This window comes from Salvia splendens, chromosome 7 (genome assembly GCF_004379255.2).
Source record: "Salvia splendens isolate huo1 chromosome 7, SspV2, whole genome shotgun sequence".
Taxonomy (NCBI): domain Eukaryota; kingdom Viridiplantae; phylum Streptophyta; class Magnoliopsida; order Lamiales; family Lamiaceae; genus Salvia; species Salvia splendens.
Window position 1 is genome coordinate 14581410 of NC_056038.1, and position 60918 is coordinate 14642327.

The window sequence follows — 60918 nt, forward strand, 5'->3', positions numbered from 1 at the left end:
GGTTATGGACCTGTACCCATCCGGGGGGTGGCTAGTTTCCTTGTTGGCTTGGCAGTTTACGGGCCTGTGCCCATCCGATGGTGGCTAGTTTCCTTGCTGGCTTGGCAGCTTAAGGGCCTGTACTCATCTGGGGGGTTAGTTTACTTGCCATTTCTCGAACTCATCATGGGGGTAGATGGGGAACCATTGACGATCCTCATTAAAAAAAATAAAAAATAATAATGTAATAATAATACTGATTCTATTCGTGCGAAACTGCTCAAAAATACTGAATCGGGTTAAAAGTGGATTGTAGAGTTTTTGTATACAAGCAAGATTCTATTCGTGCTCGAAACATGCTTTTCAGTATACCAAACCTAACAATCTACCACTTATACTCAAAACATGCTTTCAAGTATACCCACTGCCAAAAACTCTCCCACCTATACTCAAAGCAGGTCTTGGTGCTAGATATATCGACCTACCATTCAATTCACATCATGTTTGAAACATGTTGCCACAAAGGCATTTTCTGTGAAAAATTTGCCTGGTTGTTCTCTGATCATAGCTTTGTCACCATAATGTCTTGTTGCGTACTTGATCTTTAATTAATTTCATCTCTCTATGTGATTGCTTAGCTTTATTAGCTCGTATGTCTCTTGAGTTAGCCTTCGCTAGAATAATCATAACAAAATATAATACTCATAGGCATACTCAAACTTACAATTAAAGCTATTAGGAAGATACTCCTAAGGTAAACACATATTCAGAGGATGACTTACTCGATCACTGATCAGTTATAAAACTTAGTTAGTGTAACCTAAAGGACATTACATGAATGACTGGTAAACTAGAATATAGCGATTAGTCTTTCTCAAGTATTATGATGTATTTTTTACCTCAATCAAAGTCCTTTGACATGGTCAACATGATATATACTTGCTATGTCAAAACAAAGCTAATATCAAACTTAGTACACATCATAGCATATATGAGACATCTATCTCCAAAACTAGTCTCATTATTCTTGTTCTCACTAAGTGTCAAAAGACAATTGACTAGAGACTAGACAATTCCATCTTGAAAGGTAAAAACCTTTGAATGGAATTTCTACTGCTAAAATGTTCCAAGTAATATAGATATAGGATTCCTAAAAGAATCTCAACATTCTTTCTAGCGATCTTAGAAGACTTAGATGCTCAGAATGTAATTAGTTTCTCTCAAATCCTTTATCTTAAACTAGGTAGACAACCAGTTTCCTACGCTAGATAACAATCTTAGTTGTTTGCAACTTTTGTAGATTTCATCATCGTATACTACCAATAATACCATAAGTAATGCACTTTCAACTTCTTTGTGCTTACATCACTGCTAAGGGCACAAGTCAAATTCATAATATTTGACAATTTTGATAAATACATATAGTCTGATTTAGATGCTTTCCTAAGACCACGGAGGTCTTCATAAGCTTCCAATCATGTGTTTCTGGCCCGTTATTACATACTCATTAGGATGTTTTTTTTTAATTTAACTCCTATATGAAGGAGGAAATTACAAATAAACTCCTATACTATAGAAAGGAGGAAATTACAACTGATGTCAAGATGGCTCGAACTCGGCACCTCATACATTAATGTCTAAGCTCCTTGCCGCTAGGACAAAGGCTCTGGACATACTCATTAGGATGTTCTATGTAGAAGATTTCCTCAAGACTTCTATTCAAAAGAACTATGTAGAAGATTTCCTCAAGACTTCTATTCAAAAGAACTATCTTGATAATCATGATACATGCGCCCTAATTTATGTAAGTTCTAGACAATATGACCGAATAAATCATGGCACAACGACAGATGAGAAGATTGTTCTCTTTGGGTGTAACTCATTGTCATTGTCTAGCATTTTGAGATCCATATTTACACTTGCAAATTTACTAGCTCCCACTGACTAACACTGGCTTTGTTTTCTTCTTATACATTTAAATGTTTGTAAAACATCTTATAAATTTATAAACAAACACAATGTAATAATAATACTGATTCTATTCGTGAGAAACTGCTCGAATAATACTGAATCAGGTTAAAAGTGGATTGTAGAGTTTTTGTATACAAGCAAGATTCTATCCGTGCTCGAAACATGCTTTTCAGTATACCAAACCTAACAGTAATCAATGTCTAGAGGGGCTAGTAATATTATTACAATGAATCGTACGCTGGATGAGTTTAGTTTGAAAATATCCCTAAGAGGTATTTGAAATAAAGACTTATTATTCAGGAAACCCCGCCGATTTCCATGAATGATAAATACTACTCCCTCCGTTCCATAGTAGTAGAGACATTTCTTTCCGGCACGGAGATTAAGAAAAAATATGTTAAGTAAAGGAAGAAAAAAGTATGAAATTAAAAAGGAGGAGAGATGAAGAGAGAATAAAGTAAGAGAGGGTAAAATAAGTAAGAAGAAATGTGTTAACTTTTACTAAAAAAATGAAATGACTCCACTACTATAGAACGTACCAAAATGACAAAATGACTCCACTACTCTGGAACGAAGGGAGTAGTAAATTTTTGGGAACTAGACTACAATTGGGAAAAGATGTTGATTAATCAAAGTCAGTTTAATTAATGGATGTTTATATCTTAAGTGTAGGAAATAATTTTGTGGCCTACTTTGTGGCCGGAATTTCCAGTTCTTCACATAACTGGAATTTCTGTCTTCGTTCTAGTCAAGTCCTTTCGGTGTTGATAAGATTTGTCCACCCAAAAGTCATAACCTGAGTTCGGGAACAGATTAGAAGGTTCGTGATCGAGTTTTAAAGATCTCAAGTGGAGAAGGCGCAAGTAATCGTCGATTCTTTGGAGAATCAATTCGGTGACCCTAAACCGTAAAGTTCATGATTTATGATTTATATTCTTTAAGCATGAATTATTTGCGGTCTAGCGTACAATTATGTGTTAACATGGGAATTAATAGATCCCATGATCGGTCAAATAGATCATTTGTCTGATTTATATATTTACGCAAGTCTTCCGTTATGCAAGGGGCATAAAACCCCAGCACCAATGACTACTTTCACCAAGCAATCTACCTAAATTGACTTCACATATCTAGCAAGTAGTGAAGAAACCTAGCTAGTGACTTCACAACTACCTAAATTGACTTCACTGCTACCCAAATAAATTTATGAGTGAAATTTTTTGTTGATTAAATTCATGGAAATATCATATAATAGAACAAATAAGTCCTTCTACATCGTAGAATGATTGGTAGACGCATGGCTACAGAAGATATTTCAGTCGAGAGATTGTAGAAGTGAGGTGTCAATATTCTCAACCTAGATAGATGTGGATAATGTTAGGTTTGGTATACTGAAAAGCATGTTTCGAGCACGAATAGAATCTTGCTTGTATACGAAAAAATCTACAAACCACTTTTAACCCGATTCAGTATTATTCGAGCAGTTTGCACGAATAGAATCAATATTTTATTACATTGTGTTTGCTTGTGCATTTATAAGATGTTGTTTAAACATTTAAATGTATAAGAAGCAAACAAAGTCTAAGTCTTTTGCTTAGTAGACTGGTTGTGGGTGACGTCCACTTTAATGTAACACAGTCGGTTCTATGCAATGCTTTGCAAAAAAAGAAGAAGAATTTCACAACCCAAATAGGCTTAGACTACCTATCGTGAAAAGTTGCAATGTCAGTTCGATTATTTCTAAGTCTTACTGAAATAAGATGACGTTGGTGTGGTATAACACTGAATGGATCTAACAGCAAGACGCGTCTTTATGCTATCAACTGAAAGACTAGGTCTTGATAAATAACTATTTCTTAATCTACATACGTTAGCATTGAGCATACGGTATTGATTATGCACTACTTTGACTTATCAAATGGTACGGGTTTTTCGCAACCCAATAGTCCTGATATATTGGGTAGTGGTGATTAATATCTAGCGGTGCTAGGATTGCTATTATGTTGAATCGTGCGCGAGGTGAGTCTCGTTTGATAATGTCCTCAAGAGGAGCTCGAACAAGGTTTTATTATTCGGAAACTGGCCAGTGCGGGAGGTGCAATATTACTTCTGTAGTGGCTGCTCGTAATATTCCAATATAAGTTTATATTAAATTGTATGTTCAATTTAATTAGTAAAAAACTAATTGGGTGGAGCCATATCCAAAACCTTCCGTAGAACCCAGACTAGGTCCAATATGAACTTAATATAAATAGGATAATAAATGAGACAGATAACACACTTTTTTCCTACATGAAATTTTCGTCCCTCTCTCTTTATTGAAGGAGACGAATTTTTGTTCAGCTCTCCTCCGTGAGGAATTTCTTTCTTCTTTATTCGAGTCATAGTATTTTGATAAGATCAACTCACACTGATTTCATAATATAGTTTGGGAACTAGTTAGAAGATATGCGGTCTAGTGTTGAATATAATCACGTGGAGAATGCCCGAAGAAATCGACGATTATTTGGGGAATCAAATCAGTAACTCTAAACCGTAGAATTCATGTTTTATGATTTACTTTCTTTGAGCATGAATTATTTGCGTTCTAGCATGCAATTATCTGTTTAACATGTGAATTGATTAATTGCATAATCGGTTAAATAGATCTGTATCTGATTTATTTGTTTTGTACAAGTCTTCCGCTGTGCAAGGGGCACCAAACCCCAACAGATAATTTATCGCGAACGGTTGCTAATGTCAATCCGAAGTCACTTCCTCTCCTGGATGACCGATGACAGTGGAGTGTTGTATAGTATTGAAAGGATCACGATTAGGGATATCAGTTCAACCTGAATTCGATGGACTGACTTGATTGCTAAAATTATAAAGGGTTAGGGCTAAAAAATTACAACTCAATTAGAAATTGGGCTAATCTGGCTGGCCCACTAGGTTGCACAAAATAAGAATTAATTATTTAATTTTCATTCATCATGTGTCACATCCTTTCATTGGAATCATTCTTCCACGTTTTTCTCCCTTTTTCTCTCTCTTAAAAGTTTATATCCTAATGTAAAAGATGGACTAAAGTTTATAACTATTCCAAAAAAAAGGAAAAAAAAAACAAATACAAATTTTCTATATAAATAAATACTTAAAAATTAATTATATTTCTGTTTTCTTAAGAATTATATAACCCGGCTACAAATTAATTAAAATTGTCATGTTTATTTGTTAATACTCCCTTCATCTACATTATTTTCTATTATTTTACTTCTCTCCACTTTAACTATTTATTATATCATGTACTCAAAATAACGGTAAAAAAAATCAATCACTTGAACTGGGACGGAGGGAGTAGTAAAGATTTTATATTTTCTTATAAATAATACTCCCTCCGTCCCACAATAAGAGTCACACTTTGCCATTTTTGTCCATCCACCCAACACTTCATTTTCTTTACCATAAATGGTAAATAGGTTTCACGTTCTACTAACTCACTTCACTCACATTTTATTACTATAAAACTAATATAAAAAAGTGGGTCTCATATTCCACTAACTTTTCTAACCCACTAATTTTTTATATATCTTAAAACTCGTACCCATAATAAGAGTGACTTCTATTGTGGGATGGATGAAGTAACAAAATCAATGTTGAGAAGTTTCTTATATAGATGTTTTTTGCTTGTCATTGTTTCAATCACCGTAAAGACTATAGTAAAAGACTTGGCATTTTTACATGACAAGATGAGAATGAGGTTTACCTAAACACGTAAAATAACATTGAGAAATTTCTCATACGTATTGCATAAACAAACACTTGCAACCGTACATATCTATTTTACTCTCAATTATTGCAGAGGTAGGAATGAGAAGTTGCTTATGCTGATTCACTATTTTGTTTCTTTAATAACCGATGAAAATGATATTTATAATTATAAGCACTACAGTTAGAGCCAAAATGTGACGAAATATTGAATTATCGAATACGCTCAAACTAAACGACTGAAAATTTTCAGTTGGGTCAGTGTCTTTTTAATTTAGTTAAGGTCAACTAGTGATGTTTAAAACAATTACTTCATTTGGTTTGAATTATGTACTTAATCGTTACCAAACATAAAATATAATCTTATCCCTAAATCTTATGCAACACGTATTCAACTCGTCTAATAGATTCATATTCATATCATATAAAACAATGTCTTTTGTAAAACGTCAGCTGAAGTACAAAATACTATACTTATTCAATCAAAGTTCAATCAACACAAATAAATAAGTTTCAAATAAAGAAAAATCATAAAGTAATTTTAAACCGATAGAAAGAAAGTCAAGTTGAATTAGGCTCATTCTATCACACACAGAGACACACTCTATTTTTGTGAGGATTGTTCTGCTAGGCGCCCCTACGTGGGCGCTTGGTGAGCGACAAATGATGTCGCAATCGTCATCAGCAATTTTCTCTCTTTTTCTCTAATTTCATCTCTCCTCTCCCCCTTCTCTAAATCTATTTTTCGAATTTCATGTATACTCAATTATAACAATCTCTATTTTATTATTCAACCAACTTCTAAATCATCTCATTTCTATCTATAATTTTTAAAGAGTAAAATTTTTGAACCATGGCTTCATTCTCTCTCGTCTATAATTTTTCTTTCTCGCCAAATTCTCCTAACTTTATCAAGGAGCTTTTCACCATAGAATCAATACTTCTAACTATTTAATGTATACAAATCGTTCCTACAATTCCTATGGACTTATTTTTGCATCTGTCAAAGAATTTATGCACTTAATGTTTTCATCAAAATGGGTTTCTTCTAATTTTTCCTCAGATTTTGTGAAATCAAGTATACAAGCTTTTACATATGTTCTCATTTAATAGATCTCTGTAAGGAAAAAAATTCTTGCTCTGCATTTAAACTCGTATTGATATATTTTCTTTCATTAAAACACGAAGATTAGATTTTGCAATTACAACCACTACAATAGTAATCCCTTGTCAGTTAAGCTAAAGACTGAGAAATTGTTTTCAAGATCCAAAAAAAGGTTGCAGATAGAAAAAGTAAGTTACAAGAAGGAATAGGGGAATAGGGAAGATGACGGCGAGATTTTGCCAGGACGATAAAGCATATCAAATGAAGGAATTTTCATGTGACTCTAAAATTGTACAACAAAATCGATGGCAGATCACATATCAGAAAATGAAGATGGACATAGGAGGATAAAAGGGGCTAGGAGGAGAGAGGAGGAGATACATGAGAGAGGAGAGAGGGAATTAAAAATGAAGAGAGAAAATTGATAATGACGTTGCCACGTCACTGGTCGCTCACGAAGCGTGTATATTTGTCGCCCAGCAGATCAATCCTCTATTTTAGTAACTCAAGTTTTGTTAGTTATTCCAAGAGCAAAAATGCATCGTAATTCAAGTTTTGTTACTCCCTCCGTCCTATATAGTTTGTCCAATTTTTCCATTTCGGTCCGTCCCACATAGTTTATCACATTTCACTTTTTACCATTTTTTATAGTGGACCTCATATTCCACTAACTCATTCCTACTCATATTTTATTATAAAACTGGAGTATATAAAAGTAGGACTCACATTCCACTAATTTTTTCAATTCCCTTTTCGTTACATTTTTTAAAATCCATACCCAGTCAAAGTGAGACAAACTATTGAGACGGAAGGAGTAATTACTAAATTTGATATTTATTTCACCAACAACTAAAAGTTAAACGACAAAATCAAGATTCGTAAAAGAAGATGAACCAATCATTAATTTACGTTTGTCGCATCTGAGATTTAAAATTTAAGTAAGAATAGATTAAATAAAACAGATAATAAATAAAACAGATAAAAGAGAGTAAAATAGATAAAAAAATATTTTTAAAAAAAAATTAAATGCTAATTGAGATAAATTAAATGGAATCAGTAGCCAAAACACTAAATTAAATAGAGACAAGCGGCATGGCATGTATATATACAATTTTTGTATAGTCATGGCCTATATGTTTCTATTTATTTATTATTAAATAATTTAATATTTCCTCCATTCTATTGTAATTGAATCATTTTGCTATTTTGGTACTTTCCATAACGGTGGAGTCTTATTTTATCTAGCAAAAGTCAACATATTCTTTCTCTCTTACTTTAGTCTTTTACTTTATTCTCTCTTCTTTCTCTACCTATTTATCTCTCTACCTATTTATTTCTTATTTTATTCTTCTTTTTACTTAACTCACATAATACAATTTTTCTTAAATTTCCTATCGAAAAGAAACGTCTTCGTTACCATAAAACTGAGTGCTTAGGACATAATACAAATTTTAATAATTGATGTATTTTAATAGCGCAATAATCCATTTGAGTATATTATAGTAATGACTAATAAAATATTAAGTGGCAATGTTTATAAATGTAAAATTGAAATACTTTAAAAAATGGATAACTCTTTAGTGAGTATTTTTTATGTTGCATTATTGTGTGTGAGCCATCCTTATTGGACTGTGTGTGTGCTATGTGTGATTGCATAACAAAATTTGGGTGTGTTTAGGGTATCCACTATGGGATAGCCGCGACAATAGCCCCGGGCTGGGTGATCTCGGAGCGGTCTCAGGGCGTATTATAGTGGCGGCGACTTCCACCCCGAGGCGGACGAAAAATGTGGGGCGGATGAGGCATCGGCGATTTCCGGGCGAGGACGCGTCGGTCGCCCTATCGCCGCGCCTATAGGCGCGCCGGCGCCCCCACGAATTTTTATTTTTATTAAATTTTTTTTAATTTAACCCTATAAATACCACTCCTCCACCATCCATTTTTCACCATTTTCACACACTCTCCCTTCATTCACTATCTACACTTTCACTTTCTAAAAATGCACGGTGGAGACGACGAATCACCCGGCTCGCAAGAATTATGGCGGCTATCCTTCTCAGCCGTCGGGATATGGCGGCTCTCCGTCCCAGCCGTGGGTTTGGAGTCAATCTCCCCCACCGTGGGTTTGGAGTCCAACTCCTCCCCCATCTCAGTCGTGGAGGTCTTCTCCCACGCCCCAACCTTTTCAGCGGAATCTGAGTCGCTCGGCGTTTGGAGATTACAGACCCAACCTCGACGCGCTTAAACATCCGCGTCCGGAGACCCCTTTCCTATCCAGCCAATCTCCTTTTCACCGAAGCAGATCAAGATGCACTGGATACCATGATGGGTCTGCTCAGTTCCGGCGTCCCGGATACGCCTGTAATACGGGTCGAAACACCCGTTCAGACGAGACCCGGCGCGAAGAGTGACTGAAGCGAAGCTGACGTGAAGACACTGTCGATGGGCCAATACAACACGGAGGGCTGGCCGAAGTTCACAATGTGGGAGAAGTATCTAGTTCTCGAGCATTGTCCGAAATTCAAGGCCATCTGCGCGCAAGAGCGCACTGAAGCTCCTGGGCCGAAGCGTACAAGGCACAATATATCCGGGGACTACAGCAGCGGCTCGCAATCGTTCGAGCAGCACGACGAGCAAGCCGAAGAGCCCGCCGCTACACACACTAGACGAGGACGGCCCCCGAGACAACAAGCCTCTATCCGCAGTGCCAGAGCGGGTGGAAGTTCCTTCCGCCTATCGTCGGCCGCGTCTGGATCGCGCATCCCGCCCCTATCCCGCAGCCCATGGTTACTGGTCCCCACGAGGTCTTGAGGGAGAACCTGGATGTGCAGTTGTTGCAGGACGTCTGCAGCAAATACCTAGCCATCGACGACCCGTTCATCAAGAATATATACTTGCAACTCATTACTCGGCTTCAGCGTTGTCTAGGGTTGGCTGATGTGGCTCCTGGGGCAACGGCGGCCGACAGCAGCGAGGAAGGCGGAGAAGAAGAGGAGGAATCCGACTCCGACACAGAGTAGACGGTGACAGACTTTTTATTTGTATTTTATTTTAAATATTCGTTGTATAATTTTACCGTTTCCAATACAATGAATATTCGGTCTCAATTAGCTCGTTTTCTAACTATTTACATTGCGATGATTTTAATTATACTTGATTGAAACTAAAAACATTTTAAAATGAAAAATGATTATAAAATTTGGGGCTATTGGAAGTGTCCACTATAGTGACGGAAACTAAAAATTGGGGTTGTGGACAAAAAAGGGGCGGGCTATTGGAGTGTCCTCTCCTCTCTTTTTTCTGTAGATCTCACTACCGCAAGTGAAATTAAAAAAGTTCGCGTTTTTCGCATCTGGGCCCTCTCTTTCTCGTGAGTTTTCAATTTCTTGTTATTGCTATCATACTCTATTTGTTTGATTACACGGATTGCACGCGTGTGTTTACGACTATACGTGTTTGTATATGCTTTACTGATCCACTGGGTGAAGTTTATCCGCACGGAATCAGGTTCGAATCAATTTTTCTAGGGGGAAATTGTTTTTCAGGCTCGTCAATGTGCATCCATTTCCGTTTTGGGTTAATATTTGGGGATTTTATCGTTGTTAAGTTGATATTGGGGATTTCGAATATTTTGATTTATACAAGGTACTGAGTTGAACTGAATGTTAATAGCAGCCTTAGGTATAGCTTCTAATTGAGCTTTTTCTGTGGACATTAAGCGTTATTTTGGTTATATGATGCATATTTTATTCCTTTGAGGATTTAGATACCTAAGCTTTGCTCTTGGTGCTCTAATGATCCTGATAGGCGAGTAAATGAGCCGAATAGATATTGAACCTGAGGAAGACAGCAATGATTTGCCACCACAAATGGCAGCGGGTGAGGCTCAGGAACCGAGCCATCTTCGTGGACAAGACAGGGGAGATCAAACTTCCTGGATGGGTAGGAACACGAGAGAGTTACCATGGAAGGTACATATTACTATTTACATCATAATTACATGTCAATTTAGGTGTTAAAAGGGAACTCGGTTAGTGATGATTGCATCTATACTTCTTAATATCGTTGTTTCAAAAGGAAGAAAAAATAAACCAAATTTTATTGTTTTTTACACTTTTCGTGAAAGTCACTGCCATCAGCTCGTAAACTCTCATCTACTAGTACTCTATTATAAACAAAAGCAGTGATTTTGTACAAGTAAAAGCTAACTTACTTGTCCTCTTGCTATTCATTGTACTTGTAATTTCTTTGACAAGTTATTGATTAAGATTATTATCCAACGACAATTCCTTTTTTTCATATAACATAACTGATCTCAGCTGAGTCGAGCATTAATGATTCAGTAGTTTCCACTTGATCAGTTTTTAAAGATTCATAGTCTTACATTTAATAGTGCTTCTAATATACTCCTAGAGCGGATCAGAGCAAGTAATTTTTTTCTGCTTTTAAGGTACAAGTAATAATTAAAATAAAAAGCATAAATCCTCATGAATGTGTTGACCAACCATATTTTCAATGCCTCTGTTTTCTTTTTTGCAGTGTATTCCGGTCCCTATAGCACTAGCATATCAGAGCTTTGGGGTGGTATATGGAGATCTGAGCACTTCACCACTATATGTATACAGAAGTATATTTTCTGGGATGTCACATCATCATCAGGATACTGATACAATATTTGGGGCATTTTCTTTAATCTTTTGGACCTTAACTCTGATCCCATTGCTCAAATATATCATTATTATTCTCAGCGCTGACGATAACGGTGAAGGTCTGCTAAATTGGCAATATTAGGAATTTTGTCGAATTTTTTGTTATCAGTCTTGAGAACCTGTTCAATCACCTCAGGTGGGACATTTGCTCTGTACTCCCTGCTTTGTCGACACGGAAAGTTCAGTCTTCTTCCTAATCAACAAGCAGCTGATGAGGAGCTTTCAGCATACAAATATGGTTCATCGGGACAGTGTACTCCATCTTTAGCACTGAAGAGATCTATAGAGAAGCGCAAAAATTTGCGAACCGTTTTGTTGCTTGTAGTCTTATTGGGTGCTGGCATGTTAATAGGTGATGGTGTAGTTACTCCTGCAATGTCAGGTATTGTGAGTCAAATATATATTGTTGACATTAATTCTATCAGTATTTAGCAATGACTACACAAATGGTGGTGAAACCGTGTCTGTTGAACTGCCTTTTCCTTTTTCGTTTGGAATCATATATTTAGTTACTTTGATTGTGAATAATGAATAAGGGGGGCAACTTTCACTTGAGCAATAACTCTGTCCATTTTGTGAGAGCAATATGAAAATTTTATCTTGGATGGGTACTACTAGTTACTAAAGTATCTATGCAGTTGTAAATGGTCGTTCTCCATTGTAGATGAACATCAAACTCACCAAGGTTCACAGTCAGTGGTTATTCTGATATAATGTTTGGCCATGTATGTCCATCATGCATAACACTACTACCTTTTATTTTAAGGTTGAATGCAATGTTGTCAAAGCAGTATAGCGGTTCATGGCGGTTCGCCCGAAAAATGCCACAGGGATATAGCGTATCGGTATGGCGGGATATAGCGGTCATTAATTAAATATATAAAATAATATTTATATATTCATATATAATTCAAAAAATTAGAAAATAATAAAAATATAACATTAAAAACTCTAAAAACATGTAATAAAGCATAAAATAGAAAACAATTATATAAAAGTCTAGCAATTAAAGTCTTTAGTTCAACTGTTCAACAAAACATAAAACCATGATAAGCTCAATAGACATCAATCATCAAGCTCAACATAGTCTTCTAGCTCATCATCATCACTATCATCGGCATCCATTTCATCTTCATCCTCCATTGCTTCATCCTCTTGATCTCCACTTACACTATCCTCAAATTCTTCCTCTTCCGATTCTTCATCTACAAGCGCAAGCCTTTTCCCTTTCCCTTTTCTAGGGTGCAGATTGTGAATAGGAGGGGCTGTAGGGTGCAGATTGTGAATAGGAGGGGCTGTATGGCTGGGCGGTGGTTGAGTCACTGAGTGGGGCTGGAGGGGGCTGGCTAGGCGGCAACAGGCGGCGGCGCGACAGTGGTGGCGGCTCGACGGTGGGTGGCAGATTGTGGAAGGACTGCAGGAGTAGAGATGAAAAGCGGCAGATTGGGGTTGTGGAATTAGGGTTTAGAATTATTGGGGTGGGCTGATTGGGCCTACGCAAAATTAAATTAAAAAATAAAAAGCCCAATAAAAGTCAAAATTAGCACCAAAAAGTCAAAATTGGGCTAAAATACCGCTATTGCGGGATATGGTAGCGCTATGGCGCCACGACCGCCACGGGTATGGCGGCCGCCACAGAAAAATGCTACGTATCGGTGTGGCGATAGCGTTTTCATTAAAAACTGATATGCTATAGCGCAATATCCCCGCTATAGCCGCTATTTGACAACATTGGTTGAATGACATTCCAACTGCAGGTTCTCTAGATATGTCATATTATGCTTTGTATTTGTATTAATAATTATCATTATCTTGTTTCTGTTTGTAGTAATGTCAGCAGTATCAGGGCTTCAAGCTGCTCACACAAAGCTGCCCTCAGGTATGTCTAGATATGTAAATTTGTTGGCCTGGAATCTTTCTGATATATATGTACTCCCTCCGTCCCATTCAAGATGTCCACCTTTCCTTTTTAGTTTGTCCCATTCAAAATGTCCACTTTCTATATTTGGAATTAAATCCCTCTCTCATTAAAATATTCTATCACCTTTTCCACTCTACTTTATCACAAACAACTATTCCACCTAAAACTCCGTGCCACTCAAGAATGTGTCCATCTTGATTGGGACTGAGGGAGTATATATTATATAATTCTATTTCGTTGGTTATATTCTGGTCGTGATCATGGTAAAATCTGTCATCCGTAGGTGGTGTGCGGTTAATCTGTTGCGTCATATTGGTTGGACTATTTGCTTTGCAGCACAGTGGCACGCATAAGGTTGGCATCTTGTTTGCCCCGGTAGTTGTCATCTGGTTAATATCAATTTTCGCCATTGGTCTGTATAATATCATATGGTGGAACCCAAAAATCGTGATTGCTCTTTCTCCACATTATATCTTCAAATACTTTGCTCAAACCGGTACAGATGGATGGTTTTCACTTGGAGGGGTTCTCTTGTCTATAACAGGTAATAGATTCTAACTGTTGTTCCTTCTTGAATTTTGGTGTCGTTCCTATATGAAGTGGTCTCTTTTTGATGGCTTGTGTTTTTAGTAAGGATGGTAAATTCATTTGTAATTGGTGTCGTTTGTGTAACAGGTACTGAAGCTATGTTTGCAGATCTTGGTCATTTCTCTGCAACCTCAATAAGGGTAAATCACTAAATCCACTTTTTCTTAGTTGAAAATGGACTGATTTCTTATCCATTTCTAAGAATTCGAAAGACACTTTGAAATGGATATTGTCAAATGACGAGGCCGATATGCCAGTGTAGGCTAGTACAAATACTACACCTATAGTTTGACAATGTCTTATGGCATGGTATTTCTAATCCTCAAATACTTACTCGTCAGAAAAGATGTAAAGGAATTCATAATTCGTTTGATAATGAAAGAAACTTGGTAGGCATACCCTTCCAGCAATCAATAATGTCAAATGTTTTTGAGTTGAGGGCGTCTTATGCTGTTCTGTTTAGTTTTATCAGTCACATATCTTTGTAACCTTATTATGCTAACTGTTGGTGTATTTCCTTTAATTTGGATATATATGTATCTGCAGATGGCATTTATTTTACTAGTGTACCCTTGCTTGGTAGTCCAATATATGGGCCAAGCTGCTTTTCTATCAAAGAACATGGATTCCATTCAAAATAGCTTCTACGATTCAGTTCCTGGTATGCTTGTGCAAAACAATATTATAATTTATTTGATTTTTTGGCTGCTATTGTTTTTGAAGTGTTGTTTTTTTCTGCAGATGGTTTTTTCTGGCCCGTACTTATTATCGCCACCCTTGCTGCTATTGTTGCTAGTCAGGCTATTATTTCAGCAACATTCTCTATTATTAAGCAATGCAATGCACTCAGTTGCTTCCCGCGTGTGAAGGTTGTTCACACCTCAAAACAAATTGAGGGGCAGATTTATATACCAGAAATCAACTGGATCCTCATGATTCTTACTCTTGCTGTGGCCATTGGCTTCAAAGACACAGACACTATCGGGAATGCGTATGGTATGATAATCAATGTTAAACTTATGTTTTTTGTCATGTTGTCATAGAACGAATATTGTAACATATGTTTGTCTGCAGCTCTATATAATAAACTCTTTCATGAACACTGACACAAAATGAATACAAGATATTGCTGAAAGCTTTTCTGGAAATAGATGAAATGTTGCTAATTTCAGCACCAAGTGTTTGCTGTAACTCACTAGATAAGATTATTCTTATCAATGCTGTTGCTTATATACTTCAATTTCTGTGTGCCAGGCCTAGCTGTGATGTCAGTGATGTTTATTACGACTTTTCTGATGGCACTTGTCATGATCTTCGTGTGGCAAAGGAGTATAATGGTTGCTGCTTTGTTTCTCATTTCCTTTTGGATCATTGAAGGTGCATACCTGGGTGCAGCATTGACAAAAGTTCCTCAGGGCGGGTGGGTTTCCCTTATTCTCGCTCTCTTCTTTATGTTCATCATGTTCGTCTGGCACTACGGAACTCGCAAAAAGTACAACTTTGATTTACACAACAAGGTTCCCTTGAAATGGATTCTCGGTCTCGGCCCCAGCCTTGGTATTGTGCGTGTGCCCGGAATAGGCCTTGTGTACTCAGAGCTGGCGACAGGAGTGCCTGCAATCTTCTCACACTTTGTAACAAATCTCCCTGCTTTTCACAATGTTCTGGTATTTGTCTGTGTCAAATCTGTTCCAGTGCCGTACGTGGCACCCGAGGAGCGCTTTCTTATTGGACGCATCTGCCCCAGACCATACCGGATGTACCGTTGCATCGTCAGGTATGGATACAAGGACTTGCAGGGAGATGATGGCAACTTTGAAAACCTCCTGATTCAGAGCATAGCAGAGTTTATCCAAATGGAAGCTGTAGAGCCTCAGTTCGCGACACCTGACTCCGTGTCGTACGACGGGAGGATGGCCGTCATAAGTTCCCAAGCATGTTCTTCCTCCAATCTCCTTGTGTCCAATGAAGATGACTTTGATACTATAAGTACCATGCAGAGCAGCAAATCTTTAACCCTGCAGAGCTTAAGGTCAGGTTATGACGAGGAGAATCCGCAGATCAGGAGGCGGCGCGTGCGATTTCAGGTGCCTGAGAGCCCGGCTATGGATCCGGCAGTCAGGGAGGAGCTTAAAGACTTGATCGAGGCAAAAGAGGCTGGTGTTGCATACATAATGGGGCACTCATACGTGAAGGCGAGGCGGTCGTCTTCGTTTTTGAAGAAACTAGTCGTGGATTTTGGGTATTCGTTTCTGCGTAAGAACTGCAGGGGTCCTTCAGTGGCGCTGCACATTCCTCACATCAGCTTGATCGAAGTAGGCATGATATATCATGTCTGATGAATCTGCTGTTCTATTGCTTGTTTTGGTTAAGGCTTGTATCTTTGTGAAGTTTGTGTATATCTTAGGAATTCTGCAATTAATATGCCTTGCTACTGCTCTAGCTGGAATTTCAGTGCTATTGCTTTAGGTTGATAATATATATATAGGCAAATGGACTTTAAAATCACGAGAAATTCTAGTATTTCCACCAACTTAAAAGTTGGTTTTGTATTGAAGTTCGAGCTTAGTTTTGTTAACGAATTGTTTAGCAATTTAATCTACCTTGATTAGGTAAGGATGTGACTAAGTTTGAACTCAAATTTAACAGAATTACTTATCAAATGCTTGAATTTTTATTTAAACACCATCAAGCTCGTTCTCGACTTCCCTTCCGAAATGGATACCCAAATTTCCAGCAATACATCTAGCAATTTCAAAGCTACATTTACCAATATATCAAATCCAGTTACATTTTGAAGCAGGAACGTTGAGAGTTTCTCAGTGTTTCTTTCCTCAATACCCCGAGATATATAAATTCTCTCAACCAACTTTAGCATGTAGAGGTTTATTGTAGTACTGCAGCAAGAGCGACGAACAAACAACGCTCACGGAAGAAGCCGCCATGCATGCACTAGCAAGCCATGGAGGGAGACGTATGCCAATTAGAGGGTACATAACCCCTGCTGCAACCGGCACACCAAGAATGTTGTATCCCAGCGCCCACATGTAGTTTAGACGGATTCTCGACATCGTCTTCCTTGACAGATCTATAGCAGTTACCACGTCCTCCAAATTGCTCTTCATCAGAACGATGTCAGCCGCTTCTATGGCCACATCAGTCCCCGCCCCAATTGCCATACCAACATCAGCTGCTACCAATGCTGGTGAGTCGTTGATCCCGTCTCCCACCATTGCCACACTTGCGCCTTGCAGCTATTATACCAGTTTTAGTACGTTCAACAACCATTTAATAAGATAAAAGTTTAAAGCTAGTAACTACCTGCAACTCCTTTATCTTGTCTGCTTTTCCAAGAGGATCTGTCTCTGCAAACACCTTGTCGATGCCTACCTGACTGCCTATTGCAGTAGCTGTAGCCCAGTTATCACCTGTAACCATTACACTCGATATATGCATGGACCGCAGATAAGATATCACGAGAGAAGCTTCAGGCTTAACGGGGTCAGTTACAGCAAAACCTCCAGCAATTGTTTCTTCAACAGCAACGAGAACGCAAGTCCGAGCAAGATGCTCATTTTCTGAAACATAAGTATCCACTTCGACACCAATTGGTACGTTAAACATTTGCATAAGCCTCCTGTTTCCTACTAGGATTGCTTTTTCTCCAATTTTCCCACTCACGCCAGCTCCTGGGTGCACCTTGAAATCCTTCACCTCAGTTAATTGATCATTCTCGAATCCATGCTTCTGACGTAACAACCTAGTATGTTCCACCACAGCTTTTGCTATTGGATGCTCACTGTTTATCTGAAATCGGAATCACATATGTTAATATCAACTGAGTCATTAAAGTGATGTTTTGATGAGATGTTTTAAAGTTATTGGTCAATAATCATTCACCATAAATCATTCTCTCTGGAGCTCAACTCTTTTCAAAGCATCTTTGGGTTAATTTTAGAATTAGGTCTGCTTCTAATATAACAAATAAAAATCGAGGTAAAGAAAAGTACTAGTACAAGTAAGAACTGACCTCTGCAGCAATAGTCATGCCACAAAATTCTTCCTCAGAAATTACAGAGAAGAGCTGGAAACTAACTACGGCTGGTTTTCCAACTGTCAGCGTCCCAGTTTTGTCGAAGACAATAGTCTTGATCTGCAATATAAGAGTATGCTTGAGAATTGAGAAACAATATAGCAGTGTTGCTAAAAGGGGGAACATTATCCTCGATGATGAAAGTGGCACAAGTACCATCTATTTATTACTGATAGCAAACTGAAGCCTAAATAGTGTTGTACAGAGGAAATGGGCTGTGGACCAGTGGCCTATGATTGAGACTCTCATCCTTTGTGTGGTAAAAGGAAATAATTGATATGAAACTGAATTTGAAGAATTTGTTCACACACGCAACACACAATTTTTAACTCGGATTTCAGTTTTTTGGATTCGGTTTTCATATTCACAAAATTTTGGTTTTTCGGTCAGTTCAGTTTGGCCAAGAAACTGAATACTCACCCCTAATTCACACAGTGTGCAGTGTGTGTGCATAGTGTGTATGTAATGTGTGCAGTGTGTGTAGGGTGTGTAGGGTGTGAAGGTGTCCAATTATCAACGTTTGATATGGAGTTCAAATAGTGGAATTGGGAGGAATTGGAGTTATAATCAATTTCAAATCCAAATATTTTGCGGCACCAAACATTGGATTTAGAATTGAAGGCACCGCAGGCTTAATTCCATGATATAGCCTCAATGGAATTATAGTATGAGAATGCATATATGTCTCTATTCAATTCAAGTCTCAAGGTATACAAGCTTCAGCACATAAAAAATATAGAAGAGAACCTGCCTTGTGTGCATTTTGAAGGGCATTGCCCCCTTTAATTAGGACACCAAGAGAAGCACCTTTGCCAGTGGCAACCATCACTGCAGTAGGAGTTGCTAATCCCAGGGCACAAGGGCAGGCTATCACCAACACTGAAATAGCAAACTCCAATGCAAACTCAAAGGCATCCATAGAAGTGGGTATCCAGCTTCTAGGGTATAACCCAGTTTCTCCAGGAATAAACCATCCCAGCCATGTTAAAAAAGCAGCTAAGACAACCTAATCAAAAGAGACAATGTCATTTCATAATTAACTCACAATATACAAAAGGAATATTTGTGTACGTAGTTTTTTTAATCACATAAAGCCTCCCATTCTCATTTGGTTAAAATTAAATCATGATATGTTTTAAGAAATGTCTAGAGCTAGCCATCTAGGAAATGTTTAAGATTATTCATGAAATTTCCTAAGACAGATATTGAGCATGCATAAAGACTAAACACGTTCTGTCCTTAATGATGAACTCTATATTTTAGAACATTTGAAAGAAAAAAAAAATTGTAGGAATAAAGTGTAGCACTTACAATGGGAACAAAAACCTTAGCTATCTGATCAGCCAATTTCTGAACAGGTGCCTTTGCCAGTTGAGCAGCTTCAACCAGCTCTACGATTTGTGAAAGTGTTGTTTCTGAACCAACATGAGTGGCCTTAACACGTATATACCCATTTTCATTAACTGTTCCTCCAATTACCTGTAGATGGAATGGTTCATGTTGTAAGACAGTGTCAAGATATTTTGAGAACATGATTTATATTACCTTATCACCAGGTCCTTTAGAAACTGGGAGAGCCTCGCCTGTGATCATGCTTTCATTCACATGACATTGACCATCAATGACAAGTCCATCTACGGGAATTTTTGCACCAGGAACAATCTTTAGTATGTCATTCTTTTCTATAAGTTTTGTATCAATTTCAGTTTCCGAAATGAGATTTCCTGCAGAATCAAGGGTTAAAAGGCAAGCCGTTTCAGGGGCTAGCTCTGTCAACTTTGCTAAAGCATCTGACGTCTTCCCCTTTGCCAAAACCTCAAGGTATTTCCCCAAGAGAATGAAAGATATCAACATGGAACTAGTCTCAAAGAAATCCTGGCCCTCAAATGAGTCTGAAGACAATGCTTTTATCATTACATATATAGAGTAAAAGTATGCAGCGTTGGTACCCAATGCAACAAGAACATCCATATTTGCAGATTTTCGTTTGAGAGCATTATATGATCCAGCATAAAACCTGATAAGGTGATAAAAACACACAGTCTATTACTCAGATAATGTGTGCCAACCAGATAAGTCGAGAATTTGAGAAAATTGTTTAAGCGACAAGAAGGCGGACACGAATACCTTTTGCCAATGACAAACTGCACAGGTGTACAAAGGATCCATCTTAACAGCATGCCTATGTTAAGCATATTAAAAACCTTGTACTCAAGCCAATCTCCAGAAGGAGGAAGCATAGGGAGTACCATAGAGGACACAAATATAGGGACTGAAAATAGGCAACTCCATAAGAATTGATTCCGGTACATCAATATTTCTTGCTGCCTTTCCATTTCTCCCTCTCTTGGTGGAGTGTACAAAGTTGCTTGATATGTATTGGATCCATCACCTGCTTCCTGAATGCACTGTATCAGAGATCTTGGACCAACAACATTTGGCTCATAACTAATGATCACAATCTGCTGTCCCGGGTCCACTTCAATATGATTTACACCTTCCAGGGACTCAAGCGACCTCTGAATGGTGGTAAAATCGTCTGAAGAGGTACTTCCTCCCAATTTTAAGTATAATTTACTCAAATCATTGCCGGAGCTAATGAGCTCAGCCCCAAAGCCAGCATCTTCTTCGATTGCTTGAATGATATGATTAGTGTCTGTAATATTTGGGTCAAAATGGATTTTAGCTTCACCAAGAGCTAAGCCAACAACTGCTTTTTTAATTCCATCAACCATCCGTAGAGCGCGCTCTACAGACTCCGAGCAGCTCGTGCATGCCATTCCCTTAATCTTAACCCTGCACATTGCATTATCTTGCTCAGGAAAATCAGCAACTTCAAAACCTGTGTCTTCCACTGCTTCTTTTATCCTTTTTGCCTGAAATGGAGGGTTTGGAAACTAATGAAATTAGTACCAAAATTGAGAAACTTTGTGCGAATCTCACAAAGAAGTCAAACTATACAAAAATTCCAACTAACTAATATGACAAAGTGGACATATAGAAGATGCTGCTTCAAGATGAAAAACAAAGTTCAGTTGTAACTTGTAACTTCGTTTCCTGGTATTTATAAGGCAACTACAATAGCCGACATGACAATCTTGTTACAGAGCATGCTTGTAGCAATAATGTTTCACCTCTCTTCTTAGCTCCTTCAAAACAAAGCAGCTTGTCCTCATTATTTTTACTGAGCAAAATACAATCACTGCCAACAAGTTTTCATTTTCACCAAAAGATGTCTATAACCTATCACTTTCTCCTCCAAATTTGCATGAAAAATCTATAACTTACATAAACAACTACAGCAACAGGCGTGAATTTTGCAGCTTAAGAGTCCTAGCTCATTCCTACCTACACGTAAAAAAAAGAAACCTACATAGCTCCCAAAAAAGGATTAGATTTGACTTACAGAGATAATTTCCGGCACATACTTCACGACAGCCCGGCCTTGAAGCACGGACACCATCACGCTCTGCACGCCTTCAATTCCTCCAAGTGCGGACTCAATCGAAGCCACACAAGACGCACATGTTATGCCTACAACTTTGAAGACTAGCGTCCTTGTCTTCTCGCTGATAGCAACGACGACATCGTCTCGATGCTGTAAAAGCGGCGAATTCAGATCATCTTTCCTGTTTGTTTCCATATTTTATCTTCACCGAAGGCAACGACCTTTCGCAATTATCTGCAAAACCCAATTCAAACAACGCAGAGAATATTGCCAGTTAAAATCAACCGAGTAAAAGGCTGGGAATATATTCGCACTAAATTATAAGGATTAAAATCGAGCAAAATTTGAAAATTTGGAGGGGCGGCGAGCCGAGAGAGGCAGCGATGCCGTCAATTACCAGAAGTGGAGCGCCGCGCCAGTTGCAAAACTGGTGGCAAATACTAAATTTTAAAAAGTTGTAGGCTGCGTTTGGATTTATTTGTAGAAATACTCCACATAAATTACGGAATGTCAAAAGACTCTTTTTCATTCACAATTCAGTCCCTCAAAAGGTGAATATTTTAAATATTTGAGAAATGATTAATTTTGTCTTCCGCACCCAATAGTTTGAGCATTCTAACATTCTCTTCGTGTGGAGTCTTGGCTGATAATTTTTAACACGATACGAAAATTTAGCACAAACACATACAAAGTCAATAAGTTTGAGTTGAACATTTTTGGCTATGTGTCCTATTGGGTTGATATGTTAGAAATTCAATAATTTCGTGCTGGGTTTGGGTTAGGCCGGGTTAAGTTCGGATAACCTATTAAAAATTAATATTAATATTTAAATTATTATTATAACCGTCTCAAGTTACGTGCAATGTATTCTATTTTGAGTTGTCCCAAATTACTTGTTCTATTTTCTCTTTTGGCAAAGTTAAATATTACTAGTATAATTTTTTTTTATAATTTGTGTATGTGATATTTATAATCATATGACACTATTTATAATTAAAAGACAACCAACTCTAGAAAACTAAAGAGGAATCAAAAGAGACCATAGGCAAATTTCCACTTTTGGACAATGAGTGACTAGAGTCATAGAGAAACATTTAATCTTAGAAGTAAAATGAAGAAACAATGTGGTTCAATTTCTTCTTCAACACTACCACAATGGTGTGGTGACATATAGAGTTCAAAAGGAGGTTGCAGAGACTTATAGCATCAATAGGGGGGCCACTTCTAGATTGTGGAAGACAGCAAGGAAGAAAATGTTGAGGGATGGACCTCTAACGATGAAAGTAAAGATTGAAGCATATAAGCAAAAAGATAAAATGGAGCTTGATTTTGAAAATGTAAAAACTCAATCTGTTATTGAAGGTCTTGTATAAGGAAAATGACATTGAAGCTTGATGTTAGTATAATTTACCAGGGGAATGGATCAAGGAAAAACATATCAACATTGAACCCACACTTACTAAGTTGAATAAACTTGTTAGGCTTAGATGATGTTTAAGTCAACTTCACTCAGGCAAAGCTTGATGTTAGATGATTCTACATTATAAAGTATTCAGATATTACCTGCAGCCACATGAGCAAGAGCCATACATGATTTGCAAGTTTAAAAGATTCATCACAAAAATGATGTTCATGTAAGTTGTGTGCAAACCTCGATTTGAGAATGATAGAAAGATCATATTTGATGACAACGTGGGCCTCTTTCCATTAACAATAATTGAACCAATGAAGAAAATTTCAAATAACAAATCAAAAAGTATACTTTGAGATCAAATCAATTCAACCAATCACAAAAATGTGTGATTAAAGAAAGATTGCATAATCCAACATGTATGTATGTCATTATATATTAAAATAAAAGTATGAGATTAAAAGCATATCATCATGACTACATATTTGCGATGCACATGAGCAAATTATACCAATAATTAAACGCAAATGACCTCAATTTGTATACTGTCGACACGAAATAATTATGCATGTGAGATATACGTGCCACATTGTCATTTTGGTGTTCAAATAATATTTGTTGCCTTGTTGAACACAAATGCCTAGTTTCGATACTTTGCATTTGGTAGCAAATGTTGGGATAATAACTCAGTAACTATTTTCGTAGAGTGAAATGCATAAATTTTCAAAGTTTAGGGACTGAAAGGAAATATCTACATACTGTTGTCTCCCACTATTAATCTTCGCGATTTAATTTTCTATAACTAATTGAAGATCATCAGTTAGTTTTGCATTGCGATCCTTGTAAAATAGTAGTACTCCTACTACAATACAATTGCTTTCCGTTCAAATACCATCAGTTTCGCCGTTAAACTCTAATAATTCGCCGTCTTTGGCCGCTGGCGGTGGCGGAAGCCCTCAACCCGCTTTACTAGAGACCGAGTCTCCGCCGTACAACGTCTTCGACGATGTAAGTCGATCAATTTACTGTTTTTTGTTTTGTTAATTTGTATCGCTCATACAATCAGAGTAATCGAAGCTAAGCACGAGACGATATAGTTTTCCTTTACGAATTTGAAGTGCTTGTTCCCAGAATTTGAGCTTTGGCGTGCCGTGTAGAGTAGTATTATTGACTAATTCGTAATAGGCAAATAATTAAAATGTCAAAATTGACGATGAAAATGCTATTGATAGAAAATGTACTCATCGCTAATTAAGTACTTAACCACAAGCATTGTCGAATTTTTATACAACTTAACTAGGCTTAAGTTACCTGCAGTGCAATCCATGGAGAATCGTGATGATTTCCTGTCACTTTTGCCGTTTTTGCCTTTAATCCTTCGATCATCCGCTGCCTTCTGGCCGCCAACGGTGGTGGAAGCTCTCAAATCCCTATCCAAGGGACCGAGTCATAGTAATGTCAACTCCGGCCATCTCTTTTCCATTGCTGTTTCTGACCTCCGCAGTTCACTCGGGCAGTATACTCTCTCCCCGTCCGCCTCTCTCGGCTTTTCTGTCTTCTTCGACGATGTAAGTCAGAGAATTTTACTGCCTCATATTTTTTTTCTTTTAAGTTTATATTGTTTTTAATTGTATTTTGGTTCAGATGAACTAAGTGATGTGAGTTTGGAAGGATGGATGTGTGTTGTAGGCGCATTTTGTTTTCATTCTGTGACCTTGCAAATTTTATACTACTATGATTATGTTATTAGTTGTTAATTTGGAGAAAATGGTGATTGAATGTTTATGTGACATACTCAGAGGTAATACATCTACATTTTTTGTTGATGTATAGCTTCATTCAGGTTTCTTTATTTTTAGGTATCCGGGATTCAATAGAAATTTGTACTTCTATGTACTTGTTATATGATGTGGATATTGTGTAATTAAGCTGATACTCTCTTTAACTGAGAGTGGCAAAGCATTTTTGTCCATTCATGCATCTGTTACTATATATTGGCTTAAAAACATCTCCAGAATTGTTACTTTTTTTCTAAACAAAAATCTTTTTTGTTTCCATAGTTGATGAGTGAGGATGAGGCTGGGAAGTGGTTTAAGGAAGTGGTTCCACGACTTGCTGATTTGCTATTGAGGTTGCCAGAGTTGTTGGAGACCCACTATCACAATGCAGCTGGCTTCTGTGGAGTGGAAACAGGTCTTAGATTGTTGGGATCACAACAACCAGGCATTGTACTGCTTAGTCAGGTGACTGGCTCTGTGTGTGTGTGTGTGTGTGTGAGAGAGAGAGAGAGAGAGAGAGAGAGAGAGAGAGAGAGAGAGAGTACAAATGCTGGAAAACATCTAATTACCTTTTCAGTTTCACATTAAGAAAATTTTCATTTCTTTTGTAATCCAAATATTTTGCCAATTTCCTGACTAAGTATATATCATTAACTGGTTGACACAAAAATTGTTCCTACTAGTTTGAACTTGAACTGTTCCTGTTGTAGACCTAATTATCGATGCTGCACTGAACTGAATGATTTTTGCTGACCCATACTTATATATGCTGTTACGAGTATAGATATAGTTGTTATATGAATGGCTGTTATAGTCAAGTAATTGACTATAATCTATTGAATCAGATAGACAACATATCCCCCACAAAGGGAAGGAGTGTTAAAGTCACAGTGTATATAACCATGTTTTCTTTCTTGCACTAGGAATCTATCTTCTAAAGTGGTGAAATGAGCTTAACCTCTTTTTACTTTGGCAGTATGGCTGTATTAATCTGTGATCTCTGAGTTTATGTTTACTTTCAGGAATTGATTGCTGCTCTTCTGGTCTGTGCTCTTTTTTGCTTGTTTCCAACCACTAATAGAGGCGCCGAACGTCTTCCACCCATCAACTTTGATTCTTTATTTGTGTATGGTTTCGCCTGTCCTTTATATATATAGTCTTGTATGGTATTTTTATGGTTTGTATTTACATGATTGCACATGTGGCAAAGAAAGAAGAAAACCTATGGCCTGCCTCACCTCAGCTCTATAGAGCCTTTAGTGGAAAAGCACAGCTAAAAGAAGACCAGTAAACATAAAGATCTTGAGTTGTACAGCATGAATATCGACAGATCTATAGATATCCAAATAAAAAATAACTTTGAGTGGTGGATATGCATGTACTGTATAATATATGGTCTTAATTGCTGAAGCCTTTGAAATTCATCATTTATCTAGATGCCCTTTCCTCATTGATGGATCTTGTGCTTGGTCGTGTCCTAGTTTCCCCCAGTGTTTGAATATATTTATTGGCGTACCTATTTTTACATCAGTGAGTTTTCTGTTCTGAGGCTAGTATATAATTTTACTTATTGTTATGATAGTTAGAACGCAACTCTTAGCATGTTGTGTTTCTCCATTCTGAAGTTTCCATTATTTTCCTTTCAGTAATGCCTTTATATTAGGTTTTTCTCGAGGCAGGAATGTTGATCAGTATCTTTTTTCGTTTCTTTAGGTGTCTATATGAGTGCTATGATTTGAACCAGGATAATAAAATAAAGTGTCTTGTTCACTATTTTGAGAAGATATGCTTGGATATGCCTTCTGGTAATGTATCTTTTGAGCGAAAAGTTCTCCCTCTGAGGAAAAGCCAATCTCACATTGCTTACCCAGAGCCTGATTTCTGGAGCAAGTCAACTGTTTCTCTCTGTCAATTCAAGGTAATGATCAGCAACTACCTGGTATAAAACCAAGGTTAAGACAGACAAACTTTTATCCTTATCAGTCATACTAGTTTATTGATATCAGATAATTTGCACTCAGTATAGTATATCATGAAACAGAAATGCAGTGTCTCTCTTTCTTATGACATAAATAGCCAATTTTATATAAAGGTTCACCAGATTTTCTTCACATAAAACTAAATCCAGTCCTCCCAGAACATTACAATTTGCTTGCAATGCTCTTTATATGGGAATAGCTGATACCTCAATTTCTGCTATTTCCAGTGATATTTTTTATTCATATCAACTGTAGGTACTCAGTTCTGGTTTAATTGAAGATCAATCAGTTGAAGCTCTTGAGGTAGATTTTGCAAATAAATATATTGGAGGTGGTGCTCTAAGTCGCGGCTGTGTACAAGAAGAGATCCGCTTCATGATCAATCCAGAATTGATCGTCAGCATGCTTTTCTTACCTTCAATGGCAGATAATGAAGCTATTGAGATCGTTGGTGCACAAAGATTCTCAAATTACAGCGGCTATGCTAAATCGTTCCGTTTTTGTGGTCACCACGAAGATAATAGCAGCGTTGATACCATGGGAAGGCGCAAGACGAGGATAATTGCAATTGATGCTCTCTGCAGTCCTGGAAAAAGGCAGTACAAACTTGACTGTCTCCTACGTGAAACAAATAAAGCATTTTGTGGCTTTCTCGATCAACAGAAACACCAGCTGCATCAAAACCTATTTGATGAATCAAAAAATGGCATTTCCACTAGAGAAGATCTATCAGCTTCTTCTCAAGAAGATGATCAAAGCAGGCAGCATCATCTGGAAACACAGAACATCAATAGACAGTCAGATCAATGCCCAAATCAAGAAGAAAAAATTGGCGTCGCAACAGGCAATTGGGGTTGTGGTGCTTTTGGAGGAGACCCCGAAATAAAAGCTGTCATCCAATGGCTGGCAGTGTCTCAAGCTCTTAGACCGTTCATCTTGTACTACACATTCAGTTTAGAGCCGTTGCAGAAGCTTGAGCACGTAGTCCAATGGATTCTTGCCCATGAATGGAGCGTAGGCGAGCTATGGAGCATTTTGGTCGAGTACTCGGCTCAGAGAGTGAGTGGAAAAGCCAGAGTTGGCTTCTTCAAATGGCTTCTTCCATCATTGCACGCTGACGATCCAATGGTTGGTACCATGTGAAAATAATTATGTACCTTTGTATCTATTAAACTTTTAAATAACTGCAGAATGTAGTGTGAGATGAGAACTTGTAGTGTTTTTGTAGCACTAAGATTACATCAATTTGATTGGGTGTGTAGCAGGTTTTATAATCTTTGAACATATGAATTCAGAGTCTTTGCAATAGTAGGTAGTATTTGATTCTGTATCAATGGATATGTGTGGTATGGTTAACATTTTTTTTCGTGGATGAGGATTATTAACTCTATTTATTCACTCAAATCTCCAATCTAATAGTTAGACTTGAGGAAGAAGTCAAGAAATTGTACTAATTGAACTCCACTTCGTTGTCTCGAATCTCCGGTAGTTAAAATTGAGGAAGAAATTATTCTACTAACTGAACTCCACTTCATAATTCCTTTAGTGAGTTTTTCAACCTCTATGAAATGTTGGATTTTGAAAAATCCTTAGCTACTACATCAAATAATATACTCCCTCCTTCCTAAAAAAAATATATATGCAATTTTTATTTTCGTTCGTCCCATAAAAATATATGCATTCTATTTTTGGAAAGTTATCCCAATTTATTACTCATATACATCAACTTATTTACAACTTATACCACCATAAACACGACTAATAATGTGGGTCTCACTGTCCACTAACACCACTTTAACTAATTTTATCTTAATTGCCATATCAATTGTCCATATTTTTGTGGGACAGAGGGAGTATAACTCAGTAAAGATACTCTCTCCGTCCAAAAAAAATAGTCGCATCTTTTTGTTATATCTCGTGCCGTTCACTCATGAGACTATTTTTGGTTGTGAATGACACATGTTTTAATGAATACTACCTCCGTCCCATAATAAGAGTTTACTTTTACTTTTACTATAAATGGTAAGTATGTCTCACATTCCACTAACTCATTCCACTCACATTCATTATGAAACTAATAAATAAAAGTGGGACTCTTACTCCACTAACTTTTTCAACTAACTTTTCTTTACATTTCTTCAAACTCGTGCCGAGTCAAATGTAGACTCCTATTGTGAGACGGAGGTAGTAATTTTTTGATAATGTAAGAAAGAAAAGTGCAAAAATGGTGAATGCAGTATTAGTGGATTATGAGATCCACATTATTATTAGTAGTATTTAATTATTTTAAACTTTTCATATTTAGAAATTAGTCTAATTTTAGTAGACAACTCAAAATGGTAAAACAAGTCTATTTTTTATAACATATACAGTATCTTTTTTAAGAAAGACGTAAAATCTCTTTCAAATAAATAAAATGACATTAAAAAGGACGAGGTGATTCAATAGGAGGGTTAGAGCATCTCCAATGGTAATAGGCCAGCCATAGGCTAGCGACAAACTCTTTCTGTCACATCATCAGCACTAAAAACTCCTCCCGCCACATCATCAGGACAAACAACTGGAAAAGCAATAGGCTAGCCACAATAAACAAAATTATAAAAAATAAATAATTAACAATCACACAAAATACGGAATTAAATTTACGACACAGATACGGGAAAATTCAATAATAATATTTAAATTTTAAAAAAGTACATTGATTAAAAAAATTTACATTAATTAAAAAAAATCTAACGACGTGCAGTCCTCCGCGCCCACAACTCTTCAATTAAATCCTTTTGGAGTCGAATATGAGGATCCACTTGGCGCATGTCGGCATGTGCCTTGAGGTGGCCGACTTCATCGTGAGGAATCCCCCTTCGTACGTTGGGGGCGGCCACGCCGTGGCTTGGGCCGGCTTCATTAGCATCGTCATTGGCCCAACTAGTCAGTTGTACACCTTCATCTTCGACAATCATGTTGTGCAGGATAATACAGACGTACATTATATCAGCAATGCAGTCGACATGCCACAAACGCGTTGGACCCCTAATTGCCGCCCATCGAGACTGGAGCACACCAAATGCACGTTCCACGTCCTTGCGCGCCGACTCCTGCCGTTCCGCAAAGTAGGTCTTCCTCTCATCTGATGCGCATCTGATCGTCTTCACAAAGACGGGCCACCTAGGGTATATCCCATCCGCCAAGTAGTAGCCCATATCATGCTGGTTTCCGTTGGCTATAAAATTGATGGCCGGACCAACACCCTGGCACTGCTCGTTGAAAAGGGGCGACGGGTTGAAGACGTTGAGGTCGTTGTTCGACCCGGCTATCCCAAAATATGCATGCCAAATCCACAACCGGTAATCAGCTACGACCTCGAGGATCATCGTGGGATTCTTTCCCTTGTAGCCGGTCGTGTAGAACCCTTTCCAGGCAGCGGGGCAGTTCTTCCACTCCTAATGCATACAATCTATGCTGCCCAACATCCCGGGGAACCCATGCTTCTCCCCGTGCATCTGCATCAGATCCTGACACTCTTCAGGGGTAGGGCTTCGAAGATACTGATCACGGAATATTTCAATGAAGCCCTGACAGAAATACTTTGACAATCCAGGGCAGTCGTCTCACCGATGTGGAGGTACTCGTCCCACATGTCTGCCGCGCGTCCATAGGCCAACTGCCTGATTACCGCAGTGCACTTTTGTATAGGTGTGTGGCCGGGTCTGCCAGCCGCATCGTACCTGAACCGGAAACACAAATATCGACGCTCCAAAGCATCAACGATACGCATAAACACTGCCCTACGCATCCTAAAACGCCGCCTGAAAAGAGGCGCCCCAAACCGCGGCTCCTCTGCAAAGTAGTCTTCATATAGCCGCTGATGTGCAGCTACGTGATCCCGATCAATCACTGCTTGTCGGTGGACAACGGGTGGAGGTCGAGGTACCTCCGGCTGCAAGGCCCTTTGTATCAACCGGTTTATCTCGCGGGACGTATAGACCTCCAACTCTTCGTTCATTTGCCGTTCGTACTCCTCAGTATCACCACCACTACCACCACTACTACCACCCGCGTTACTCATTTCACGTTGTTGCTATTGTACAGAAATTAAGATGGAGAGAAAACTCGTTAAAACAAGTGGTGCGAATGAAAATGACGTGCAAATCGCGTATATATAGTGTTTCGAAAAATAATAAAAAAAAAATTTGAGCTGGCAGATCGCTCGCCGATCGGGAGCCTGCAATGGCGGCCAGCAGACCGGCGAGCGGATCGTCCAGCGCTCGAAAATCGGCTAGACTATCCGCTCGCCGCCATTGGAGATGCTCTTACAATATTAATTTTTTAACTGGGCTAACTAAAGATGCCCTGAAAGTTATCGGTAGCCGCGAATTACTTGCTCAGTTGCTTGGGCCAAGCCCAAAACTAGGGCCTGCAGAAAAGAAAACAAAGAAACCAAAATTGGAAATTGCAATTTTCGAGAGCTGTTATTACTTGATGTACGGGAAAATGCAATTTAGAGTAAATAACGGTTATAAATTGAATTTCTCAGAAGATGCTGAAATAAAGAAAAATACTGTAAAAAGAAACCTCACATTATCCATTTCCTGTGTAAGGGGGTTTTGGGGGTTTTACTGAAATTCATCACCACATTTCTGAAGCTCAACTGGGAAGAAGGTATCTGAGCAACGCCCAACTTATAACTCATACTTCACTGAATTATTCTCAACTAGTACGTACTCGCAATTGTTTTCTGTATTTTGTTGCTAATTCTTGCCATTTCAATTGGGATTAAGTTACTATACTTCGATGCCAGTCCTATAGTTATTATAATCTCCTTTGGCATAATTCTGTAATTTATCTCCATCTTGTTTTCTTTTGTTGTTTATATCTTGCATTTCACCCATTTTTCAGGTAAATATTGATTTTTCACATTGTAAAGGACTATTGAAGCTAGGTATTTGACTACATATATGTTGAAGGACCACTTATTTGCTTATGTATTCTTTTGCAGAGGGTTGTCTGGTGTAATTACCGTATTGTATTGTCTGGTGAGTGGTGAAATTATATTATAGCTAGAAATGAACCAAACGTTTAAAGGATTACTTGTTTAATGATATATTAATATTTTTTTATCATCTTTCTCGATTCAGTTGCAGATTTGTTGTCTTGTCTTGTGTTAGTCAGATTCTTCAATGGCTCTGCATGCAATGGGGCCAATTCACCACCGCATATGGCGGCTGCAAGTTCCGTGTTTGCCTGCTCATGAGAGATGTTTGATAAGGTTTCCTTCTTATTCTGGGACTTCTCTCACACGGCAAAGCAGTCGTTGCTGCATTATGGGTTCCTCTAATACGAGGCATGTAAAGAAATTCACTAGGCCACTGCCGATGGTACTTTTTTTTGCCTGATGATAATATTTAAAGTTCAATTATTTTCTTAATCCTGTCTGTGCATTTATGTGGCTTATATGGTTCTGAAATACGAAGCAGGATATTAGCAACCGAGGCAGTCGAGTAAATGTTTCCAAAGTGGAGGAACTGCTACGGATGGGTGAGGGGGATGGAGACGACGACGAAGAAGAATCGGGTGGGAATGGTGAAGATAAGGATTCATTTGTAATGGATGAAAATGAGAGAAAGGAGTGGAGGCAGAAGATAAGAGAAGTCATGAGTAGGATTCCTGATGATGCCGATGAGGAGACTGATATGCTAGAGAAAAGGAAAAGGATGCAGAAGCTTCTAGCAGAATACCCTCTTGTCGTTGAGGAGGAGGATCCAGATTGGCCCGAGGATGCTGATGGCTGGGGTTTTAGCTTGGGTCAGTTCTTCAACAAGATCAGCATAAAAAATGTCAAAAAGGAAGACGATGAGAATTATGAGAGTGAAAATGAAATAGTGTGGAAGGATGATGATTATATTCGTCCGATCAAAGATATAACAACTGCAGAGTGGGAAGAAGCTATCTATAAGGACATCAGCCCTTTAGTTGTTCTTGTTCACAACCGTTACAAAAGGTACTTTTTGAGTTCCAATTGTTTGTATGAACCAAACTCTTCACCAACAGTTATATATAGTAGCATTTGTGGTGCATTTGATATGAGAATACTTTTTCATTTTTTAAGTGCTTCAAATTAGTCATTCATAGATAGGACGATTTTGAGGTTAGATTAACTAAATTTGATTGTTGTAACTGTCTACTCTTTATCTTTAAAGCACATTTTTCCGTTTAAATAATTTTGTGCTTATAGCCTTATAGAAAGTGTTTAAATATACATTCAGACCAAAGGAGAATGAAAAGATCCGGGAGGAAATAGATAAAGCTGTGCAGATCATATGGAACTGCAGGCTGCCATCACCAAGAGTAAGCAGGCTTAATTATTTTGGGCGTGTGTGTGTTTGTGCATGTATATTTTCGTATTGAAGTTGATGCCTTGCTCATCTGTGGTTGACAGTGTGTTGCAATAGATGCTAACACCGAGTTTGATTTGGTCTCTGCTCTGAAAGTATCTGTTTTCCCAGAGATTATTTTCACTAAAGCCGGAAAAATTTTATACCGTGAGAAAGGTGCAGTTACATACTGTACTGTACTTGAGATACTCTACCCTGCTAAAAGCTAAACTTTTTCATTATTCATTTCCAGCAATCCGAACAGCTGATGAGTTGTCAAAGATAATGGCTTTCTTTTACTTCGGAGCAGCCAAGCCCCCATGTTTAAGCGAGATTAAGAGCACGGAAGAAACGATTCCTACAGTTGAAATCAGAAGTCAACATCTGTAGAACGTGTCATATGGAATATTCTTGCACTTTTGGATGTAGCCGGCTCCACCTGGCCAGTCAGTAGAAATCATACTGCCTTGAAATCTGCAAACTGGGGTTTGTGAAGATTATCTTAATGACAATTGGGAGCCCGAATGAGCTGGGATGCAGATTTGTTTATGCCAGCTAGTCCTCGTATGTATAATGTCATTAGTAGAAGACACACCTGCATATGTCATAGCTTGTATAATCGTAGATTATCTCGGGCATGAGTTTAATGCAGTGCATGCCTAAATTCAGGCTTGGCATTACTAAAGGTGCAACATCCCATTGTATCTAGGTCTATAGGTAGCTAACTTGCATATATTTCTTAGTTATTTCTTTGTTAGTATTCACAAGCTTTGTTTCCCACCTAGAATTAGCGAATTGAAATGTACTACTGTTTTACAAAACCTGAAAAGGTGATGCTGTTAGAGTTGATCTTCACTCCTCTCTCAAATTTATTTTGTTGAACAAACAACAAAGTAGTAAAATTTCATCATTACATATTTAGCAACCAGATCATTACAGATATCCACTGATTGCTCTAATTTTGGGCTTGAATGGCGATTGCCACTGCATGAATCTATCACTCATTGTACTTTCCGCAGCAGCAGAAAGCCTTATGGTAATGGAAGCGGAAGGCAAACAGCTGAAACGGGTTAGAGCCATCAAATTCACAATCAGCAACCCCTAAAGTACGTTTCTCTGTCTTCTCCTCAAAAACCGTAAGGCATTTTCCTGTACTATGAGAAACCCAGAATCTGAATGCACGGTGGTTCAGTTTCTTGGGTGGATTGACTGATTTCCCGTCTGCCTCTGATATATTACTCAGCTTCTTTAATGCTCGTAGTTTCACTCTACTGTGCCTGTCTACTGAAAGATAGCTCTCATCAGAGCATTTATCCATGTAGTTCCTGAATCTGATCTTCCACAAATTTAAAGTAAATTAGCTTAGGCTGTATAATCAATAGGATGCTATGTACATGAATGCTGTTTATGTACCTTTTATATGAAAACTCGAACAAACTTAGCATTCGTTTATGTAGTGCATATGCAAACCCATGGTTTATGAAACTAGGCATTACCTATAATAGCCAGAAGCTGAACCAGAGGTAGATTCCCAGCCAAAATAGGAGTTGTTGTTAGTCGACACCCCACCTATAACATTAGGCACCAGTAAACACCTCTATCTTTGTACTTGACATAGTCAGACTGCAATGCGCCAGCGATTAAGGAGTCATCAAAAGCAGTCATATGAGGATATGCATCACTAGGAGGACACTTATCCGTGTCACATGCTTTACATTGGCTGCAAAGAAGACCACTCTTCATATGCACAGCATCAGCAACAATGGATGCTTGAACGATAGCTAGGACTATAGCTAGAGAAACACAGTAGCTTCCCATAACCTCGTTTCTCTGAACCAGAGTTCCTTTTTGTTTCGTGTTCTGAGGTTATATATATACTTCGTATCTGATTCTTGTTTGCATCAACCTATGGCCTGCCTTTGTCGAATGAGACAAACATTGCTGTTTGTAAATCGGCATGATAAGTATCCCATGTGTCGAGATCAACTGCTCAGATTTGTAGTTGGCAGCTTGTTTTTATTCATTACATTGGGGGTAACTACATTTAAGATTAATCAAACATTGTTTTGTTGCATTCAAATAATTGTTTTATGCTTTGACCTTTTCTTCTTAAATTCTCCAGCCTTCTTGTATTGAGATCAAGCAATAAGTAAACAACATAAATTCTTGAAACTTGCTTTTGCAAGAGCCCTTTTCACTCATTTCCAAGTACAAGCTTCCTAGTATTTACATGCACACAACAGCACACCCAAAAAAAAAAAAAAACTTCAAAAGAAAGATGAAAAAAAAGAATTAACTTTAAAAATAAAGTTCATGCACCAGTTATGCATGACAGCATCCTGTGGCTCCTAAACCTCACAATTTGCTTCTTAGGGGGAGGATGAGCTCTGCCATCTGATGCAAAACCACGACCGCCTTCGATCACCACTGAGCTGCAGCGCCGGTGGTGGGCCCCACTGTGGCCCGACTGCGTATCATGGGGTCCGGGTGTGGCGGACCCTCTTCTGCCGATGTATTCTCGATCAAGATTGTCGTCTGTCATGTAGAAGTCGGCGATGTTGTATGGCTGCGCTGCTGCGCCGGAAGAGAGGCATTCGTATTTCCGGCGAGTCTGGCTCTTCTTCAGTGACTTGTATACCAATGGAATCAATCCTTCCATTTTCTGCTGCGACTTTTTTTTTTGGCAGGTTTTCTAGTGTTTTCTTCCTGTTTGGTAGCTAGTTAGATTACTTGAAGAATTTTGTTGATTTAAACTATATGGGTTTGGTGGAGTTTGATTATGATAGTCTTTTTTCAATTTTCTCCAAACTTTTTATATTATAAGAGTTGGAAGCACACCACACGTAATCGTTTGCTTGACTTGAATAAAAATACAACATATGTAGAAAAAACTTTAAGACTGGTTTTTTAATACAATTTGATAATTTGAAGAAATATACTTAATACTTCTTTCGTCCCAAGTTACTTGAGTCATTTTTCTTTTTGGCTAAAAACAAAACATCTAATCTCACATACTTTATTCTTTCTTTTACTTCACTCTCTCTTCTTTCTCTTACTTTATTCTCTCATCTACTTTATTTAACTCACTAAACACAATTTTTTAAATCCCGTGCCGAAAAAAATGCCTCAAGTAACGTGGGACGGAGCAAGTATTTTTTTATTCAACACTTCCGTTCTTAACCTTTTGTTATTCGGATCTGTCTATCAAAATTAATATACTTTCTATTTTTTAAAACATTTTCATCGCATTATACTATGTGAGTTTAATTATCCATTATTTATTAAAATTAATTTTACTACTGTTTCTCAACCTCTTTTATATTTTATCATTTTTAAATTAAAGTTTGTATTATTTCAAAAGTCTTTATTTTTAGATTACGGATCTATAGTATTTGTATGCATTGGTAGAGGTGACAGTTACTCCACATGTAGATGATGGTAAAATGATATATACATATTTTTCGAAAATTTAGGTGATGGAAGATTAATGTAAAAAACTATTTTTGTCGTGAAATTATGAACTCTAAAAACACTGGTTGTTGGTTTGTCATAAAAAACGTTATTGAAATTATGATTATTGTTATAATGATTCCAATGAATATGAATCCTAATAAATAATGTGTTTGAAAACATTAAGTATTAGAATTTGAACTTATATTATTCAATTCAATCAACTGATAATTAAATCAACTAATGGATAAGCCCTTACTCCCTCAATCCCCAAAGAATATGCACTTTGAGTTAGACACGAGTTTTAACGCAAAATTGGTAATGCAAGAGAGATGTAGAGAGAAAAAAGTAATTAAAGTACTGTTAGTGAGTTATGAGTCTCACCTCATTAAATAGAAAGTATTTTCAAAATTTGGAAGTGCATATTCTCGTGGGACGGAGGGAGTATATTATTTGATAAACTTTGCCCAAATAAAATTTAAATAAATAGTTCTTGAAACAGATCAGAAGATCACGCGAAGACATATTGAGCAATCTTTCAATTCTTTAGAGAATTAAATGATATGCATCATTAATCTCTAGAAATCATGTACTCCTATTAGGTTTCCATCTCATTTTGTGATTTATATACAATTAAATGTTTAAAACCATACAATCCATCAAACATGAATTTATTGATTTGCTAGTCTTCTACTACAAAACCCCAACATAATCCACCCTCATTTTCTTAATAACATCATTTTTCTAAGTGGATACTAAACATAACCTTGGGATAAAGTATTTGAGGCTCTTTTTACCCTCTTGTTCTTAGTTAGACACAGCACTGCATATTGTTATTATTAGCTCCTGATTTGAAACATTTTTTATTTATAAAGAAGGAATAAATTTCGTATTATTCTTCTATTTGCATTAAAATAACTATAATTATTTTAACCCTCTGGATTTAGTCAAATTAGTTTCCAATGTTTATCATGATTCATGCAAAAGGATTAGTTTGCCCAATATATTTATTTATATTCCAGTTGTACGTAAGTCTTCCCCGTCTTTGTCAACAAATAAGTTTCTTCGTTCTCACCTTTTGATTAGCTTAATAGCTATATGCTTAACTCTATAGATGCATTGCTAATAATAAAAAATTAATTATATATACTTTCTATGTATAATAATGTATTATGTAGTATGTATGGTATTTAAAACATATATATGTAATAACAAAAACGGGACAATGATCAAATCATAGCTATGCTATTCCTATTATATATACTTCCTCCGTCCCATAGAGTAGTTTTGCCATTGACCCTGTCATCCCCTAAAACTAGACAAAGTCTAAATATAAAAAGTTTTTCAATAAATTATAATCTTACACATCATTTATAATGTGGACTCTACAATCCACTAATACTCATTCATTCCACTACTGTTTTCTTCTCTCTTACTTTTTCCGTCTCTCTCATTTTATTAGTTATTCATTAAAACACGTGTCATTTATAAATTTGACAATTTTTTGGGAACGGAGAGAGTATTATACAGGTCACATTTAATTCATGAAACTCCTCCCTTCATTCATTTTCTGGTATATATAAGTATATAGAGATACCTTACTATTGAAGAGGACCGCAATTATAAATTTATAATCTAGCAATAATTGAAGTGTAGATTTCTCGATTCCATTAATTATCCTATTATTCAACGAGCACGACTCTTGCTACGGCGATGAATCCATCCGACCTCAATAATTTATTGCTCAAGTAGAAAATTATCAATTACTAACTATTGTTTAAACAGAATGGTTCTCGAATTCAATAAACAAAGTATAATGTTCTGATAAATCCTAAGCAAGTTGGAGGGGCAACCGTCTCTTTGACCTAGCTAGAATCATCATACTTCCCCGTTTCTTGTTAATTACTAAGTCATTTATTTTTGACACGTAAATAGATGGTGAATAAAGTAAGAGAATATAAAAAGAAGGTTACTTTCCTTAAAAAAATAAAAATGACATAATTAATATGAAACAAAAGAGAGGGAGTAATTTACGCCCAACAAAACTGGCTGTATTAAAATTCTTACAAATAAAGTGACAATTTTCAAATAAAAAGTGGCCATTGTTCAGAAAAAGCGCAGTTAATTCGAATTAAAGTGACGAATTACTATTATGATATATATAAATGTTCTTAAAAATAACAATTCTCACTACTATTAAGTACTCCCTCCGTCCGTCATTAGGAGTCTAATTTTTTGGCGTCACGAGTTTTAAGAAATGTTAAGAAAGTGAGTGGAAAAAAAGTTAGTGGAAAATGAGTCTCACTTGTATATATTAGTTTTAAATGAAATGTGAATGGAATGTGAGACTCTATTACCATTTATGGTAAAAGTGAACCATGACTCCTATTCGCGGACGGGGGAGTACTGTGACAATTGTTTGGCTCAATTTTGTTTTAAAAGTGATTATTATTAGTATAACATAAAATGTTCCAAGAGGCATGAAGAATTGATTGACACATGATTGACCATTTCGGATCGAACATTTTCTTTAAAAAAAAAAAGCAATTTGATCATCTCCATTAGTGGGATTTGTTCTGTGTGCCGAGTCACGTTGGAAGAATAATCTTTTGTGATCGTCATTCAAAATTATTACTAATTCAGACCATGGCTACCTGAGATGGAAACCCATAAGATTAGACAATATTATAGTACTAATACTTTGATAGCTATGTTTGAGCTGTTGCTTTTGACATTATCTAAACACGTGAAATGATTTTGAATTTGCTATTATTTGAGAGATAAAAAAACACTTGTACATTTATTTTAACTTAAAGGGGGAAAAATCCGAAAGTTATTATACTTTTCTTTTTTGTTTTACTAAATTGCACTACACATACTTGATTTTTCTACACATTATCCCTTTGCTTCATTTACTTTTTCCCCCAATGAAGTAATAAAGGGTTAAATTCAACAAGAACAACAGTAATGTAGAATATTGTAGATTCAAGTATAACAACAAATACATTTGCATCTCAATGAAGAAATGAATAGCTCCAACATAGCCTCTCTTCCTCAACGAGAGCACATGGTTCAAATAAGTTAAACGGCGGTAAGAAAGAAGGCGATGAGACGGTAAAGATGAAGTGACGTAGAGTTAAGAGGGATCTAACTCAGTATGCTGATTAACGAGGACTGTCTTTCATTCATCGCCATTGCTTCCAACTGCACTTCACTTGCTTGCTTTTTTGCTCAGACAAATCGCTTTTGGCCCATGTCCTGCTACTTTTGATTCAATGCCATAAGTTAACAATATGCTGACAAATGTTGCAATTCACACACATAAATTTTCATTTCAATTAATATGTTAGATTTTCATTATCTTCACATAAGCGCTTATATATCTATTTCAAATGGTGCAACTCACATCATATGAGTATCTCCTCACATTTCATCATAAACTTTGCAAAAACAGTTTCAGGCAGAGTCAGAGAGGACTAGTGGTGGGTAGGTACAGTATACCTTACCGAAACCACAATACCATATACCTCACTTAAATTCGGTATGCGAAAAAATCATACCTTTACTTTACCAAAATAGTATGCCGAAAATTCGGTATACCGTACTTTTGCGGTATACCTGCCTTTCAACATCAATGAAAATCGATAATTTGAGTTTTTAGAATATTATTTATATTATATAATTTTAAAAATATATTAAATATATTTTATTCAAAATTATATTTATATTTCAAAATATATTTTATACATAATTATATTTATATTTTACGGTATATTCCTTAATTTACGATATAAGTATACCGAATTTCGGTACGCAGCGGTGTACCGTGGTATATGAAAATTCATACTGTTATCTTATCGAAATCTTTCGATAAGGTATCATACCGTACCGAAAATCACGGTATATCGAAAATTCGATATTTTCGATTGTTATTTCTGTATTTTTCCCCAATCCTAGAGAGGACATTGAGCCGTAGTAAAAGTGAAATCAAGCTCTCTAACAATGCTAAATCTGAGAAAAAAGTACGAATCAACTTACTTGCAGTTGTGACTACTTGACCCGAGTGTCCTGGATATTTTCCCAATCCGAATCGCAAGAGACGGCCAAGTCACCCCCATTGGTGCATATCGACTCAGCACACGAGTCTATTCTATCCTTTGTTGCTTTATCCTTGCGTGCTGCACAAATGCAAGGTTCGTACTCAAGACGAATGGGTGATACATCATTATCCATCCACAAATCTTTTTCTTTAGATGAATGACACATTTTGTATGGTTTGAGCTGCTGATAAGAACCCCCAATCTCTTCATCTGACACGCACGGGAAGCAATCAAACTCATCGCGCTCGTCTATGCTGCACTCTATCCCATCTCTCCAGGATATCTTGATCTGGTTCAGTCTTAAGTTCTCTAATGTGGAACTCGACTCCGAAGAACAAACATTTTTCTCAAGCTGAACGGGGACAGCAGAACGAGAAGATGAATCAAACCCTGCATATGGGAACGTCTCACATCTAGATGAGAAGCTGACTGCATCTAGAGATTCTGTTATTGAATCAAGCTCAAACTGGACAACACTCGTCTGATTTGCCTCCACATTTGACCCTCGAATACACTCGTATGAGCTGCACATAGAGTTTGGTGTCTGAATGAGATTTCCACTACTCAAACAACCTAAAGAGACTACTGAACTATTCCCCTCCCCTAAGCTGACATTGTTACCGTTAGAAATCGAATTGGGGGTAGCAGCAAACAAAGCATCACATATTTTATTGTCACGATCAGAATTTTGTTGACGAGAAAGCTTAAAAATTCCAGCTTTCGTTCGATTTGCTACATCATCTATACTACCACTACCTCTAAACTCACCGTCGTCACATCCTAACTCACATACATTTCCACACAGTGTCGAAGGCGAGAGAGAGTAATTACCACAACTGATTTCACACTCTTCAAGCTTATTCTTCGAGTCACTTCCCTGATCCTCGCCCCCCTCGTTGCACGGAGACAACAGCCAGCGCACGGAAGCCTCACTAGGCAAAGGAATCATCAGAGGATCCTGCAAATCACCAACCACATTCTCATCATTCACCTCATTAAAGAGATTAACCTTGTCACAACCTCCTCGCAAACTCCCTCTTCGCTGGCACTTCCTTTTATCAGTGACACCAGATAGAAGGTGGCCTGTACCGTAGCAAACCGGAGTTGCAGCTGATTTCAAAACCATCATATTGGATTGGATCTCAGGAGACACTGAGATCTCTACTGGAGGCGTTTTCACTGAAGTAGCGCTGCCATTCCCACCATTTGCTGTACTCGAACCCGACTCCTCTGCGGCATTTCTTCGAACACCTGAGCTCCCCACTGGATTTAAACTCATCAATGGCTGTTCACTCAATCCAATTTCTCGATAGCTCCTCAACTTCTTTCCCTCCAATTCTTCAGCACCCTTCTTCACTGAATTCCCCCGACCACAAGAAATCTTCGACATTTGAGCAGTTTTAGAAATGGGATTTGTCTTAGATTTGCCATTTCCCCTCCCGACAAAGAACTGCTGCTTCCGCTTGGGTTTATCGGAAATGGGTTTCCTGGGAAACTCATTCTCTTTCGATCTGAACGATTTCAGATGGAAATTGCTTCCTACTTTGGGCAAAGATCTGGGCTTTCTGTCCAAAGAAGAGGAAGGCAATGAAGCATCAGAAGATGAGTTTGAGGAAAGTAAAATTCTCAAACAACCATTTCGAGGAGCAGCAGCAGCAGAAGATTGGTTTGAGGTAATTTTAGTGTTGGATTTGGGAAAATGAAGGGCATTGAGATTTTGAAGAGGGCTTCTCTTCTTGAAACGTTGTTTGTCGCTCTTCTTCTGCTTCAAGCTCAACCCTGTTTTCTGAGCCTCCATTATCAGACATAGTAGAGTTTTTGGTGGCTGCAAATTTTGATTCAAATTTCAAACAAGTTACACTATCTTTTATGGTCTTTTGCTTAGTGACCGTTGAGCTCACAACAGTACAAGAAAAAAGGTTCTTAATAATATTGGAGATGTATGATTCCTTTTGTGTGTCTTCAAGGTAGATATCCCCAATATTTACGGTTCGGGCAGTTAACCACAAAATCGTAATCGGCGGTTACGATTTTGAATCAGAACTGTGAGATTTAAATGGAACTGAAACCATGGTTCGGTTCAGGTTCCGAAATTTCGGAACCGAAACCGTGCCCAGTGGCGGACGCAGAAATATTTTTTGGCAGGGGCTTCATTAGTATATGAAAAAATAATATTCTCCATGATCCATTTAAGATAACTCGTTTTCTTTTTTGACATTCTCTCTATTTTTCCTTTCTTAACTTAACTCTAAATAAAAACCATATAAAATTATAGAAATTTCGCTTTAAGCAAAATATTAAAACTATTTATGTTGTATTTATATTTGTTATTGTTTGATATATATGTATTTACATAGATTGAATTATATATTTTTTGAAAACTGTATTATGATTTGAATCTACTTCAAAATATCTATAACCTGGCATAAAAAATTTTAACCCTAACATTTTTAAGTCAAGCAAAATAATCATAAATTAATTATTTTTTAATAAATTATACTCCCTCCGTTCCATGTTAATAGAATCATTTTTCTATTTTGAGAAGTTCCAAGTAAATTGAGTCATTTTTATTTTTGGCAAAAAGTAATTATAACTCTTCTTTTATTCTCTCTTCATCTCTCTTACTTTTCTCACCATCCATTTAACTCACTACTCTCAAACCTCGTGCCGAAAAGAAATGCATCTGTTAATAAGGAACGAAGGGAGTACAACTTTATATAAATTATATTATTATACATCCGATGCTTATTTTTTTATATTTTATTCTCATATTTCCATAATAAAGTAAATATAAAGAATTAAAAAAAATAATGCTTACATAATTGAATAAAAATAAAAATCAAGAAAAACTGAACTTAAAAATCAAAATTGGCTAATGACAAATTTTAACTGATTTTGTGGGAATAAGTTGAGCCACTAAATTTCCCACAAACTATTGATCGACATCGATTTTTTTGTTTTTTTAGTAAATTAATGTGATTTATTATAGAAATATAATAGATATAGTATTTCTTTTAAGTAAAGTCAATAAATGTCAAAGGCACATCAATCAATAAAGCATCACTTAAATTTTCCCAAACCTTTTATAATATAATAATTCTATATTGATTGTCAGATGTCATCTTCTTCCTTCGTATGTTTACATTTGGGCGGCCATTTTCTTTCTTTATTTTTCTCTTTACGTTTTCAATTTGCAGGTTAAATTCAGCCCTTCCTACCATTAAATTTTTGTTGATTTAGTCTTCAATGGCCCTATCTTGACATGGGCTGGAGCTTGCTTTTGAAATTTTCAAAAAGCTTTGAAGTAGAAAAAAGAGAAGAAAATAACTTGTTGGCAGGGGCTTAAGCCCTCCATTCTGTACTACTGTGTCCGCCACTGACCGTGCCAGAACCACCGGTTACAAGGAGTTCCAGACCGGAACCCCAAAAAACCGTCGGAAAACCATAAAACTGAGCCGAAACAGCAAAAAATCACCAAAAACCGGTTGTTCGGAACCGTAAAAAACTGGCGATTTTTCGGCGGTTCCAAACCAAAACCGAAATCGTAACCGCGAAACACCCTCGCGGTTCGGTTGCGGTTCAATTCCGGTTCGACAATTTCGAAAACCCGAAACCAACTGTTTCTAACCGTAACCGCCGGTTCCGGAACCGTGAGAATCTCTACCTCAAGGACATTTACAATGGAGGCCTTTCCCTTGCCCGCTATGTCATCATTCTCTTCCATTTCCGTTTCATGCCACAACTTCCATGATTAAAATCTCTTGCCATGCTAGAGTATTAGCTTGTATAAGTGGCGGACGCAGGATTTTGATACTGGGGTCCAAATCACTACTTCCTCTGTCCATAAAAAATAGTATCATCTTTTCATTTTCGTCCGTCCACTAAAATGAGTCTCACACTAAAAATGGGAAGACACTCCTAATTTATTATTCACCTTTTATCTTTCTATCTTCTATTATATTCATATTTTCTCTTTATCTTTCATACTTTATCCACTTTATCATTAAAGAATAACAATATTTACAAAAAATGAAAAAACAAACAAAATTTACAGAGAAAATAAAAAATATATATAAATAACTCAATTACTAATTAATTAACTGTGATAATCATAAAAATGAATTAATAAATAGATAAATGAATAAGTAGAGAAAATTTAAAAGAAAACGCCAATAAAAAAAATAAAATTAATTACTACTCATCCGTCCCATAAAAGATGTCACCCACTCACATTTTGTGGGATGACACCGGATTTTAGGAGGTTTTGTTTTGTGTGTTAAATGGAGAGAGAAAATATAATTTTTATATTAATGTGAGAGAAAACTTATTTCAAAAATGAAACTAGAATATCTTTTATGGCACAAATTAAAAAAGAAATTGTGACATTTATTATGGGACGGAGGAAGTATTAGGTAATGAGAATTATATAAATGAATTAATTAATAAACAAATACAGAAAGGTTAGACTAGAGGGTTTCGTTCCAATGTAAATTTGGTCGCCAGAACCTTCCCTAACCTACTAATCTAGCAATTGCATATTTATAATCCATATATATATAGTAAATGGTCAAATGGTTGGGGGTTCCATGGATCTCCCATGCCTCAAGGCAGGTCCGCCTCTAGTTTGTACTTCCTCCGTCGCACAAAAATATGCATTTTTTTAGTCCGTTCCACAAGAATATGCGCTTTTCAATTTTGGAAACTTTTTTCTCTCTAATGAAGTGGAACACATTTTCTACTAACAATACTTTAATTAGTTTTTCTCTCTACCTCTCTTACTTTACCAATTTTGCATTCAAACTCTTTGGGTACGGAGGGAGTATTATACATTACTTCGCTCGGATTTTACATTATTTTAAGGCTATTGTTTGGTCCGTTTTGAATGTCAAAGTTGCATTATATGTCCATTATTTGCATATTTCATCTATTTTTGTATTTTGACGTGTTTTGTGAGAAATGTGCAAAATAGAGCCTAAAAAGATAACAAAAGGTCGACGATGGAAATCTGGAGTATTCGAGCCAGCTAGCGGTTCGTTGCACCTTAGCTAGCAACCGCTGTTCCTGTAGCGGTCTGCTTCGGAAAATTAGAGGTGAAAAGATGAACACGCCTAGCGACCACTGATTTAGATCCAATAGGTACGAAGTGATTGCCAGCGATCGCTGAAACAAGTGCAGCGACTGCTGATCGAGTGACAGAAGCTAAGGGATGATTTGCAGCGACCGCTAAACAAAATGCAGCGGCCCACTGGGAAAAGGCGGCGCACAGAAATTGCCCTATTTTCTCTCTAAGACTTACCATACTGTGATGAAGATTTACCATATGGAGGAATTCGACCCTGAGGCTATAAATACCCCCTCAAGCTTCATCAAAGGAACCTTTTGTTGCATAATTTCCAGAGCATAATATTTTAGAGTTCCTTCCAATGTTTATCGAGATCCAAGGTGTTTGAAGAGTGGATTCAAGAGAAGGTCAAGACTACAAGATTCAACCTTTGGGTTTTACTGCTTTAGTTTTCACATTTTCTATGTTTTCCCCATAAACTATGTTTTTTAACTTATTCAATCATGTGTAACTAAACTCATAGAATTCTAGGGATGTGTTAGTAACGACTTTGGTTTATACAATTCCTATTTATTTAATATCTGTTTTGTTCGTTACTTTGATTCTACTCTAAGTGTTCGATAATTGCTTCATGTTTGAGTGACACATTCTATGATGATCAATTGACTTGCAACATAATCGTGAGAGGAGGTTTGCGAGTTAGAAGAGTTTAGTTGACGTTACAATTAGCTTCCCTTAAAACGACGCTGTTAATAGAGAGCGAGAACTTTAGGAGTCTTAGGAGCTTTTAGGAGTTGCAAATCTAGGATTGACGCCCCTAGTGTCTGTAATCCACTTTGTGCTTCATGGACAATATTTATGTGACTCGTTCTAGTAAAGTATGAATTGTGCTAGGGTGTTGTAGTTGGAACTTGTATAAACCATAATTGTGAAAGCACATCCCTGTAATTCTCTCATCTCATCTGGTTTTTCTTTGTAATTTTATCTGCATTTGTTTACTTGTTTTCTTTATTTTCACAAATTTACTTTCAAAAACCCAAAAATCTTTGTTTCTCAAAATAGTAGAAGAAACCTAGTAGAAGATAGACACTCTTTGATCGTTTTCCTTGTGTTCGATATCCGGTAATGGCCTTTAACTATACTATATATACTATGTATACTTGCAGGTTTATTTATTGCTAATAAAAATTGCATCATTTATCAAGAGCCTGGCAAGTGCGTTCCAAAGTAGGGTCGCGTAGACGGCTCTGTGCAGTGCTAGAAGTGACCGTGTCCCCCAATTCTTGAGTAACCCAAGACGTGTGCCCAACTGCTAGAGTCACCCGAGCCGTGCACTCAACTTTTTGAGCAATTCCGGATAGGACCTCTACTACCATGTCAATGTCAAATTCAAAAAAAACAACTCTATTCTAAGACAATATTGGAGGATGTGCTTCAAGAAAAACTATCCTAAAGATTGAAGAACTTGAAGCTCTCGAAGTTGTTGTCGAGAAATTACAAAACAAAACCAGTATCATGAACATTCTGATGGTGTTGTTGGGTATGGTGGTTTTCCAATTTCTGATATGTGAAGAATGAAGGTTGTAATGACTCTAATCTTAGGTTGTACTCTCTTTGTGCTGTATTAATTGAGTCATTTTTCTATTTTCAGAAGTTCCAAGATAATTTAGTCATGTTTGCTTTATTCTAACTTGTTCGATAATGCTTCATGTTTGAGTGACACATTTTATGATGATTTCTTGGCTTGCAAAGTAATCGATAGAGGATTTGCATGTTAGACGGACTTAGTTAAAACTACAATTAATTCCCCCTGAAAAAGGTACTATTAATTGAGAGGGAGGACATCTTTAGGGTCTAATTGAACTGTTTGGAGTTACTAATTTAAGATTGACGATCTTAATGTGTAATCTACTTTGTACCATATGGACAATACTTATGTGACTCGTTATAGTTAAACATGAACTATGCTAGGATATCATAACTGTGTTTTATATAAACCTTACTTGTGAAACTGCGATCGTGTTTACTGCTTTCGTTTAATTACTTTCTTTACTTGCTTTTATTTACTCCCCCCGTCCCATAAAAGATGTCATACTTGTGGGACGGCACGCGATTTTATGAGGTTTTGTTTTGTGTGTTAAATGGAGAGAGAAAATATAATTTTTATATTCATGTGAGAGAGAACTTTTTCAAAAAAATGAAAATATGACATCTTTTGTGGGACAAACTAAAAATAAAAGTGTGACATCTATTTGTAGGGGTTTTATAGCCCCTTGCACAGCGGAAGACTTGTACAAAACAAATAAACCAGACGTAGGATCTATTTGACAGATTATGGGATTAATCAATTCACATGTTAACACAGAATTACATGCGAGAACGCAAATAATTCATGCTCATAGAATATAAATCCTAAACATGAATTCTACAGTTTAGAGTTACCGATTTGATCCTCCAAAGAATCGTCGATTGCTCGCGCCTTCTCCACGATGATCTTCATTACTAGACCACGGATCTGCTGACTGGTGTCCCGAACTGTATTCCGAAATCAGTGTGGGCTAATCTTATCGAAACACTAGGACTCGAATAAAGAAGACAGAACTTTCTCATGGATGAGGAGCTGAAGATCTCACGAAGGAGAAATTCAATGAAAAAAATCGTCCCCCTCTTAATAATTAGAGTGAGCGAAAATTTTCATGAAAAAATTGTGTTTTATGTCTCCTTTATTCTCCTATTTATAATAGTTACATATTGGGCCGAGTCAGGGATCTATGGAAGGTTTTGGATATGGGCTCCCCCAATTAGCCTTTTACTAATTAAATTGAACCCACAATTTAATACAAGCTTATATTGGAATATTACGAGCAGCCACTTCAGACGTAATATTGAACTCCCCATCCAAATCCGAAATTATAAGTAATCCGGGTTTCTATTTTATTTATTATTTATTTCCCGCGCTTAAGATACAAATGTCCATTAATTAATTAAAGTCTGCTATGGACTTAATTAATTAACATCTTATTAATTCCAAGAGTAGACTTAGCAAGAAACACTTATTTATTATTCATGGAATAATTAAATTCCAACTGGCCAGTTTCCGAATAATAAAACCTTGTTCAAGCTCCTCTTGAGGACATTATCAAACGAGACTCACCTCGCGCACGATTCAACATAATAGCAATCCTAGCACCGCTAGATAATGATCACCACTACCCAATATACCTGGATCGTTGGGTGACGAAAAACCCGCACCTTTGGTAAGTCAAAGTAGTAGATACTCAATATCGTATGCTCAATGCTAACGTACATTGATTAAGAAATAGATATTTATCAAGACCTCGTCTTTCAGTAGATAGCATAAAGACACGTCTTGCTGTTAGATCCATTCAGTGCTATACCACACCAACGTCATCTTATTTCAATAAGGCTTAGAAATAATCGGACTGACATTGCAACCTTTCACAATAGGTAGCCAAAGCCTATCTAGGTTGTGAAATTCTTCGTTTTCTTTTGCAAAGCATTGCTTAGAACCGACTGTAGTACCTTAAAGTGAGCGCAGCCCACGACCAGTCTACTAAGCAAAAGACTTAGGCTTTGTTTACTTCTTATGCATTTAAATGTTTATAAAACATAGTATAAACGCACAAGTAAACACAATGTAATAATATACTGATTCTATTCGTGCAAACTGCTCGAATAATACTGAATCGGGTTAAAAGTGGATTATAGAGTTTTTCCGTATACAAGCAAGATTCCTATTCGTGCGAATTTGCTCGAAACATGCTTTTCAGTATACTAAACCTAACACTATTATGGGACGGAAGGAGTACTGTTTTTCTTAGTTAAATCAAACCCTAACTATGTGTCCAAATAGTGATAGAAGACTACTATTTGGTAGTCAATCTGTGATCGTATTCCATGTGTTCGATATCTCTGTGTTTACCCCTTAACTATACTATTCCAGCCTTATATACTTCCAAGTAGTTGTAGTGTTAAAAAATAGTGCAACTTTTGTACTTCCCTGTGTTCGATATCTCTGAGTTTACCCTTTAACTATATTATTTTAGCCTTATATACTTCCAAGTAGTTGTAGTGTTAAAAAAAATAGTGCATTACTTTTGCACTTCATCCTTAATGTAAAGATACCCAATTTATCGAGGTCATTCTTGGTGTTGCAAAAACTGTCACCGTCAATATATATTTTCAATCCATTATTATCGTGTACGTCCATGGTGAATGTAAGTAACAAATGCGTCCCGAAACACATAAACAAACTTTTATAAATTAAAAGTCTAACTTAGAAATTAAAACTCTAAATCGTAACAAATCAAAACTCTAAATCGTACCCCCTCCGTGCCTTAAATTTTGTCACATTTTTCTATTTTCGTCTGTCCCACAAAATTTGTCACATTTCACTTTTTACCTTTTTTTTATAGTAGACCTCATATTCCACTAACTCATTTCAACTCACATTTTATTATAAAACTAGTATATAAAAGTAGTACCCACTCTCCATTAACTTTTTCAATTCATTTTCTATTAGATTTCTTAAATCCCGTGCTCGGTCAAAATGTTTTAAAATTTAAGTGACAAAGGGAGTAGTATAAATCGGAACCTAACTTACATGTCAGATATTCTCGGTGTTGCATACGCCGGGGGAGACGTCCCCAAACAGAACCGAACCGGACGAACCGGCCCGGAACCGGCGGCGACGGTTCGAACCGTGACAGGAACCGCCGGTTCCCCCTGGCCGATTCAGGTTCCAATTATTTGCAAACCGTAACCGCCGGTTTTGAACCGCTTGTTTCGTCGGAACCGCCGGTTCTGAACCGGCAGTTCGACGGTTCCGACAGCTTTTCAGGCCTATTTTCGACCTACACACTAGCCTTTTCATTAACCGTCAGCGGAACAGCTGGTTTTCGTCAGAAACCGTTCATGAAACCGGCAATTCCGTCCAAAAAACCACCGGTTTTTCAAAAATTTGAATTTTTGAATTTTTTTAAAATTTAATTTAATCACATTTTTCCCTATAAATACCCCTTCCTCTTCATTTCTACTCAACCCATTCTTGTGTTAACAAATCTTTCTCTTCTCAATCTTAATTTCTCTATTCTCTATCCTCATTCTATCTAATTGCTCAAGCTGTTTATGTTATTTGCGCTCATAATTTACTGACGTTGTTTACGTTATCATATTCACACAATCACACTACTCTCTATTCTCCACTTTCAATTTACATCAATATCATGTCTTCATCTCGTCGTAGGCATCTCAACTTAAATTTTAAATTTAAGTTGAGCTCAAGTCCTTTTCCTTTATTTCTTTTTTCTCTCATTTGTTTCGAATATGTAAATTGTAATCAAGACTTTAAGTCTTTTGTAATTTATAATTTTTAAGTTGTAATTTGTAAAGTTTAAGTTGTAATTTATAATTTTAAAGTTGTAATTTGTAATATAGTTGAAATTTGTATCAATAAAATTGTATTTGTACATCGCATTATTCTAATTTTATTTATGCAAGTATATTTAAATTTTTTACTTGAATTATAATTTTAACAAAAATAAAATAAAATAAACATGAACCGCCGAACCGGCCCGGAACCGATCAGGAACCGGCGGTTCCGGACCTTGACGTGAACCGCCGGTTCACGGTTTAGGAACCGGAACCGTCCAAGCTACGACGGGCCGGTTCAGGTTCAAGAAAATCTTGAACCGGAACCGGCGGTTCCGAACCGTGAACCGCCGGTTCCCGAACCCGTGGTGACGTCCGGGAGAGGAGGGCGGAACCACACGTTCCCAAACCGTGGTGACGTCCGGGAGAGGGAGGCAATTTTAGAATGAGTATCTTCTCAACCTTAGAATGGATAAAACGTTAAATTTAGGAAAAAAGAAGAAGAAAATATTTTTTAATTTAAGTAAATACATGGCGTAACATTATTTACCTTATATTGCCAATTAGATTATTTTGCCAATCCAACATCCATCTCATTTTATTGTGGTTGAATTCTATTACTAATGAAAAAAATTCAATAACTATTTAAGTTTGTGATATTATATGTTAAGTTTAAAGTTTAAAATCTCATTTTATTGTGGTTGAATTCTATTGCCAATGAAAAAAATTCAATAACTATTTAAGTTTGTGATATTATAGGTTTTTTTTTTTTTTAAAATTAACTTCATATATTTATATCATATATATGAAGGAGGAAATTACAAATCAACTCCTATAACAAGGAGGAAAGACAAATTACGCCACCCAGGGTTCGAACTCGAGACCTCCAGGATGGACGCGGTATCCAGCACCCTTTACCGCTAGGCCAAGGGGCTTGGATGGGCTTGGATTTATAGGTTAAGTTTAAAGTTTTTAAGAAAAAATAAATTTTAAAAAATTTCAAATACCTTAATTTGAAATTCTGAATCATACGTTTACTACTAGTAATAGTTATTTAATTATTAATTATTTTGTCAATTAATAATTTATAAAGTGAATTTTAATGTGAAAATTATGAATCGTCCTATATTATTAGTATTATTTAATTTGAAAAAGTTACTTTAGTCATTAAGTATAACTAATAGTCATTGGAATTAAGCAAATTAATACTACTAAAGTTCAGAATTCTAATAATTTTTGTTGATTACTTTAAACTAATAATAAACAATTTATCATAAATTATACCACTGTAAAAAAATATGATAAATAATCTATTACAATCATATTTCTAAAATAGAAATCATACTCTGTAATAAAATTACGTTTAGAACTTCTAAAAGATCTTACGACCCGTTGCATATGAAAGATGTGATATAAAAAGATATGTAAAACTATATAAGAATTGCGGACTTCGTGCAAAGTATGGGTAGATAAGATTTTTTCGTTGTTGATTGATAGAAAAGAAATGATTAGATTTGTGTATTAGATACTTAACTTGATAAATTAGCGGGTTACATAAATATGGTTGATGTTATAATTTTAGCAAGATTGAGGTAAGCCTTGGTCTTATATTGGGCTTTGAGTTAAGCTTATATATAATATCAAATAACAATTAGAATGTCCCTATATAATTCTCTAGTATTACTATCTTGTCAAAGACATCATTAAGTATATAATATTATACATGTTCCATAACTAGATGAAAGTGAATCGGTGTTTGTATAATCTATTCTTACTCGAATCAAGATTTATTAAAAACCGATATTCACAACCCCATTTGTGTTTAGAAATGTAGTAGGCCAACATTTACAAACCCGTTAGTTTTTAGATAGTATATAGTAGGCCGAGGCCGCGGGCTTTTGATTTTTGTATTATCGTGTATGAATATGATGAATTTGGGACATGATATTGACTTTGCTGTAATTTCTTATATAATACTCCTAAAAGTATTTAAGCTCGATTCGGGTATGCAGTGTTGCGAATTTTTCTCTAATTAACAAAAGAAAAAAAAACTGATTAATTAATTTAAACAAACTAATTTTCACAAATTGCAAATTTCCTAGGCGAAATAAATGTCTAATAGAGATAATTAAAATTTATACTACTAAGGGAAAGGGAAATTGATTATATTTTGTTAAAAGAGCTTAATCTACAAACACTTTTGCAACAAAATTATAATCATCACAAAAGAGGATATTCGTCTAGTTCAACATAATTACTTTCGGACTAATTTCCACAAACTGGAAATTTGGTACTTTTAGCCATACTAAGTAATCTTCGAGAGCAAAAACTTTCTAAAATAACTCATTATTATAATGGTGAAGAAAAATGTATTATATTATTTAAAAAGAACTGGAAGCATGAGAGAGTTGATAAAGAGGATAACAGTGACTGCCAGGTGAGATGGATTATTGGTAAGTTTATAAATCACAAAAAGTATGACAAATTTTGGTTATTAGGTATGAATTTATGACACAAAAGTTTAGGTTAATGTCAATAAAAATCATATGTTTGGGGGAAATGAAATAATCGTATATAATTTCCCCCTTTTTGGTATATCAACAACGTAAAATGATTGTGATTAATTATAGGCCACGAGTTATGCATGAATTGCCTCTACGCAAACACAATAGTCTCAACTATAAATAAGTTTGCATATTTTTTGAGAAATTAATAATACATCGTATTTGTGTTTTTAAATTAGGCTCAGTACTTCAATAAAGAAGATAATAAAATGGCCTTTTTCAATGCTGACAGATTAGCCATCATATTTGGCCTCTTGGGTAAGAATTATTTATTTAAGTTTTTTCATGAACGTTTTGTGATAACGATTCAATTAAATCACATTGAATTGAATAATTATACTCCATAATTATGACATTTTTAATCAAATTTATTATCTTTGTTTTGCAGGCAATATAATATCTTTTCTCGTATTCTTGGCGCCATTGTAAGAAAGAGTTTATTTTATTGCATTACTATTTGTTTTTATTTTGTAATTAGTGTATGATAGTTATCTGATTTAACATGTCTGTTCTTATTATGTTTCGTCTTATTTATCTTCCTTGCCAAACGATCCCTGATGTAATGTTAATGTGCAGGCCAACGTTTTACAGAATTTGTAGGAAGAAATCATCGGAAGGGTTTCAATCAATACCGTATTCGATCTCATTTTTCAGCGCATCGTCGTTGTTGCTTTACTACGCTTACCTTAAAACAAATGCTTATATGATCGTTAGCATTAATGGTATTGGTTGTGTGATTGAAGCACTGTACATCTTCCTCTATATACTATATGCTCCAAAGAAGGTCACGGTAAGATACTACTACTACTACCTCTCTCTCTCACCCTCTCCCTCTATTGATTTCTTGGTTGAAAATGATGATAATTTTTATTCAGCTATTCACAATGAGATGGATTCTTCTATTCAATGGTGGAGGTTTGGGGATGATCATGTTAGTTTCTCTACTTGTTGTACATGGCTCAAAGAGGGTTACTCTAGTAGGATGGGTTTGTGCCATTATCAACATTGATGTATTTGCCGCTCCTTTAAGTGTTTGGTATATTAATGTTCTTTTTCAAATTATTTTCTTTTCAAGATACTCGCATCAACTGCTCGTTGCTGCGAGCACCTCAACCTTGAAAATATTAGTAAGGAGTTATGAGACTATTTAAATTATGAATAAGCATGAGTACTTATTAATTATTTGTATGTCTTTATAGAGACAAGTTATTAGAACAAGAAGTGTAGAGTTCATGCCATTTGCACTATCATTTTCCCTCTCCCTTTGTGCTACAACTTGGTTTTTCCATGGATTCTTCATCAGGGACTACTACATTGCAGTGAGTGTAACAAATTAATTACTTTCTATATTTCTTTTACAAAAAATTAAATGTTGGTTTTAAATTTTGACTCATGCTAATATTGTTGCAGTTGCCAAATATTTTGGGACTTATATTAGGAGTTACTCAAATGATCTTGTACTTCATCTACAAAGACAAAAAGATATCATGTGTACAAACAAATTTTGAGGTGGAGAAGACTGCCTCAAATTCCGGAAATGATATTGAAATGAATATGAATTTTGATGGAAATGAAAAGAAAGGTGTCGACACTAATTTTGAGCTTGAGGAAAATGTTTCGGACCTAAAAAATGATGCCGAAATGAAAATGGATTTTGACAAGGGCAGCAAGATTATTTCAACAACAAATGGAATTTATTTAAATGAGGGGATTTTATGGTGGATTCAGAAGCAAAAAGGGAACTGCTATTTTAACGTTGTTGTCTTGGAATTTCATGTGGAGACTATTTTAGTGAATAATCAATCAATGTAATCAATTCTTTCATTCTATTTATCTTACTTTTACGACTATTTATTCGTGTCATACTATTTATTCGAGAATGACACGAATAATATTGTACTCCCTCCATCCTATTTAAGATGACAAGTTTTTCTTTTTAGTTTGTCCCAAATTAAGATTACACGTTTCCTTTTTTGGAAACTTTCTCTCTCCAATTGATACACCAACCACTTTTTCTCACTCATATTAAAATATTCATCTTTCTTTCTCTCTCTATTTTAATTCTTACATCCACATTTTCCCTCTCCAATTAAACACATTAACCAATAATTTCTAAAATCTTATGCCGGTCAAGAAATGTGTCATATATTCCTCTTCCTCCCCCAAGTGACATACTAAGATTGCATATTTCTAGCACCATAAATTTTAGAGTAGTGATAAATTAACAAAAATTGTATATACAAAATTGGATATTTTAGGTATTTTACATTTATAATAAATGTATCATGATTGATTATATTAATGTAGGGTAAAGATAAATTGAAAAAATTTATATATACAAAATACCCCTAACTTTTAAACCGACTTTATTTAAACCGATTTTCTTATTAATTCATTTTTTTTACTAAATTGCCCTTTTTTATATTTGTAAAGATATCTGTATATCACCATTAAATACTTTGATTATTTCCATTCATACTTCTATGAATTTATAGAAACCCCGAATCCGAAGCAAATTTAAATTGAAGTGTTTTTGTTTTAATATTTGGAAGATATCGCCAATTTTAAATTTTTGTTTCACAAATATACATAACATTAAACAATGAAATCGACAAAGTTAAAATCATATTTTTAATCTTTTTGACTTATTTATTAGGGCATCCTATATGGCGCGCCACGTCAGCAGTTTTATCACCATTAAACTAAGGCGCGCCCTAAGACGCGCCCTATATGTTTTAATATTGTTTTGTTAATTAATTTAAATGTTTTCAAATATATAATGCAAACTAATTTAAAAACACAACGAGTAACCAAAAATCGGCGAATATTGCATTAATAAATACACAAAAGTTACACGATTCAAGTTGGCTAATCTACGCAATTCCCAACTTCCGGCGCAGATCATCGATCAACCCCTGGAGAATTTCGGCTTCGGCGGGGTCCATACACTTCTTGAGGGCCTTGTGCGTCTGCTACAACATCTTCGCCATCGAGGCTGCTGCCAACGACTCATACGCGGCGGCCGTCGCTCTCGGGGCCGGGATCGGGACCAGGATCGGCGATGGCGCGGTGGCGGTCGAGGATGATGTCGCCGCCGCCTTCCCCTTGGCCTTCGCAGCCTTGACGCCTATGGGACGCAGGGAGGACATCGGTGTGCCGGTACTATCGTCCTCTATGTACGTCCGGTTAAGGTCCACCGGACAAGTTTCGCTTTTGCTGCTCGTGTAACCACCAGCTTCGGTGGTCTTCGTCCTCTTTGTCGCCCCGGTGTGCAGAATCCCGCCTTGGAACTCCTGCTTGTCCCTCAAGAGCGCCCAGATGGCCTCGTGCTTAAAGTCGCCGTACAGGGACTGGTACGACAACAGCGCTTTAGCGCGTACATCGCTCAAGATCTCGCCGCTCCCCTGCTCCCTCATGCACTTCTCGTACTCCGAGGAGAACAGGTTGATTTGTCTCTTCACCTGGTCCCAGTGCTTGAGGAGCTGCTCCCGTTGGCGCTTGTACGCGCTCGGCGGCTTCGCCGCATTGTAGCGCTCGGCGATGCGCTCCCAGTACGCCTGCTGCCTCTAGTTGTTCGCGAATATCGGGTCCTCCGATATATCCACCCAACACCTCGCCAATACAAGGGTTTCATCTGGCTGGTAGTTTGTACGGCCGGGGGCGTACTCTTCACATACTCCCGGAGGTAGCGACTTCTGCGCGCACTGCCGGTTCCGCTTCTTTTTCGCGGGGGCAGAAGCGGATGGGGTGGCGTCGGCGGCGACGGATGGGGTGTCGTCGGTGGCAGCGGCGGAGGCGCATCGGGAGGGGGCGACGGGTCGGTTTGGTGACGGCTCCATGTCAGACAAACTGTACGATTCCGTGCTGAATTCGGGATCGTACTGTGCGTTGGCATTGAACGGCCGATATTCATCGGGTTCTGTACCCGGCCAACGCGCCTCCCCAAACATCGGACTGTTGGGACTTGCATCCATTTCGTCGAAATAATAAAAATGTGAGTTTCGAGAGTGAAATCGTGAAAATAAAACGTTACAAATGAAGGTGGGGTAGGGGTATTTATACAAAAATAAAAAACGCGTGGCATCGTCCGCGACCATCGTCCGCCGGGCCCACAATGGCGTGGACGATGACGCGGACGATATGTCATCGTCCGTGCTTCAACCGCGGACGATGCATCGGGCGTGGGCGTAGGGCGCGGACGATGGCGGGCACCCACAATGGGGCGGACGATGGCACGCATCGGGCGTGCCATCAGGCGTCCCATTGTGGATGCCCTTAGTACACTCTAATAACTCATGTACTTAGAGGACCTGTTTGATAAGTTGGTAATGCATATATATAGATATTTATATGAGTATTTTTAACTGTTTGGTATCATAGTTAACCTATCCTGTGTTATCTTCTATGACACATCCAAGGCCGCAGTTTTTCCTCAAAATACTAGGATATGTATCTCACAAATTTGGTCGGATAACATTTCTGTCTCGTTTGTTGTCTACCAAACAACAATGAAAAACCTTCTTCTGAGCTTATCTTGACACGAAGCTCGCATTTCTTATCTTACTTTGCAAATCTTCTTATATCCCGTCATTCTTATCAAACGATCCCTTAGAATTTACTCCCTTCATCCCACATTAAGAGTCACACTTTGCCACTTTGGTACGTCCCACAATAAGAGTCATAATTCATTTTTACCATAAATGATAAGTAGGTCGCACATTCCACTAACTCATTTCACTCACATTTTATATAAAATCAATATAAAAAAGTGGGTCTCATATTCCACTAACTTTTCCAACTCACTATTTTATACATTTCTTAAAACCCGTGCCCACAATAAGAGTAACTCATATTATGGGACGGAGGGAGTATTTAAGGTTGTTATGTATTCTAGGAATGCGTAACTAACACAAGGTGTCTCCATACGCTACATCTGTTAGAGTTTGTATACTATAAATTACCTTTCGAGTGATTGAATACTGTAAAACTTTATATGTTATTTTCCAAAGGAATGAAACATATTATTTTTGTCATAATGTTGTTATGCTTTACATTTAATGGATGTTTATTACATATTTAAATGTATAAACAACGTAACAAAGTCTAAGTCTTTGTTTTAGTAGACCGGTTGTGGGCGTCGTCCACTTTAAGGTAACACGGCCAGTTCTGAACAAAGAAAAACAAGAATTTCACAACCTAGATAGGCCTAGACTGCCTATCGTAAAATGTTGCAATGTCAGTCCGCATATTTCTAAGCCTTACTGAAATAAGATGACATATTGGTGTGGTATAGCACTGAATTGGATCTAACAGCAAGACGAGCCTTTATGCTATCTACTGAAAGGCGAGGTCTTGATAATTAATTTCTTAATCAATGTACGTTAGCATTGAGCATACGGTATTGATTATGCACTACTTTAACTTACCAAAAGGTGCGGGTTTTTCGCAACCCAAGAATCATGGTATATTGGGTAGTGGTGATTAATATCTAGCGGTGCTAGGATTGCTATTATGTTGAATCGTGCGCTAGGTGAGTCTCGTTTGATAACGTCCACAAGAGGAGTTCGAAACAAGGTTTTATTATTTGGAACCTAGCTAGTTGGATTTTGATTACTCTATGAATAATAAATAAGCGTTTCTTGCTAAGTCCACTCTTGGAGATAATAATACGTTAATTAATTAAGTCCATAGCAGACATTGATTAACTAATGGACGTTTCTATCTTAAGCGCGGGAAATTGATGACAAACAAATGGAAACCCGTAATACTTGTAATTTTGGATTTGGATAGGCAGTGCAATATTACTTCTGTAGTGGCTGCTCGTAATATTCCAATATAAGCTTATATTAAATTGTGGGTTCAATTTAATTAGCAAGAAGCTAATTGGGGAGGTCATATCCAAATTCTTCCATAGATCCCTGACTGGGCCCAATATGTGACTTAATATAAATAGGAGAATAAATGAGACAGAAAATACACATTATTTTCTCCAAGAATTTTCGTCCCCCTCTCCTTTAAGCAGAGGGACGATTTTCAGCTCCCTCCGTGAGCAGTTTTCATCTTCTTTATGTGAGTCCTATTATTCTGGTGAGATCAGCCCACACTGATATCAGATTACAGTTCGGGAACCAGTCAGAAGATCTGTGGTTTAGTACTCAAGATCTTCACGTGGAGAAGACGCGAGTCATCTTTGATTCTTCAGTGAATCAAAGAGGTAAATTGGCTAACTCCGCAACAAGCATGTTTTAGGGATTATTTGTGCTAAATCATGTTTAAATTCAAGTTATGAGCATGATACATGAGAGAATTACGCGAATAGGATTTGTCTAAATAATCTGGTAAATAGATCAAAATTTTTATGTGATCCGTTAGAACGCACGCTTCCACTGCCAACCCCTTCAACATCTACTTCTATTCACTAACATTATTTTTTTAAATACATTATTAAATGATTTTTTTGATTTTATTTTTTATGGGTGGTAAAAAACTATTTTTAATCGACCGAGGGAATATTTATTTAAGGGTGTTACCCATTCTGAGAATGCATAACTAAACACTGAGTGTCAGCTTCCTCCATACGCTACAACTTATAAATTTAAATTATAGTAATAGTCATTCCTTCAGTTATTATAATATATGTACTAATTTCATATTGCGAATCGTAAAATGGTACATATACTTAGTTTCAAAGAAGTATCCTCTCTCTTCTCACCTTTTCTCACGCCATATTTCTCTCTTCCATTGCCACCTTCCATTTTATCATTTTGACCACCAAATCACCGCTTTGCACTCGCCGGCGACTTCGCCGTGCCACTGGTAGCCCACGCCGTGAACCATAATTTCCAAATCTTATGAACTTGTCTCCAATTTCAAAAAAATAAAGGCTTGTTGACCTATAGGGCGCGATACAACAGGGCTTCGATCGACAAACCAGGCATTGGGATGCTTACAACACTGATCGGAAGAATGACCTCGAGTGGATGCAAAGGATGGAGCACATGATGACATCAATGTACAATTATCGGCACGGCTCCTCCACGTTATATGTAGTTTTTATTTCTCTTGATAACTAATTATATAGTACTATGTCTTTTCGATAACTTATTCCATCAAATCTTGTGGTAGTGAATTTTTTTATCTTAGTAGGAAAGCCAAGTAAAATTCCCTGTTATGTAGTACGTTAATGGATTAGAATTTATTCTGATATGGATTTGGCTTGTTGATGAAGTGTATAATCAGAAATAATTGGGT

At 36.8% G+C, this 60918-nt stretch overlaps 7 protein-coding genes across 19 annotated transcripts; 4 read left to right on the forward strand and 3 right to left on the reverse strand.

The window, feature by feature from the left end:
• The first annotated feature begins 10083 nt into the window (after window positions 1–10083).
• Window positions 10084–16577, forward strand: LOC121742560 (potassium transporter 4-like). 4 transcript variants are annotated; one of them, XM_042135730.1, is made up of 10 exons: window positions 10084–10172; window positions 10610–10773; window positions 11342–11570; window positions 11648–11893; window positions 13340–13390; window positions 13716–13976; window positions 14108–14160; window positions 14567–14681; window positions 14762–15016; window positions 15275–16577. In XM_042135730.1, exons 2-10 carry the CDS (start codon window positions 10618–10620, stop codon window positions 16357–16359), a joined length of 2451 nt encoding a protein of 816 aa, XP_041991664.1. In that variant the 5' UTR covers window positions 10084–10172; window positions 10610–10617; the 3' UTR covers window positions 16360–16577. The 4 variants fall into 4 exon arrangements, with proteins under 4 accessions (XP_041991664.1, XP_041991662.1, XP_041991663.1 ...); XM_042135728.1 differs by having other exon boundaries at window positions 10172–10309; XM_042135729.1 differs by lacking the exon at window positions 10084–10172 and adding an exon at window positions 10309–10447.
• Window positions 16578–16675: 98 nt separating this feature from the next.
• Window positions 16676–21997, reverse strand: LOC121742559 (copper-transporting ATPase HMA4-like). The gene is made up of 9 exons (XM_042135726.1): window positions 21959–21997; window positions 21520–21795; window positions 20241–20989; window positions 19659–20130; window positions 19425–19592; window positions 18865–19119; window positions 18051–18173; window positions 17342–17827; window positions 16676–17274 (listed from the first exon to the last, which is right to left on the reverse strand). Exons 2-9 carry the CDS (start codon window positions 21754–21756, stop codon window positions 16882–16884), a joined length of 2883 nt encoding a protein of 960 aa, XP_041991660.1. The 5' UTR covers window positions 21757–21795; window positions 21959–21997; the 3' UTR covers window positions 16676–16881.
• A 1774-nt stretch (window positions 21998–23771) lies between these two features.
• On the forward strand, window positions 23772–28059 carry LOC121811146 (poly(ADP-ribose) glycohydrolase 1-like). Of its 3 annotated transcripts, none has more exons than XM_042211943.1 (6): window positions 23772–23980; window positions 24273–24540; window positions 25033–25215; window positions 25773–25876; window positions 26464–26668; window positions 26985–28059. In XM_042211943.1, coding segments are annotated over exons 1-6 (1650 nt in total). In that variant the 5' UTR covers window positions 23772–23978; the 3' UTR covers window positions 27873–28059. The 3 variants fall into 3 exon arrangements, with proteins under 3 accessions (XP_042067877.1, XP_042067879.1, XP_042067878.1); XM_042211945.1 differs by having other exon boundaries at window positions 23773–23980; window positions 24280–24540; XM_042211944.1 differs by having other exon boundaries at window positions 23773–23980; window positions 24290–24540.
• A 3204-nt stretch (window positions 28060–31263) lies between these two features.
• Window positions 31264–33955, forward strand: LOC121742496 (thioredoxin-like fold domain-containing protein MRL7L, chloroplastic). Of its 6 annotated transcripts, none has more exons than XM_042135638.1 (7): window positions 31264–31388; window positions 31726–31762; window positions 31865–32104; window positions 32201–32727; window positions 32993–33074; window positions 33166–33277; window positions 33354–33955. In XM_042135638.1, the coding sequence occupies exons 3-7, from the start codon at window positions 31907–31909 to the stop codon at window positions 33488–33490; spliced, it is 1056 nt and encodes a 351-aa protein (XP_041991572.1). In that variant the 5' UTR covers window positions 31264–31388; window positions 31726–31762; window positions 31865–31906; the 3' UTR covers window positions 33491–33955. The 6 variants fall into 6 exon arrangements, with proteins under 6 accessions (XP_041991572.1, XP_041991577.1, XP_041991578.1 ...); XM_042135643.1 differs by having other exon boundaries at window positions 31899–32104; XM_042135644.1 differs by having other exon boundaries at window positions 31266–31388; window positions 32204–32727.
• Window positions 33956–35250: 1295 nt separating this feature from the next.
• Window positions 35251–35863, reverse strand: LOC121741113. Its single transcript, XM_042133807.1, has one exon. It carries the CDS (start codon window positions 35757–35759, stop codon window positions 35412–35414), a length of 348 nt encoding a protein of 115 aa, XP_041989741.1. The 5' UTR covers window positions 35760–35863; the 3' UTR covers window positions 35251–35411.
• A 3633-nt stretch (window positions 35864–39496) lies between these two features.
• Window positions 39497–42553, reverse strand: LOC121742689. Of its 3 annotated transcripts, none has more exons than XM_042135913.1 (2): window positions 40589–42553; window positions 39497–39808 (listed from the first exon to the last, which is right to left on the reverse strand). In XM_042135913.1, the coding sequence occupies exon 1, from the start codon at window positions 42446–42448 to the stop codon at window positions 40601–40603; it is 1848 nt and encodes a 615-aa protein (XP_041991847.1). In that variant the 5' UTR covers window positions 42449–42553; the 3' UTR covers window positions 39497–39808; window positions 40589–40600. The 3 variants fall into 3 exon arrangements, with proteins under 3 accessions (XP_041991847.1, XP_041991844.1, XP_041991845.1); XM_042135910.1 differs by having other exon boundaries at window positions 39497–39811; XM_042135911.1 differs by having other exon boundaries at window positions 39497–39814.
• Window positions 42554–53876: 11323 nt separating this feature from the next.
• Window positions 53877–55479, forward strand: LOC121810456 (bidirectional sugar transporter NEC1-like). Its single transcript, XM_042211222.1, has 6 exons — window positions 53877–53925; window positions 54056–54092; window positions 54244–54457; window positions 54543–54713; window positions 54867–54986; window positions 55078–55479. Exons 1-6 carry the CDS (start codon window positions 53877–53879, stop codon window positions 55477–55479), a joined length of 993 nt encoding a protein of 330 aa, XP_042067156.1.
• The last annotated feature ends 5439 nt before the right edge of the window (window positions 55480–60918 follow it).

Coding starts and splice junctions, on each gene's coding strand:
- LOC121742560 (XM_042135730.1), top strand. CDS start 10,618: ATGAGCCGAATAGATATTGAACCTGAGGAAGACAGCAATGATTTGCCA. Junction 14,161..14,566: donor TCTCTGCAACCTCAATAAGG/GTAAATCACTAA, acceptor ATGTATCTGCAG/ATGGCATTTATTTTACTAGT. Junction 15,017..15,274: donor CACTATCGGGAATGCGTATG/GTATGATAATCA, acceptor TCTGTGTGCCAG/GCCTAGCTGTGATGTCAGTG.
- LOC121742559 (XM_042135726.1), bottom strand. CDS start 21,756: ATGGAAACAAACAGGAAAGATGATCTGAATTCGCCGCTTTTACAGCAT. Junction 20,131..20,240: donor CAGTTTGTCATTGGCAAAAG/GTATTCGTGTCC, acceptor TCACCTTATCAG/GTTTTATGCTGGATCATATA. Junction 19,593..19,658: donor CTAAAGGACCTGGTGATAAG/GTAATATAAATC, acceptor TTCCATCTACAG/GTAATTGGAGGAACAGTTAA.
- LOC121811146 (XM_042211943.1), top strand. Junction 24,541..25,032: donor TTTCTGTCTTCTTCGACGAT/GTAAGTCAGAGA, acceptor TTGTTTCCATAG/TTGATGAGTGAGGATGAGGC. Junction 25,877..26,463: donor AACTTTGATTCTTTATTTGT/GTATGGTTTCGC, acceptor TCGTTTCTTTAG/GTGTCTATATGAGTGCTATG.
- LOC121742496 (XM_042135638.1), top strand. CDS start 31,907: ATGGCTCTGCATGCAATGGGGCCAATTCACCACCGCATATGGCGGCTG. Junction 32,728..32,992: donor GTTCACAACCGTTACAAAAG/GTACTTTTTGAG, acceptor ATATACATTCAG/ACCAAAGGAGAATGAAAAGA. Junction 33,278..33,353: donor AATTTTATACCGTGAGAAAG/GTGCAGTTACAT, acceptor ATTCATTTCCAG/CAATCCGAACAGCTGATGAG.
- LOC121741113 (XM_042133807.1), bottom strand. CDS start 35,759: ATGGAAGGATTGATTCCATTGGTATACAAGTCACTGAAGAAGAGCCAG.
- LOC121742689 (XM_042135913.1), bottom strand. CDS start 42,448: ATGGAGGCTCAGAAAACAGGGTTGAGCTTGAAGCAGAAGAAGAGCGAC.
- LOC121810456 (XM_042211222.1), top strand. CDS start 53,877: ATGGCCTTTTTCAATGCTGACAGATTAGCCATCATATTTGGCCTCTTG. Junction 54,458..54,542: donor ATGCTCCAAAGAAGGTCACG/GTAAGATACTAC, acceptor ATTTTTATTCAG/CTATTCACAATGAGATGGAT. Junction 54,987..55,077: donor TCAGGGACTACTACATTGCA/GTGAGTGTAACA, acceptor ATATTGTTGCAG/TTGCCAAATATTTTGGGACT.